This window comes from Amblyomma maculatum, chromosome 10 (genome assembly GCF_055883805.1).
Source record: "Amblyomma maculatum isolate TAMU_Amacu chromosome 10, ASM5588380v1, whole genome shotgun sequence".
Taxonomy (NCBI): domain Eukaryota; kingdom Metazoa; phylum Arthropoda; class Arachnida; order Ixodida; family Ixodidae; genus Amblyomma; species Amblyomma maculatum.
This window is the reverse complement of record NC_139353.1, coordinates 3384062-3445009: the sequence shown is the minus strand read 5'-3', so window position 1 is coordinate 3445009 and position 60948 is coordinate 3384062. Positions and strand designations below refer to the sequence as shown.

Sequence of the window (60948 nt, the reverse complement as noted above, 5' to 3'; positions counted from 1 at the left end):
CCAACATCACATGAACGTTAAGATCGCGGGGGGTTGTGCGGAGACCTAGGAGGCCTGTGTGCCTCAAATTCTTCGTAAAATAAAGTTTTCCCTCCTCCTCCTCTCGCTCCGCTGGGGTGGTGCAGTGGTAAGACGCCTGACTACTGTCCGGAGTTCCCGGGTTCGAACCCAACCACGGCGGCTGCGTTTCGATGGAGGCTAAACGAAGTGGCGTCTGTGTGCTGTGCGATGTCAGCGCACGTTAAAGATCCCCAGGTGGTCGAAATTACTCCGTAGCCCTCTACTACGGCTCCCCTTTCTCTCTTTCCACTTTCACTCCCATCTGCATCCCTTCCCTTACGGCGCGGTTCAGGTGTCCACAGGATCACATTTGGCCACACCCCTCTCTTTGTACCTTATCTATGTGCCCTGCTTCGGAATAAAATTTCAGTTGTTATTCAGCGCCTGTGTCTTTGTCTCCTTTCCTTCGTGTTTCGTCCCGTTCCTTGCGCTGTTTTATTTCATTATGCAGTACCAACTAGCCCGGCATCTTGCACTTCTGAACCCACATTTCCCCCCTAACTTTCGAGCTTCCATCAGGAACCATCCCCGAGGAAGCTGAGGAGACCGCTATAGCTATTGCGCTGGCATACACAGATGCCAGTTATGTATTTAGCGATTCTAAAACTGCCATTCTAAATTACGCCATGGGCCGGGTTCATCCTCCGGCGCAACACCTGCTGCACATGAACCCAGTTTCCACATGTCAACTGGTTTTCTTCTTTGTCCGAGACGTTCCGTTTCAAAGTGCAGTCCCATTTTGTGGAGATTTTGGCGCAAAACTCTTCACAACAAGTTTTTACTAATATGGCACTGCTCTTAGGCAACATAGACAAAACACCTTTCGCCCGATCACTTTTACCGATCGTCGTGGAAAGCTCGTTGACAGTCTGCCGTAGCTTGACGTTTACGAGGTGATCGAAGCTTGGCATGAGGAGTTCTCCGCTTTCAAGCATTTTCTGGACATCTAAAAGAGGCTCGAGTGCATCTCTCATTAAGACTGCCTTTGCATAAAGAACCTCTTTTTCAGAAAGTATCGATCGAATAGCTTCCGCTTTGGTGCTATCATGCCAGCATTCAACAAGTTCTGTTAATGAGCTCCACATTTCTATGACGACAACATGCGCTTTGTAGAAGCTTTGCCATCTGTTCGGAACTACAGAAGGAGGCTTCTTTGCATCCGCGCCAAACAGACAATTAGAGGCACATATTTCGATGTACTTTTGGTGCAGCTTCTTAGCGTGCTTAAATAATGCTCCAAACTTGATCACTGCGGATCGAACATCAGACACGCAAGGTGACGAAACCGCATGGTCAACGCTCACATGGATCAAATGGGCTAAGCCCTTTACATGCAAGATGTGGATCGCTTCAGCTTCGCAGATCTCACGTACCATTTTTCGCATGTACTCCGTGGAATCTGTGGCTACGGCTACAACATCCTTCCACGTCTTGCCCACAGTAAGGAGAGCCTTCCCGACTACCCGGGCCACTGTGTAGCTGTTCGAAGCATTAACTCTGTCGACGTCGACTAAACAAACCTGCTTCTTTTTTGCTTTATCAGAGTGTTAATGGTAGGCACTCCGGTTATGTCAGGGGATTCGTCGACGATAACATTCACTTTAACGGCTTGCATATCATCACGGATTTTCGTCATGTGCTTGTCAAAAGCTTCTTTCAGGTATTTAATCCGAAGTCGCTGTCCAGTCGGCATAGTTTTAGCGGCCTTGCAGTATTTGCATACGAAATCCCCCAGAGGTCCGTCCGCCTGATGCATGCTGATTCCACTGTACGCCAGGGCACGAACGAAGTCCTGAATCACGCCATCCGCTTCATTTTCTTTCGCACGCTGCCTACAGGAAACATCGAAGAGCGTTGGCTGAGATGTTCCCGCCTTTTCAGCTTCTTGGACCGCCATCTTCAACTTCTTATGACGCGATGACGCGAGATGCTCGCGAGTTCGGTCGTAGGGCATCTTCGCTGGATCGGTGACCATCTCGGTGTTGCAGTACTTGCACACCAGCGCGCGGCTGCCTTCAGAGTCTTTTGTTGTAGTCTGCAAATCCTCGTGTTCTTTGCACCAATCATCCAATGGCTTTCGTTTTCTTCCCATCTTGAACGTTAGTCAGCAGTGCTGCGAATGCACGATGTGTAAATATCGCCGCTGCGCGTGCCCGAGCTACCAGCGCTGTGTTCTGGACTCCGACTTTAGATGGCGCCACGGGGCCTGCTATCAACGATTGTCTGTCTGTCGTGTCTGTCGGTCGCTTTGGCCGCTTTTCGGTTGCGCACCAACTGGAGGCACAGCAATTCTATGGGCACAGTTGTTTCAGAAATCGGGAAAAATCGGGTTTTACCCGATATTTTAGGAACACGCTCGAGGTGCAAAAATCGGATACTGCGCCTTTCTCTTCCTGTGAACCAGTTATTATTATTGTTATTATTATTATTATTAAGGAGTATCCGTGTGTCGGAGTACCCGGTTTCGATCCCGACCCCCGGTGGCTGCGTTTCGATGGAGGCGAAAAGAAGTGGCGTCCGTGTGCTGCGCAAGGTTGTTGTGGCTGTAGGAAAAAAAAAAAAATTACTGACGATTACGTTACTTCCTAATGCGAAATTTGAGCGCAGCAAATAAGCTGTTTCACCTTTTCGATAGATTGAGGCAAATCCGCCGCCACCGATCTGGCTCTCTGATTGCCACCGCACAGGGGTTGCATTGGCGGAGGAGCGAAGAAAGGAATTAAGTTCGAGCCGGCGCTTTGACAACCGGAGACTCGCAGGAAGAGGGGGGAGGGGGGGGCGGCGTGTACACCCAGCGGCAAACGATGGGGGCAGAAGCGCGCGCAGCAAGCGGACAACGCGATAAAGGGAGGAGGGAAGAGATAGCAGCGACTGACTGATGCTGCTGACGCCGATAGTGAGTCAACCCCAGCTGCGGAGTTGGTTTCAGGGACAACGCCGCTGATGCCGACGCAAACAATATGATACCCTCGCTTCCGCAGCGCCAAAAACCAGGTCTAGCCGTGGGAAAGTGGTCACGTATTCGTCGACGTGCCGGGGCCTACGTGAAATAACCGGCGCGTCGGCAACTGAAGAGCACTCTATCCGCCACACAGGAACAGGGGGGGGGGGGGGGGGGACCCTCCCTCCTCTTTCTGCATGGCGGCGACGGTGTTCTATGCAGTCACGCTATCTTGACTCTCTAGCGGCGTCAGCGGCATCCAGCGGTATCAGTCGGTCGCTGCTAGCGCTGGGGGGATGAAAGGGGGGCGGAGCTGGTTACGAGGCCGACGACGACGCCGACGCCGACGCGAAACCCAGGAACGGACGCCAAAGAGCTGCGCTCTAAAAAGAAAATGCACGGGCCTGCTACTGGCTCTGTAGATGAGTGACTGATTTATTTATAGGAAGGGAAAGGCGCGGTAACTGTCTCACTTGTTTTCTGTGGACACCGCTACCGCGCTGTAATGGAAGGAAGGAAGGTGGGAGTGAAAGTGGAAACAGAGGAAGAGGAGCCGTAGTGGAGGGCGACGGAGTAATTTCGACCACCTGGGGATCTTTAACGTGCGCTGACATCGCACAGCACACGGACGCCTCTTCGTTTCGCCTCTATCGAAACGCAGCCGCCGAGGTCGGGTTCGAACCCGGGTACTCCGGCACAGTAGTCGGGCGTCTTACCACTGCACCACCCCGGCGGGGCAAAAAAACTGATTTATTTATAGGAAGGGAAAGGCGCGGTAACTGTCTCACTTTATTTCTGTGGACACCGCAACCGCGCCGTAAGGGAAGGGAGGAAGATGGGAGTGAAAGGGGAAAGAGAGAAAGAGGAGCCGTAGTGGAGGGCTACGGAGTAATTTCGACCACCTGGGGATCTTTAACGTGCGCTGACATCGCACAGCACACGACGCCTCTTCGTTTCGCCTCCATCGAAACGCAGCCGCCGAGGTCGGGTTCGAACCCGGGTACTCCGGCACAGTAGTCGGGCGTCTTACCACTGCACCCGGCGGGGCAGCTCTGCTGCTTCGTGCGGACCGTGCGGACAGAAGAGAGAAAGTAGAGAAAGAAGGAAAAGAAGAGGGAGAAAGACGCGCGCCGCAACAGCCGCCGTCCACCACCTAAGCGGTGGCGGGTGCAATGACGGCCTACAACAGATAAAATTTCGGTGGCAGGCTAGCCCCCGCCCCAAGCGGCGTTGACCTAGCAGTCCCACCCTCGTAGGGCCAGAAACAACCACCCTTCACCCGCCCCTAGTCAGTGCACATTAAAGATCCTTAAGTGGTCGAAATTACTCCGGAGCCCTCCAATACGGCATCCCTTTCTCTCTTTCCGCTTTCATTCCCACCTTCCTCCCTTCCCTGGCGTGGTTCAGGTGTCCACAGAAACAATTGTGATAGATACTGCGCCTTTTTTTCATGTAAACAATTTATCAAAGGGACAGAACACTGAAAGTTAGGTCTCGATGTTTTTTCGCCGCAGTGGAAAGATTGATGTTAAAATGTTCGATTACATAACGATTTTGTTAGAAACGCTGCAGAAAAGTTTTACCAGGAATTTTTCGATCAATGCGTGCACCCGTTTTTATGTAGTCCGATGCTGGAATATGAGCAGTGACCGCGATGATGACTGGTGGTCAACAAAAAAGACGTACTGAAAATTAAAACTTTCACTGCCAGACAGTAATCACACATTTTTTTGTGTAGAGTAACGCCTTTTTCAGTTTTGCACTCAATGCTGTTACGGCACAATAACGCAGGACTCGTCGACGAAAATTTTAGTGGGCACTATCATCGCTTCATTCACGGAAGTGCAAACACTGTGGCACCATCTAGTGCCAAATCCTGAAAGCATACCTCGCGGTTTGAAAGGAAGAGTGGTTTTTATTTAAGGACGCACTGGAGAGAGCGCAAAATATAATAAATTCTGACAAGTACTCTTAGAAGAGAAAAGAACAATGTGCAGTTACGAAAATCAGCGATATTTTGCTCACATGTAGTCACGTGGGGGCTACACTTAAAGTACTAGGGTTTCTCCACTAGATAGCGCCTCGGTTTTTTTTTATGCGATTTTCAATGGCATATTAAAATTGTAAGGCCGCTTTTTTTTGATATTGTAGTGCTCGATCTGTACTATATGAGGCAAGATCTTTTAATCTCCACCATATTCTCATGACATATTTTGACCAGTGTTCTGTCCCTTTAAGAAGCAGCCGGGTTCGATCCTGACCGTGGTGGTGGTGGTGGTGAAAAACATTTAATAATTCTAAAGGGGCGGAGGTATGCATGAGCCGGATCTGTGAAGATCCGGTCCTTACAAATACTAGGTGGGGTCACTAGCACGGGACCCCAGTGGCGTCGGCCGCTACCCGGGCGCGCTCGACCAAGGCCTTTTGGGCCTGCAGGTCATAGCAGCCGGGCAGGGTCGCCTCCCAGTCTTCCCGAGTGGGGCTGGGGTGAGGAGGAATAACTGGGTTGGTTGGGCAACCCCACACCATGTGGTAGATGTCCGAAGACTTCTCCGCACAGTGCGGACAACTGCCCGTGAAGGAAGGATTAAAATGTTTCAGTGCTGCCGGGCACAGCAGTGTTGGTATAGAGACGGAGTAGAAGCCGCTCCTCCGTCTTAGATAGACCTTTACTCGCGAGAGGGTAACGGCTATGGCAAGATTTATAATAAAGAACAATGTCTTTAAAAGAATAAGTGGGTTCGAATTCGAGATCCTGATCTAGGGGGTTGAGATAGACCGCCGGCGGCTGCGTTTCTATGGAGGCAAAATGAAGTGGCGTCCGTGTGCAGTGCGATATCAGCGCCAACGTTTGTGAGCGCACGTTAAAGATCCCCAGGTGGTCGAATTACTCCGAAGCCCTCCACTGCGGCTCCTGTTTCTCTTTTTCCACTTTCACTCCCACCTTCCTCCCTTCCCTTAAGGCGTGGGTTAGGTGTCCACAAAAACAAGTATTACAGATACTGCGCCTGCGAACCAATTAACGGTTCGATACAGTAACGGGGTTACTGTAGCAGGAGCACAACATCGAGCGGCCGTGGCTGTGATAACGTAAGAAAACACGGTGAAAAACGTTTATGCAGCACAGAGGAGACGTAGACACAAGCGTAAGGAACAAACAAGACAGGACGGGTGCTGCTCCTCCAATTGAATTTTATTTGAAAAGGTTTGACACTTACAAACCATGCTCGTGGCGCGAAGTCTAATCGCAGTTCTTCAATCAAGTAATTTTATTCTGAAGCAAAAATAATGACGGCGTGCTGACGCAGTTGTCACCAGCCTTTAGGCTGAAAAACTGTGAAAGGCTGTATTATTTGGTATTCAAGTTTATCTTTTCATTGGCCAAGGACCCGTGTCTTCCCAAGCATAGGTTTGCATTTGCATTTTCCGGCAGCGGACAGCAACATGCCCACTTACTCGATCCTTAGCAAGATTAGAAGTGTTCAAGCGACCTTTCATTGAAACAGTGGCCAGTTTGGCTTGTGAACTTAGTTACATGCTTGAATTTGCACACGGCCTTCTTCCTTGTCATAATCGGGCAAATTTTTGATAGCTTGCATGGTGCTGAAAATACTACGTTAACCTTGTAACGGCTGCCTATTTTCTTGAGGTTGTGGGAAACCTCGTGGAGATGCGGAATTACTTGGCTGCTTATCTTTTTCCTCTTTTCAACCCCTTCTTCCTTGATTATTTTTTGCAGGAGGCCCTCGCAAACAGCTGAAATGTTATACCTGCAGGAAACCAGCCATGCGCAGCCGCTCTACCTACCTATATTAACGCTTTCTGGCATTGATGTGGACAAGTTCTTTCTAATACGACGTTGATGCAATTCATAGTAATCCCTCGGCTTCAGATTTTGAATGTGCGTTACTGTAAGGGAGAAGAGCATTTTTTCAACTGGGATTATAGACCTTTGCATCGGGCGAGGAGGTTGTCGAAACGCCTCCTCTCTGGACGGTTGCAAACCGGTTCTGCTGCCGCCTCCACCATGTTGACGTCAGGCGCACACAACAGCCCAGCGAGCAATATGGCGACGCCTAGGAGGCCCTCGTTGCAAAGGTCTATACATCTAACAGATGTGGTTGTTAGTGAAATAAATTTCCAGGTCTAAAAACTGTATGGCATTATCGCAGGGAAGTTCGTATATAGGTACAATTCAAGCTTTCATCATCAATCTTTAAAAGCCGTAACACTCAGGTATACAGCTTCGTCACGAGATGAGGCATGCGCGTATATATATATATATATATATATATATATATATATATATATATATATATATATATATATATATATATATATATATATATATATATATATATATATGTGTGTGTGTGTGTGTGTGTGTGTGTGTGTGTGTGTGTGTGTGTGTGTGTGTGTGTGTGTGTGTGTGTGTGTGTGTGTGTGTGTGTGTGTGTGTGTGTGTGTGTGTGTGTGTGTGTGCGTACGTGCGTGCGTGCGTGCGTGCGTGTTTCATATAAGTCTTCCAGGATCCAGAAATATGTATAAGAAAAGGCGGCGCACGAACGAAAACAATGATTTATTTCCGACGTTTCGGCCGGGGCCCGGCCTTTCAAGCACAACTTGTCTGCAGATGAAAAGGAGGCAATTGATTCCCTGCAGAATCGGCATGTTATGGTTATCAAGCCCGCAGATAAAGGTGGCGCAGTGGTAGTCATGAACAAGAGTGATTATATCGTTGAAGCAGAAAGGCAACTTAATGACATCACGTTTTATAAACGTTTGGACGCTGATCCTGCTTGTAAATATAAAGAAATCGTAATAGACAGCATAGCAGAACTTGTCAAAGACGGAAACTATTCGAAAAAGCAAGCCACTCGTTAGTACCCCTCAGCCCCCAATCGCAGGGAAATTTTATCTTTTACCCAAAATTCCCAAGCCCGGAAACTCCGGCAGTCCAATAGTGTCAGGCATTGGAACGGTTACTGAGCCTTTGTCCCGCTATGTCGACAGCTTAATCAACATCATTCCGCCCATATTTTCGTTATACCTAAAAGACACCAACCACTTCTTAACATATATTATCACCTTGACGTTCCTCATGGCTCTCTACTGGTGACGATGGATCTGGCTTCTCTATACACTAACATTCCCCATGAAGATGACATCCGTGCGGTGCCCAACGCACACGCCTATCTATCATTCATAAAACCGGTCGACTCCTCCACTCTGGTGGTCCTGCTGAAGCTAATTCTACAATTTAATAATTTCCAATTCAATGGGGATCATTTTGTACCAGTGAGCAGTACCTCGATAGGAACCAAGATAGGCCCAAACTACTCCAACATTTTCGCCTTCCTTGACGAAGGCCGGGCTCCGGCCGAAACGTCAGGAATAAATCATTGTTTCCGTACGTGCGCCCCTACCTCTTCTCATATAGTATGCCTCAGTTATCGCATTAGAGATTTGTTTTTCGCTAATTCGATACGCCCCAGAAGGGAAGTAGGCGTGCAGAATTGGTCATCATCCGACTACATCCGCGAGCTTAGCTTCGGAACGAAAATGTTTCTCCACCGGTGCTGCGCTTACGGGATCTGCTGTTTCGCGTAACTTTGCTCGCGAAAAACAATATGAAGGTTTTTTAGATTGTCACTCTGAATGCTTTTCTGTGCGCGGTTTGTCATGTTTGTCGGTTTTAGAAGCTTCGTACTTTTCCTAACAGTTTTTTTTTTGAAATTCTTTATTTCAAGAAGTGGGTGTACGTGTCACACCTGCGATAATTATCATTGTCTTCTACACAAGCGTGGAGTTTTAATCAGGAATAGGTGCCAGTTCTATGCGTTCAAAAAGGCGACATTACGAATTCCCGTTGGTTATTGTGCCCAACTGGACGTGGTATAGAACCCTTGCGAGGATGGTGGAGGACTATTCAAGCACTACTCAACGCTCCAGAATCTGCAAGCATACTCTGAACGCGCCGTTCGGGATGCCAGAACATGGCGGCCTTCTTATATTAAGTCATATGCGTCTCAAAGACTGCTGGTTATTTTCCTCAAAACAATAATGCGTTATATTAAGCCATATGCGTCTCGAAGACTGCCGGTTATTTTCTTCAAAACAATGGTGCGTGCTCACAAGGAGGATTGACCATGACCAGACAGTGAGCACCAGTTTCTTTTGAAGGGAAAAATACGTAATGATTGAATACTGAAATACTCAATTAATAAAAATTAAGAGGTAAAAAAAGTAAAAAAGGAAACACTTTTATTCAGAAACAGAGACAGCTGAAGTTTGAAAATGGAAGCCGTGAGCTTAACTTTGGGAGTAGAGATAAAGAAAAGAGAAAAGTGTGAAGATTACGTCATCAGGAGTTATGTTTCAAGAAGAAATTTTTGGATAGCAGCTGAGTATACATTCCCGTTGTTGTGCCCTAGCATAGATACACTAAGAGATTAAAAAAAAAAACAAAAAAAAACGTGATATAGGTGTGGACTGAGCTGCGTATTATAATTTCTACCAGCCATCTTTGCAAAGAGAAGCGGGGACAGATGAGATGAAAATCATCTCTTGTTTCAGGCTGAGTCCGTTAGGACACAATGAGGATATCTTTAGACCAGGCTTATATAGGTGGAAATTTAGGTAGAAAATAAAGCGAACACTGTTAATTTATTCTCACCAAAGAAAATCAAGACCAAGCCCGTAGCGCGCAAGCTAGAGCGAGCTCGACCAATTTTTTCGGTTCCTAAAGAAAACGCTTTCCAACAATGAATGACGTGGAAGCATATGAAGCGATGGCGCTCTACTGGCCCGCTGACGATACGTGCCTGTTGCTGGCAATGGGTGGTGGCGTCATCGTCATGCCTGAAAACAAGCACAGCACCAGCCTTAAAAATAGGAAAACGTCTACATGATTCGGGACGCATGCTTTTGTGCACGAGCCAACAAGCACAACAAATAAACGAGTTATCAGACGTCCTGCGTGGAAACCAATCCGTATCTAGTCTTCTGCGGGTTGTTTTCCGGCACTTCAGGGCTTTGCTTTCGGTGACTGGGTTCCTCACGGAGATGGTCGGCTGCTTCGGCGATGACCTGGCTGAAGGTCTGAGCTTCAACGTTCTGGCCCATCATATACAGAAGAAACCAGTCACCCAGAGAGCCATGGTCCAGGAATTCGCGCAGATCCCTCTCCGGAACTAAGTGGAACCTAGAGAAAGAACGAGGGCAGAGGCTGTATGTGAGGCTCAATTGAACTTCGCTACACGAAAAAAAAAAAAAAAAAGAAAAAAAAAAAACGAAACATGTTTACGTCACGCTCAAGACTTATAGTGCTCTTCTGAGAAAATAGCAGCAAAATAACTGTCAGGGTATTTCCCGAGTCACAGCGCTAGTGCAGGCACTGCTAGCCTTGATAGCGTTTACAGTAAACGTACGTTCTCGTTACCGTTTTATCCCTGTATGGACATGCCGTACATAATTAAAGTTACGAGTTCCTCATGTTTGGCTCGCGAGCAGAGGGACATAGTGGATGAAGAGTTTTGTACCGAGGGGTACACTGGCCACAGTTTAGCCAAGAAGAAGAAGAAGAAGAGTGGTGGTGGTGGTAGTAGTAGTGGGAGGCGGTAGCTGTCAGCATGGCCGAGAACTAACTGGACGTAGGGCTTCCTGACATTACGTTTGGCAGCAGCTGCCAACTCGGGCCTCTCCTTTCATATGGGATATCACAATCAGCCTGCCAAAACCCCTGCATTCATGTTATCCTTAGGCCACACAGCCACGTTCATACGGCTCGCTTAAAGCGGGGCTTTATATGTTGGCTGGTAGCTTACGCTATTGCGTCATCGCGAAGGTGGGAGTGAAAACGGAGAGAAAGAGGAGCTGTAATGGAGGGCTTCGGGCCACCGTGCGATAGAGGCTTTCTCTTCATCGTGCTTTAGTGGTCAAAAAGGCATATATAACGCCATAAACAGAGTAAACTACTATGCGCAAAAGCCATGTCTTTACCTTCAAGCCGAACCTAAGTGCAGCCATGCAGATAGCTCTCGCTTAACTCCATGTTTAACCACAAGCTAAACCACAGCTATTTTTTAACTAAAAGGCAAGCGTCACCTTGCAGCCCTGGTGTTTTGGAACCTACTAGAGCCAGTTTGCTGTGCATCTATACCTCGAACAAACATGCTTTTGGCATGACGCAGATGATCAGTAAACAGAGAAAACGACCTTGTGCGCCCTTTCCGTCAACTTGAAGTTAAGCAAGTGCTAAGTATAGGGAGCATCGAACAGGACCGCAGGAGCTTTTATTTGGGCGTGATATATAGCAGACGCGAACACTTTTCATTATAGAGAATTTAAGATGTACAGCATAAAAAAAAGTGTTGATTTCACATGTTTGTTTGAAGTGAACATGGATTGAGGAGATTTGCGAAGATTTGAGGAAGGTTCACGAATAAATGAACAAATGACCTGTTGAAAAGGCACTTGTCTAGAATTTTCGAGTATGTTCTGCTCAATAGATAGTGATTCACGCACAGGAACTCCAATGGCCGTGTGTCGGAGGCGTAGCTGTCGCAGCGGTCCGTGTGCACCACACTAGTCATCATACCTAACTTTTGGCGGGAGAGGAAGGCGCTAGCCTCAAGCCTTGTGGACAAATAGTTCAGAGAAACACTTTAGGCAGGGCTCGCTTGAGGCGGCCCATGTTTTAGAGTTTCTGCTGGATCAAGCAGGATATGGGTGGTGATTTCAAATTGCAACACTCAACCGGTACGGAAGTTTTGGGTGCGTCATCGACATACTCAGAGGGAAGTGACCAGTGGATACTACACATTTGATTTTACACCAGTGTAAGAAAAATTTAATACAGTGTTCCAAATACAATGAGGCCAGGAAAGCAAGACAGCAGATAACTAGCTTATTTAGTACGACTGCACTACCTGGTTGAATGGTATGGAATTCATGAATCAACGTGTAATTTTTTAGTTTGCTGTTACAACGAAGTTATTTTTTCATTTTACAGGTAATGGTAGTTAGTTGATGCATTCTTAGCGGAGGATCTAGGCTTCTAGACTGCGGAAGATTCTACACGCAGACAGGCACGAAAGCTTCGCTGAGAGGACAGTACTGCTAACTTAATAAATATCCGAAAAATGGCCACAATTTCACACTGCAGCAGCAAATTCGCAATTTGCTGGTGCAATTAGAGCGAGTGAGGTTATGGGCGTTGACTTCCTCCAGTGTACTGACCGGTAGTGCAGCGCTCGTGACCTCAAGGTACGGCTGTAGGCTAGCAGCATCCTCTGGGCAACCACGGCCGCAGTGAGCGCCGCAAGAACGACAAACCAGAACCAGAGGAACACGTAGATCTTCTCGTTGACGATGTTCAGTGGCAGCACGCAGACAGCGTCATGAGTCTCTACGTTGCCCGATGAACCAAACTTGTGGAAGTGGCACTTGGCAACACGCGGAAAAACGCGCACCATCGGGTCGAGCCTGTTTTCGTAGTCATCGTCGCGAGTCACGAAGCTGACGACCTCGAGGCCATAAGTGAGGAACTCGCCGTCCAGGAAGGCGTCGATGAAGAAGAGCTGACACACTACGTTAAAGAAGGCCAGGGCTTCGCATGCGAAGTACTTCCAGGCGTACCGGTCGGAAGATCCGAGGTTCGACAAAAGGTACTTGACCAGTAGCTCCGTTCTTTGACCCTTAGCGCCCGGTTCAAGGACAGCGTGAAACTCGAGGCTCTGAACCATCATCTTGAGCCTTCCGCCTTCCCACGCCTTCCAGAGCCAGCGAGGAATGTAAAAAAAAAGGGCCTGCAGAAAGAGCACCAGGCAGACCCACTGGTAGTACTTGTGGTACTTGACGTCCGATTCATTGGTGAAGTCAGCCCCATTGCCCACGCCCGGGTAGACAATCCGCTTTCCGTCGGCGTTCGCGAACAGGCTCTTGATACTGTACGTGGCGTGGATCCAACAGTAAACGTTTATGACTCCAGCGGGAACTCCAGAGGACCGGTCGCAGTCAATGGGATCACCTACATACTGCTTCGTGGTGACAAGAACAGCGAAGGCTACCAGTATGAGCACAGTGAGCTGGTGATGGAGGCGGAACACGAAGCAATCAATGCTGACCTTGCGTATGCTCAGAAGCTTCTTGAGACTACCAAGAACATGCAGCATGGTTGCTTACGACCTGTATCGTAGAACTTTCGCTTCAGAGTACTGCTACGCAGGCACAGATCCGACTACGTATGTCGGCGCTGCGCAGTTCTGTTGAGAAATTCTTTACAGCCAAAAACGTAATGTATATTTCACGTTCGAGAAAAATCTACTGATATTTTTGGATATCGCTGCAGAAACATGTTCTTACAAAAGCCTGCAATCTAAGCCTGAATGAGGCAAGGACCTCACATTGGCACCACGTGTCCGTGTGTTTCGCCAGACTTCCACTCACGTGGTCGCTTTTGCTTTGTGGGGCCGTCAGCTCGTCGGCGGAACATGCACAGGAGCACTATAAACACTCAAGAGCTCATTTGTATCACACACTCCACAGTGGCTGCCTGGTAGCAGTCACCAAAAGACGAGGCCAAGAAACACACACGGAAGACGTTGCAGAAAGCCTAAGCTGCTCACCATACCGTAGTTCTTGATCATGAGTCATCCATTGCTGCTAGTGAGAAAAAGCATCTTTGTGGTGACAATAACATACACCAAACGTCCATGGGTTCTGCGCGTCAGATTGGCCTTCTCTGCTGTGATATTACATACGTTCCGCAAGAGTGGTCCACCGGCTGGCTTTTGATGCTGTTGGATGCGAGCGCAGAAGTTTAATGACTAATCGTTAGCGCTGCATCTGCAGGTTTTGTCCCACGTGCTTGCCACATGTGGTTTTTTTTCAGCCTTTCGAGCCTCACCAGCGAGTATGGCGCCGCACCTGCAGATCCTGCGCGCTGCCTGAAACGGCACCGCACTCCCGCTGTTTTTCTGCTCTTTCACGGTCGCTGCAGCCCATACAGCATAACCGACGGTGGAAAAGGCAGTATTGTGCAGAGACAGTTTCGCGAAAGCACTACGCAGCAGCTGTGAATCCTAGGCCGCGATGCATATTGTGCGCCCCGCGAGTAAATGTTTTTTTCTTTATTTGGGCGAGCACACTTCCGCTGCTGTATTTCCAGCGCGGCAAATGCTATATGCCGTGAATATAACGTGCGCGCCTCTGATGATAAATGGCGCTCCTACTTTCGAATTGTTCTTCGCTTTCCTTGGGTGTCCTGCATACAATGAGCCGAAATGGAAATTTGAAGCGAAATTACAAGTGTTTTGGTGAGACGTGTTCAACGGCAAGCATGCATTGCGGCGAGATAATCGGATTGAGATTGCTTATTAAGATCACGCTTTTTGTGCCTTGAAAAACAGATAATATCTGTGGCGCTGCGTAAACACAAGAGCAGTCGCTCATACGATGACATTTGGCAGACACTTCATTCTTTATGGTTTTAACAGTGCCGACACTAATGCACACGTCGACACGTTGGCCCATGTGTGGGCCATGTGTGGCCATGTGTGTTAGGAGATGCTATTCATAACTACTTGAAGTCATGCAGACCACGTCCGCTGCTTGAACGACATATACAACATCGAAAGGTTCCGTTTATTTTTAAGATAGCTTGTACGTCACAAAGACCATTACAGCGTACGGGGAATTGCTTGCACATTGGCTGTCGGAGCGCGATATGAAGATAAGCGCGTATAGCACAAGGGCGCATTTTCATCGCTTTCTTGGTCTCGAGCATGGAGATTTCTATGAATTAGGTGCGAGTGACCTATTAACAAAGGTGCCTGAATCGGACCGGCAATGCGGAGTGTTGTATTGGTTGGAGTATATATACGCATGTTGCAAAAGGGAAATCAACGGCGTTACAAGTTTGGCAAAGCTGTGATCGCTTTCTGACCAAGCAGTGAGATATAGCATTGCGATTTTCACCCGTTGGCCAATTTAAGCTTGACGACAGTAATCATGCATGTGATTAAAGTCGGTTACTCGCCTAGTGCCACCCTCTTCTTTGTCCAGCGCCGTGCAGTAGCTTGCGATAAAAGCGCGGCGCGAAGGGCGTACACTTACATTAAAATATGATCAGTCAGGATAGTACTGCCGGAACATTTTGGTTCCTACCAGTTTGTTTCCCTTTTACTTTTATTTGGTTCAAGAACTGACTTCTTTCGAGAATCTTCATTGGCAGCGTAAAAAAAAAAGAAAACAGGAGGGGTATACTGTTCTTGGTTCGCGCTTCAGTACAGCCACCGACTGTCAGCGACAGAGCACAGTGGACACCATAGGTGCTTATAACGCGTACATGGATGCAAGGTCGAGTGCTTCCAAGTTCTAAAGGATGGGCACTTCCTGCGTAATAATTTCTGGTCACCATGATGCGTTAATTGGTCCTAGAAAACCCCCCAAGCATATAACTTTTTGTGACGGGGGAGAAGTGGCAAACGGACTTAGGCAAGGTAAAAACCTGCATGCACTCACGAGCTTGGCCAGAAAAAGAGGAGAGATTGTAATGTTTAATTTAGGAGGAGTATCAAGATGACGGTATGGCTTACGTGTGGGTAACAGTAACCGAGGAATTATTTGTTTCGAATACAGCACATCACGAACGCTGCTGAGAGAAAATATTTCATGAACAATATTTCTCCATCTGAAATACAGCAACGGTTAGAAAAATTAGAGGCTGCCAGGAAAATCACATGCATTGCTTTTTCGGCGACCGGATTCCTTAGTTCTACCCATCAGCAAGGCTGCTACAGGATAAAACAAACTAAAATCGAACGAGTGGGTGAGCGAACTAATTTCCCGCCTAACTTGTATAGCACAAGAAAATCCATCGTCGGAATCGCGAGCGGAAAGGCACGAGTATGCTCCAGCCATGTACCGGTGCGGACATGGCTCCTATTCAGGCACGGCTTGGTTAAAGCGGAGCTGTATATACAAATTCGCTTCACAAAACACGTTGCTGGACTAGTTGTTGAAGCATGGTTTAGAAACAAGTTATTCAGCGCTAAATAAAAGACACGGACACGGGAAGAAATACACAGAACGGGCGCTGTATTTCGCCCATCATGTGTATTTCTTCCTGTGTCCGTGTCTTTTTTTTTAGCGCTGAATAATTTAATTTTAAACTGTATATACAAGTCAGATGGTATTTCTTATACTGGAGCAGCATGCTAATGGGTGAGTTAATCGAGGCACAAATTAAGTAATTTGTGAATTAAACCAGAATAAAAGTATTTGTACGCGAACGTGAATCCGCAAGGGGAGCCAGTATAGCGCCATCGCGTCATACCTCTAAAGTCGAAACGATTTATATATATATATATATATATATATATATATATATATATATATATATATATATATATATATATATATATATATATATATTATTAGTGGAACACGTTTTAAGTTCAGTAACGGAATGATTGCGAAAATAAATTCGGAGGGAGCTTAAGCTTCCCCTTAAAAGTACAGGCGCCATAGAACGTTTATTAATACCGCCCTCTTCGTTCTGCGAATTAAAAAACAAGAACAACAAAATCTGGTTTATATTTCTTACGTTTTTAAAACTAAATGCACGTTAGCAAGTCATGCGTACCACAACGCATTCACTAGTGCCCTTCTAATGCGCTTGGAAGCCCGGCTCTGCAACGGCCATGAATCCATCCCGGGTCGGGTGCGAGAGGTCCCTGGTTCAAATGCTGGTCGAGGCCAGTCTTCTTTTTCCGCCGGTCTGAGAAGGAAATTTCAAGAACGCCACCTAGGCGGGTTGGCCGAATCCGTGCCTTTGGCGTAGCGCCTCCTCGCCTGGATAGACCATGGCAGAGACAACGTTCAGGAATGGTCGAGAGGGCACGGTCGTCTGCGTCCGCGTACCAGCGGACAGCCTCCGGTTATCATCGAATCCTTGAAGAAGCAGTGCGCGGGGACCCTTGTCCCCTAAGGTTCGAGTGCATTCTGGCGGACCGGGGGAGACGGGCCGGGCCGTACATGCCTCATGGTTTGCGCCCTTCTTATTTCTGGAACTTTCTAACGTGGATACATAAGAGCGCACCGTGCTGAGAGGGTTGGTTTGTGGTCAGGCTACCTTTGTCAGATGGGAAAGGGGACTTGACAACCGAAAGTGCCATGCCCCATAGTCTCACGTAACTCAACCTATCATCATCCCTTCAACATTATCATCATCCGTTCAACACCTCGAGCTCAATTTCATCCAAAGGAGTCGCTGAGAAGTGAACTGGATTGGAGGGTGGTTCGAAGGGGAAAGTAGCAGTACTTGGAGCTAGAGCCTGATAGGGAGCGGAATAGAACTGCTGTGTTCCCTCTCCCAATGCTCAGCGCGCCATAACCCTAAAGCTATCCCAGCGACGTTGGAGTAATTTCCGGCGCCGGATGTGCTGCGAGGCAAATGCTTCGGTGACCCCTCGACCAGCATAAGGAGGCTTAGAGAGAAGGAGGATGACGTCAGAGACGATGGTAATCTCCTTTCACTCCTCGCGTGCCCGCGTCATTCCCGCCGCCTTGAAACAGTCACGCACTTCAGCTTTAATGCTGTCCTATCCAGTACCGTCTAAAACCGAATTGGAATTTTGAGAGCTTCTGAGAATACCGGAGACCTCCTTAACAATTTCCTGGTCATCTAGAAGCCGTGAGTTGAGGCGCCAAGTCTCCTTCCCGCGAGAGACTAGGGTTCCATCAGTGAAGAAGGGACAGACCACATGGAGTGCATGCCAGAAGACATAAAAACTTTCTAGCCTGCTCTGAAGGCGCCTCCCGGTCCAAGTCAGCCCTGACTGTCCCGAGAGGAGCATCCTCCAGGCGTCAACTACAACTAGATCCAGCTCCTCCACCAGCTCCCTGAGTGCCCGCACCCCTTGCCTATCTCGCTGTTTTGGCAGAGTGCTACGAGGAGAGAGGCTATCCACCTTGTCGAGGACACAGTTGGAGTTCCCAACTAGAACTGCCATGGATGGACTTACTGAGAATCAAGGCGCTTGAGGAATGCACTCTGGTCATGTCACGACCTTTGTTCGGAGCATAGGCATTAACTATACGAATGCCAGAATCAAAATCCACAGAGAGGACGCGGCCCAGGCGCATAACAGAGCCGTTGAATCATTGCATTAAAATAATGCCAACCCCACGAGAGCCCGATAGCTCCAATATAGGACCTCGTACCTGGCCAAGACGATGGATGTAGGTATCTTGTAAAACCAAAATATTGTTACGTGAAGACTAGTTGTATTTACAGTATATTTACAGAACAGCTCTAATTGGCATATCACCACCATGGAACCAGTCCCACTTCGTCGTCTGCCTTCCGCGACGCAAGGGCAGGAAAAACTTCGTCCTCGTAACATGAGCCCCGGCGGTGTAAGCGCCGGCATTAAACTGGCAAAGTAGACATGAGTTCGTGCGGCTTCAGGTAGCGGGGCGAGAGGACGCGGGCACAAGAGGGGCAAGTTCATTGTCACATCGATGACTTGACGCTCCACGCGATAAGGGCCGGGGAACAAAAGTTTTTCTGAGAGGCCAACGAGGCGTGCAGGAGACCATATTAGAAGTAAGGACCCAGGGTCATAGGATACGCGGTGATGTGACCTATCGTAAGCAGACTTCTGGGAAGTCTGAGAGGCGAGAAGACGACTACGGGCTACTTGGCGTGGCTTGAGCAATGGCGTCACGTGCGTAGGTGGTTATGGGGTGGCCAGCAGGCGAGACTAGCGTGTCCAAAGGTAAAGCGGGGTTACTGCCAAAGAATAGGAAGAATAACTCGTCGTGTCGTGCTTGGAAGAATTGTAGGCAAATGTCCCATATGGCCGCGCGAGGTTCCAGTCGTGATACACACATGGATAAAATGTCCATTAGTGTGCGGTTGAAGCGTTCGGTAAGGCCGTCGGTCTGAGGATGGTACGTGGTCGCAAGCTTATGCTTCGTAGAATATGAACGCAGGACGCCTTCAATAATTCGGGACAAAAAGTAGCGACCGCGGTCGGTGACTAATTGGCGAGGAGCGCCGTGATGCAGAATGGCGCTGTCTAAAATGAAGTCAGCGACATCCGTAGCACAGCTCGTGGATAAAGCCTGTGTGATGGCATAGAGTGTCGCATAATCGGTTGCCACTACGATCCATTTGTGACCCTGACGTCGGAAACGTGCCAAGAACATCGAGCCCAACACGATGGGCACGTCAATAGGTTGAAGAAGGCCAGTTGGTGGCCTCGATGATTGTTTCCTACGCTGACATGTTTCGCAGGCTGCAATGTAGCGCCGGATGCTGCGGTATAGTCCAGGCCACAAAACGACGCCGTACACGATCGTAAGTGCGAGACACACCGAGGTGGCCAGCTGTGGGCAGGTCGTGTAGTTCTTCAATAACAGAGCAGCGGAGCTGCTTGGGAATCACCAGCAGAAGGGTAGAACCGTCATGATCAAAGTTGCGTTGGTAGATTAGGACATTACAGCAACACTTTGCGCCGCCAATTACTTTATCTGAAAAGAAAAGCTATCGCACTATACTCGCAAGGGCAACTTAACTATCGGGCTTTTTTTTTTCGAAGATAATTAGATTTGCTGCGAATATATCTTAAAATGCACTAATTTTTTGCCAAGTAGAATTTGAAAATATCTGATTCGAAGTTCGAAACCTTCAAGTATTCGCACTCTACTCACGGGAGGTGATGCGGCCTATCCACATGGTATTAAATACATTGGTATCCTTTTGCAGATAGACGGATAAAGCCCATTTTTCCCTGCGAAATCGTAACATGCAGCAATGACAATATAGTGCCGAGCGTTAACTATCACCGCCCCAAAATTGACAGGAGCGCCTCGGAGTTTTTCAGAATACAGTGACATTTGTTTATTGAACTGTTTAAACGTAATATAGATCTATGTAGTGATATTTGAAGTGGCGAATTGGGATTGAACGGTGGCTTGGCTGAACAGGGTGCTGTAGGGCCCACCGCAAAGCAGATCACACTGCCGGTAGACTGTAGAGTGACTCGAACAAGTAGGGGGACAAGTGAGCGCGGGATGTTCATCTTTTCTTACTTGTGCAGTTGTACGATGTAACCATGAGAATCTGCAAAAATGAAAATGGAATAACATTTTACGATGCTTCCGGTTGCCTTGTTACAAAAATAGACGTCAACATTTAATGCATAGGCAGCAGCTAAGTGCCACAAATGACGCCATGCCTTTAACTTCGGTTGAAAGCCAATTCTGCACTTGCGCCATGGTGACCAATATGCCGCCAAAAACTGCGCGTGCCGATCTTCAACAGATGAAAGGTGCGACGTATTTATTCGGCAGCTTGAAAAATATTATAAGGCAGGAAATCAATCTGTTTTTGTAGGCTCGAGGAAAGTGCAAAAGTTGTGGCACTGGCCGCTTTAATTGCTAGACGATCCATTTGCGCCTCCACCGAAAATTGTAAGGCCTTACTTGCCTCGCGAGTGTCGTGACCAGCAAGCAGAAAGCGAAAGGAAAAGTCATTTCGTATCAAAACTGGGACATAAGTGCTTTTTGTGCAGCGTTCACGGGTGCTTTCAGATTACCACGAATTAAAAACGGCGACACACGAACCTCTAATTGTTTGCTGTTAATTGTAAGCGTAGGTGTCCACGGAGACAGACAGATACTGCACACTTTCCTTCCTCAAAGCAACCAATATTCATTTCGGAGGAGGCACATTTTGCCAAACTCTGTTCTATCCTCTAAATGCTAAACCGCCAAACAACACCATGCCAAAGGGTGCTTTCACGCGTTGGCATTGGCTTAGGCGGAGTTAAACCTCGATATATATATATATATATATATATATATATATATATATATATATATATATATATATATATATATATATATATATATATATATATATATATATATATTTTGTACTGGAGTCTAGATGTGTACGGTGGAGCCTTCTGAACATTCGGCCGAGGTTAGAATGTGGGTGGTAAATGCTGCTCGTATGGGGGGGATGCACACGACATTGCGGGGCCCTTTTTGCTATAATGGGCGGTCTAACACTAACGTGCTGAAGGCGGACCTGCATCGTTCGAGTGAGGATATGGAAGGGGCACATAACAGCACTTTTAGATAAAAAGCGCACCAAGACAAGCGGCTGACCTCTTGTCGGGAAGTTTCAATGTCACACGTGCTATCGGTCTCGTGAGATAAAGACGTCTGAATTGAAGCCGTGTCGCCTTTATGGAATGTCGCTTGACACACTCCCAAGGGTCCGCTGCCCATCGATCACTTTCGATAAAAAAAAAGAAAAATGTTAAGGAGAGTGCTTTGTGTTGAACGTGAAGATGTCAAATGAGCTACATCGTTTCCGCGATCAGGAGAGACGATATGATCGCGTGACTTGTGGCTGTCGCACGTCAACGACCAAGAGGACACTGAATGACGTTGGCACTCTCTGGTACGGAGTCAGGCAGTTGGGCGGCAAGACAAGGTAGTAAAGACAATTGCCCGGGAGGAGACAATTGACTTATGCGGAGACGCGGCCCATGACCCTTCTGATAGCACTTGAGACACCCGATATGCGTTAGGAGGTAACAATAGAAAAATAGCACGCGCGCAGCAGTCATGACTCTTTAAACAAACAGGCCTTTGAGGCCAGGCAACTACGATCGGAACAGTACACATTGCGCATGAAATTCTGGCGATGACGTCCATGGGTTAGCAATGGAAATCCGAAATGCAAACATATTCTCCGAGTTTCTTTTTCTCGCAGGAAAGAAAGATATCAGATTTACGACAGCCGCTAGATTTGTTGCCCGTAAGAGTTTATTCAGTATGGAGCAATTCGTATAAGAGTTTTCCTTGAGTATCATCTGTATACTATGTTCACCATTATGCCTTTTATCGAAATGTTAACCCACAATGGAAAGTATGTCGACCGACGGATAAGGTATCACATGCACCAAACAACTTATGGCTGACACTTTGTTTCCTTATTCTTGGTTGCTACGTATCCAGACTTCAACGACATGATTCAAAATTGATTCCCCCGCCACGATATAGCTTAGTGGTTAGGGCGCTCCTTCCGCTTACTTAGTGGACAGTGTTTCGTAACTCTGTGGATAGAATTGCGCGTGTGTGCTAATTCGTTTTTGATTTTTTTTTGTTATTGACTACCAGTGTGCGGCACTGATATGTTCGATCGTGTGCAACCTCACTCCGCTGCATCTATTATTGCAGTAAGCGCATGCTCAAGCTACGTTCTTAAATTTTATTCTCATCCTGAACATGTATGGATGTATAAGCATAAATATTTACGTAGAACGAAATGAAGAAGATGGTTTGCACGGTATAAAAAAGAAGAACCGAACAAGGGTAAATAGGGTACGCCTCAGGTCGCAGATGAGCCAACGTTTCGACAAGTGGACTTGTCTTCGTCTGGGGCAGACGAAGACAAGTCCACTTGTCGAAACGTTGGCTCATCTGCGACCTGAGGCGTACCCTATTTACCCTTGTTCGGTTCTTCATTTTTATACCCTAAATATTTACGTTACACAAATATAAACCACGTTACCTATATATATATATATATATATATATATATATATATATATATATATATATATATATATATATATATAAGCAGATCAATTAAGGGGAAATGAGGGTACTCGTTATAATACATGAAGGAAAGAAGCCAACAGTCGGCGAGGCCAAGGAAAGCGGTGGGGATGGTACTTTGTCTTTTTTTTTTAATGTTTACTTGGATAATCACAGAGATTAGTAATGTATAATCTATTAGGGGAAAGATAATTAAACACAAAGTAGAAGAAAAAACAACGTGCCGATGGTGGGAACCGAACCCACGACCTCCGAATAACGCGTCCGGTGCTCTTCCAACTGAGCTACATCGGCCGCTGTCCCCGCTGCTACTTTCTTGGGTATTTATGTTGTCTGTATACGAACCTTGAGAGTGTTCACCAGCGCCACCCTCAGCCAAGGCGGCGGACGTGGAACGTCCTTTGTTACCGCCAGCGTCACGTAGAACGTGATCAAGAGGGAGGGCGAACGCTGTGCTAGAACCCTCTTACGCTACCTATGGCTTCAAGACTGCCAGAACCGAGACCCCCGTAAGCTACAAGCAGATCAATTAAGGGGAAATGAGGGTGCTCGTTATAATACATGAAGGAAAGAAGCCAACAGTCGGCGAGGCCAAGGAAAGCGGTGGGGATGGTACTTTGTCTTTTTTTTAATGTTTACTTGGATAATCACAGAGGTTAGTAATGTAATCTATTAGGGGAAAGATAATTAAACACAAAGTAGAAGAAAAAACAACGTGCCGATGGTGGGAACCGAACCCACGACCTCCGAATAACGCGTCCGGTGCTCTTCCAACTGAGCTACATCGGCCGCTGTCCCCGCTGCTACTTTCTTGGGTATTTATGTTGTCTGTATACGAACCTTGAGAGTGTTCACCAGCGCCACCCTCAGCCAAGGCGGCGGACGTGGAACGTCCTTTGTTACCGCCAGCGTCACGTGGAACGTGATCAAGAGGGAGGGCGAACGCTGTTCTAGAACCCTCTTACGCTACCTATGGCTTCAAGACTGCCAGAACCGAGACCCCCGTAAGCTACAAGCAGATCAATTAAGGGGAAATGAGGGTGCTCGTTATAATACATGAAGGAAAGAAGCCAACAGTCGGCGAGGCCAAGGAAAGCGGTGGGGATGGTACTTTGTCTTTTTTTTTTAATGTTTACTTGGATAATCACAGAGATTAGTAATGTATAATCTATTAGGGGAAAGATAATTAAACACAAAGTAGAAGAAAAAACAACGTGCCGATGGTGGGAACCGAACCCACGACCTCCGAATAACGCGTCCGGTGCTCTTCCAACTGAGCTACATCGGCCGCTGTCCCCGCTGCTACTTTCTTGGGTATTTATGTTGTCTGTATACGAACCTTGAGAGTGTTCACCAGCGCCACCCTCAGCCAAGGCGGCGGACGTGGAACGTCCTTTGTTACCGCCAGCGTCACGTAGAACGTGATCAAGAGGGAGGGCGAACGCTGTGCTAGAACCCTCTTACGCTACCTATGGCTTCAAGACTGCCAGAACCGAGACCCCCGTAAGCTACAAGCAGATCAATTAAGGGGAAATGAGGGTGCTCGTTATAATACATGAAGGAAAGAAGCCAACAGTCGGCGAGGCCAAGGAAAGCGGTGGGGATGGTACTTTGTCTTTTTTTTAATGTTTACTTGGATAATCACAGAGGTTAGTAATGTAATCTATTAGGGGAAAGATAATTAAACACAAAGTAGAAGAAAAAACAACGTGCCGATGGTGGGAACCGAACCCACGACCTCCGAATAACGCGTCCGGTGCTCTTCCAACTGAGCTACATCGGCCGCTGTCCCCGCTGCTACTTTCTTGGGTATTTATGTTGTCTGTATACGAACCTTGAGAGTGTTCACCAGCGCCACCCTCAGCCAAGGCGGCGGACGTGGAACGTCCTTTGTTACCGCCAGCGTCACGTAGAACGTGATCAAGAGGGAGGGCGAACGCTGTGCTAGAACCCTCTTACGCTACCTATGGCTTCAAGACTGCCAGAACCGAGACCCCCGTAAGCTACAAGCAGATCAATTAAGGGGAAATGAGGGTGCTCGTTATAATACATGAAGGAAAGAAGCCAACAGTCGGCGAGGCCAAGGAAAGCGGTGGGGATGGTACTTTGTCTTTTTTTTTTTAATGTTTACTTGGATAATCACAGAGATTAGTAATGTAATCTATTAGGGGAAAGATAATTAAACACAAAGTAGAAGAAAAAACAACGTGCCGATGGTGGGAACCGAACCCACGACCTCCGAATAACGCGTCCGGTCTTTCCCCTAATAGATTACATTACTAATCTCTGTGATTATCCAAGTAAACATTTAAAAAAAAAAGACAAAGTACCATCCCCACCGCTTTCCTTGGCCTCGCCGACTGTTGGCTTCTTTCCTTCATATATATATATATATATATATATATATATATATATATATATATATATATATATATATATACACACACATAAACGTTAGATAAATATAAATACTGGTAGCCTAACACTGGTCTGCTGGCAATAGTGGGCAGGCTTAATACAGGACGTTGCGAGGTACGTTTGCACATTCAGCCTCGAACCGCTGCATCAAAATACATACTGGTCGGTACGCAAAATGCTTAGCGAGCTACGAATGGGAACTGGCGAAGTGACGTCATAAACAAGAAGGTTATACCGCAATTGGAGTTATTAAAAATACTGAAGAAAGAATTGAAAAGGGGGCTAGTGTTTCATGTAATCTTTCTAGCAAAAAAAAAAAAAAAAGAGAAAAGGTATGCAGGAGAGTAAGGTATTTAGGTGGCACTACTTTTCTGCATCGAAGCTGAAAAAGCTTGAAAGAACGTAAAAAAGCTACTGTAAAAAACCGCGATGTGGGAGTCTCACTGTATATTATTTGCGAGCAATGAATGGGATCGCGTATACAAACGTTTAAACAGGACAGAAGCTCTTTTTTCATTCACAAGTTGCCCATACAATTTTTACCTCACTAGAGGAGCCAGTTTATTTTGAGTGACCCTTTCAGACGCCTCTAGCCATTTTTCTCGATAACATTTTTTCGCGGGCATGTCCAAAACTTTGTATAAGTCATAATGGTAGAAATTTGTCGTAAAAAGGGCTCTCCAAGGAAGTTCTTGAGGAATGAAATATCCCATCTAGCGAATATTAAAAAGAGTACATTTGTTGTGATAAGCGTCATAAAAGTTGTCTAAACAAATATAAAATCCTTGCTAAGTGTGCTGCACTCCCCGAAAAAGTGCGTGTGATCGTCCTGAATCTGCTCAAGAGTTGTGAGAGCGGCGCATCAGGGGGCTCCTGATTACTATTCATACCGACCGATAGTTTTTTACTTGTCAACCAACTTCGCACTCGGGCTTTTGCGTTCCGCCTCTACCGATCATCACTAAGCAAACGTGGCGGATACATTGCAAGAAGAAGATCCCATACTCCTTCATTCAATAATTTTACTGCCTTGTTAATGCTCTCTCATCTAACGCCTCCCCAGCGAGAAGGTACTTCTTCAGTGATATGCAGGAATGTCTTTAAGTACAGCGGACAATAAAAATCCCGTGTTACCTGCATTACGAAATTTTGTGTTCCTATATTGTAGATAGCTACATGCAAAATAAAGCGAATAAGCGTTCGTAATGTAGCATTGTTGCCGTAATAAAAGCAACAGAACTCAGACCTTCTCGAACACACATGTCAAAGCAGCAGCAAAAATACAGAGTAATTCCATCATTTGCCGATGCACTCGTTTTGAAATATCAATTTTATTGTTCTACGATAAGCTCGCTTTTGCTGCCAGTGATGAAAAAGCAAACTTTCTCTTTACTTTCTCTTTCTCTTGCGACTACCTTTGTGAGTGTGCTTTGATAAAGCTTCGTTAAAACTTTTGAGAGTCAAGTTGGAAAATATGTGTGTGGTGTGTGGGTATTGTGTCCGCAATACTGGGACAATTTGATGCACTTTTGTGCACAGCAGAGTGAAATATGCTGATTTCGACGTCATCTACAGATTTCCGCAGAACTTTATAGCGCAATAGGGCGAAGAGAACTTCCAAAAGTGCCGAAATCCGCAGTCGTGTTTGTGACGGCGTGTCATGGTTAGACAGTAACGCCCACCAGCGATACGCAACGGAGCGAATCTGGCTACGAGAGGTAACCTTGCTGGTCTCGATACCAGCATTTTTATTTTTTGCTTTTCCTATATTGATACGCTGGCGACTACGACGCATCTGCGCCAAGTTGAATCGCTGCGTCACTTGCAGACGCTTTATAAAACGCGGGGTTACGAAACTATAGTACTGCTCGCAAAAAAAGGCAATGCAACAGTGGACACTGACGAATAGCACTTTTACTATCCCAGAGTATTTCGATGACGAAAAATAGCCATGCCAGCGCTCGTAAAACCTTCTGCCGTTTTTTTTTTTTTTTTTTTTTTTTTTTTTTTTTTTTACCGCAGCGTTATACAAACAGTTTGACATGATGTACCCACGTAAGTGGCCTCCAGGAATCCCCAAGCGTACATACATGTGGTTTTGTCCCGCTTCCCCCCCCAAATTGTAATTTATTTTGTTATTGCGTTATTAAGTGACGTTGCTCGCTTAGGTAGCCTTTGTTTGCGCACGCTGCTTGCACCTTCCTCACGACGACCAGCATCGAGTATCGACGCCGGTCATAAAATTAATCCCCCCCCCCCCCCCCCCCCCCCTTCTTTTGTTTACAAATTCCGAGCGCAGAATTTTACATGCAGTGATTGCAGATCCATGGCACATCATTTCTATATCTTCCTGTTTCAAGCTCGAACGTATCAGCGCAGAGGAAACACCGGAGCCATTATGTGAAATTTTGTTATCCACCTCAAAGCATACACTGGTCAGGAAAAAATTGGTGTGTGTGCGTGTGTGTGCGTGCAGGGGGGGGGGGGGGGGGCTACACTCGAACTGCGGTTCTTTCAAATGTGCAATGATCCTGCTGGCGAAGGGGAAAATAGAACATCTTAAAGAACTACGCCATCAACAAATCCGGTGCTAAGCAGTTTTTAACACCTAGTTCTACACTGTAAACAATAGTCAACCTAAACGAGATGGGTGACGCCACCCCTTGAATTCCATGGGCGGAAACCCCACCGATGTGGAGTAAGAATAAGGGCGGTCTGCCAGTTTACTTCATTCACTGAATAATATAGTAAATATGGAGGAGTTGGGTACTTTTACTCCTGTTATAAAGTGAATTAGGGCCAAATACTCCAACAGTAGCGAAATGGAGTAAAAGTCGTTTAGGTAAATATCCCACACGCTTGCTTTTCTGACCTTGAAGAAGATTGCGTCTCCCGCACTACTGTAACCAGAGTAGGCCACCTTCCACTATTTTTCTTATTAGTGGTTGTCTTTGTTGAATATCTGCTTATTGCGATCAGATGATCGCACAATATTTCGTGCTGAAATGTAGTCAAGTAAAAAATTCTGACACGTACCATGCGTTCAAGTAACTCGCGTCGCTTGCTGAAGGGGTCATGGGCAGAGAATATTTGATGAAGGCGCCAGCCAGTTCGATGAGAAACGCTGGTGATTTGTCGAAATTAGGAAGGCCTGTTATCAAAGTTATCTACACCAATGCGTCGAACACAGTCACGTCGCTGGAGGCAGGAAAGCTGCGCAGAGGAAAGGGAGTGAGTTCCAGCAGCGTTCAATGTGCGGACAACTTGAGCCGCCAACTTCCAAACAACTAATGAGATCTCAAACACTAACGAAGGATGTCACATGGGGAGAGCGTGTAAAGGTGGCGAAACATTTCTGATCACTGACAGGATAACGGTGTCCCACAGAACGAAAAGTTTCTGACTCGCTTTCATTGTGGTACGCTAGGCAGAGCGAGTAAGTGCATACCACTTTGACCTCACCCGCCGGGGTGGCGCAGTGGTTACGGCGCTCGACTACTGCTCCCAAGGATACGGGATCGAATCCCGGCCTCGGCGGCAGCTTTTCGGTGGAGGCGAAAAGCAAGGTGCCCGCGTGCTGTGCGATGTCAGTGCACGTTAGAGAACCCCAGGTGGTCGAACTTTCCGGATTCCTCCACTACGGCGTCTCATAGCCTGAGCTGCTTTGGGGCATTAAACTCTACAAAACCAAAACCAACATTGACCTCAAGGGGGCGAAAAGAAAAAGCATCCCTTCCCAACACTATCAGTGAAGTAAGCTAATAAAATAATGTACAGACATGGTGTGCACAGACAATGAAATTCACGCGGCATGCACGCATGACTGTTAGTTTTCTACAGCTTGCAAGGTGGTAGGGTTATATCACCTTTGAAGTGACACAGAAATTAATGCTCGTTTCTGAACCATTTATAGTGTCGTGGAAATTTGCTTCTACGAAACGACCGACCAAACGGAGCAAATTTGCTGCAGCCTAGTCACCTGCCTACTCCTAGTTGCCAAATGCCTACTTGTTGAGGCGGCGAAGCCTGGGTGCAAAGGTCGATTCTCATCCCACCCTTCTGTATGAAAAGAGCGGCCACCTCATTCCAACTCGATCACTCTCATGACGTCATACAACCTGCTGACCAATGAGTGCCTGCCAACTACAGCCTATCGGGATTTTTCAAGGCTGCGAGTTCTCAAACGGAGAATTTTGTTTTCGAGAATGGATGTACTAACGCTCTCGGGGTAACAGTGAATTGTCACAAGTGTCCCTACAACCGAAACACATGTAAGCATACCGCCGCTCTGTTTTGGCAATGCAAAGGCTAGATTTATTTTTAGTAATACGACGGCGACATCGGATTCAAGCTACTGGTTTCAATCAGGCCTATTACCGCAAGCACTATATAAAAACAAAACTACCGTCGTTTCCAGAAATACGTGCGGTAACATCGGCTAACGCTTTGGATAGATTTCAGTTGACCGTCCATTGTTGTTGTTTTGACAGACAAATTTCTTCCCGTTTTACTACATTTTCAGTTCCTGTTGCAGTGCAAATTTCTTTCGATTTCGATGTACCGCTTAAGAGAACCGTATGAAGCCATTCTTCCATGCGCCCACGAATATAAAGCTGCCTTCAATGCACCGGCGCACAAATATGTGCCTGCTAGGCCGCCACAGGTGCGGTTATTGCGCCAAGCTGGGCGCCGCTTCCGTCGATAACAGCTCATTCTGTCAATGAGCTATAGCCAACTGAAAGCGCCAGCGCTTGCAGAGTTCCCGTGAACACAGAGACATCCATCACCGGCAGTTGAGCGACGATGCTATGTAATAGTATGGTGGCTTGTATATTATATATCGGGCGCAGAAACAGGGCCTCATTAGAGAGCATAAAAAAATACACATACGAGTCAACGGGAACACTGCACGGCGCAACGACAGCGACGAGATAGAATGTCACACGGGATAGTTCTATGTGCCATGGAGAAAGGCATGCTAGAGGAAGCCGAAAGTGGCGCTTGGGGCACTGGCGCTGTGTTATGTACAGTGCGCTCCATCGAAGGTGTAAAATTTCTTCCGGGTGTAAAACACTTCTACGATGTACGCTGCATCAGCCGCCACAGGAGGCTTCCGAGTCCTGTGCGGGCCAGGTTCAACATATATGTTACTGCACCCGGCGCTCGGCCTCGATCTTTGGCGTTCCATATAGTACGTTGTGCGTAAACGAATGAGCTTGATATTGCTTTCTTTTAAATATAGGATCGGTGCTTAATAAACACTGTGCTGCGATCGACTCGAAAGCATTCAAAATACAGCGTGCGCAATACTGTTTTCGTACCCTCTCTAGGCCTTTAGCGGCATATGTATTTATGTAAAACCCAAACAACTACTCCCAACAACATGAATTTGCTGGCAAAACGCATAGGTTGACGACGTGATTCCGCGCGCGCTGATACCCCTCAGATAGCTCCTGTCGCCGTCACATCGTGGTTCCATTTCGTGAAAATGGATACTTTAGCAGATACATTATAGATACAAAATTTACACCTTAGCCTACGTAATCACACCACAAAGCTCTGCCTTATACCCAGACGCAATGTCAAGCTTTGATGCGTATTCGAGTAGTGTTGGTTGTAGAATTAAAATTTCGCGTTCGAATTAAAGAGGGCAGCCTGGAGCATTTGAAGTGCGGCAGTGCTTTCTATCGCGATACCTGGGTGTATAGAATGTCTAGATAGCTTGCATGCATGAAGCAGTAAATTTTGGGATACGTTGGCGTAATAAACAAATCAAGAGCAGCACCCTTTCAGATATTTACGCGAAAAGGCTATGCGAAATCCTTCTACAGAAACATGTAACACACTGCGGGCGATATATCTCTCTGCCTTGGCACTGAGTACGAATTGAAATCTTTCAAAGCAGGCTGAATAAGATACCATTTTGCAATTGATTTGCGTCGTTGAACGAAAGTGCGCTTACAGCACGAGAACCATGGGACATGGCCACGATAATAAAAAAAAACAAACTCAATGGATATAACTTGCTGCTTCTTTTGTTCGACAACTTTATTTTAGGTGCGTGTGCCTCAAGTGACACAGTATGTTCGCATTATCGGTCATAACGAGCACTAACCTAGTGGCCACGCAACTCTTATACTATTCCGCTTGCCGCTGCTTGGTTCAGCTACCTTCAAACATGGCGGAAACGAGTATGCCGGCCACTAGATGGCAGCACTTTTACCTAATGTCTATAGGGTCCCAAAAGTGACCCAGACTATGAGAGACTCCGGAAATTTCTACCATCTGGGATTTTTTAACATGCATTGACATCGCATAGCACATGGGTGCCCTACGTTTCCCCTCCATCGAAAAGAGGACGCATCGCGGCTGATATGACAGCGCAAAAGTAACACCATAGTTGGCAGACACCAAAATTAATTGAATTAGGATAACATGCATGCAACCATTTAAATAAATTGTAACAGCTGATTATGACAGTTACGCTCCCAGCGGCAACCAGAGATCATTAGCTAGTCAGCAATATCTGCTTCACTGTTTAGAACTTCGAAAACACAGTTACTCGACGCGCGGACCTGTAATAGTTGAAATGTTAACTATTGGAAGTTACTCGACTAGCTGTCCAGTTAATATTATTCCCCTACTTTCTGATGTCAGACAATACTGCTGCCCCTTTGCCGCAAAAGTCATGTTGTTGCACCAAAAATATTAAAGATGGCTGGCGGGCTTCCCTGAAACACCGGGCATATGCAGCTGTTTGAAAGTTGTTAACACATATTAGCCACGTGAGTTACACGACAAAAGCGCTTGGAGTCAGCCTGCCCTGCTGGAAACAGGATCGCGTTTCAGATTATTTGTGACCATTATCACTGGATTATATGATCGCAACTGTGCGATAACGTGTTCTGGCATAGCGTGCAACGTTAACGCACGCTGGTTCGCAGCTAGGACACATGGGAAGAGATGCACGTTTCTAACGAAACGAATTAAACAGCTTGAATCTGCTACTCGCGATTTGAGTGGGAGCATTAAGAAAAGTTTAGCGTGCTTCTACACTTGCTCAGTAAAGAAAAGCCCACGGCTGTCTGGCAATGTTGTTCTTGTTTTATCCTCCAGAGTACCACCTCTGCGCCGTTCGTTGAGTTCAGTACGTTTTAAAGGCCATCGTGACGCTTTAATCTACAGCGCGTGGGCGATGCGCACGCGCTGACTGGTCCCGACACAGCAGGTCTGTGTGCCGATTCCTAGAGTTACATGTAGGCTTTAGGTAGAACGAGACGAAGAAGATGGGCACACGTTATTAAAAAGAGCATTGAACAAAGGTAGAGGGGGGAAAACCTCAGTTCGCAGGTCGAGCCAACGTTTCGCAAAGTGGACTTGTCTTCGTCTAGGCCCAGACAAAGAAAAGTCCACTTGTCGAAACGTTGCTTGACCTGCGAACTGAGGCTTTCCCCCTCTACGCTTTTTCAGTGATCTTTTTGATACTATGTAGGCTTTAATAACTACCGATTTCAAGCGTGTGGCGCCATCTGTCGGCGTCAAGGGGTTCTGGGCATGCGCAGTGGAACGCGCGGTGGCGGATGGCGGTAACGAATCGCGGTACATTAGATAGCTTTAATTTATCGATCCACCACCGTGGCCCTGTGCCGTGCGTGGGCGGGACAGGGCGCGCAAGCTGATTGGTCTCGACGTGGCAGGTCTATGTACCGGATGAATGGATGGAGCGTCCGCTTTGAAACGGGGTGGTGATAGTCATCACCGTGCGCAACCTTTCTTTTTTGTTTTTAACTTAGATAATCCGTCAACTTTAATGACTTTACTTTTAGTCACGGGCTACCTTTAAATACCCGTGTTAAATTTCGATTTAGCTTCCATGCGTCCCCTCCCCTGCTATTTATCCACCAATCTTCCACACGTATCTTGCTTACCTCTACCGACGAATTCCTTTGTTACCTCTCAACCTCGGTTAGATTGACTATGTCCACATCGACATCTGGATGGACACTGCCACACTCCAGTTTAAGATGTTCAATTGTTTCTGGACATCTGCCACACATGACACAAGATTAATCTTCTTGATTAAAATTTCTTTTGTAGCTTCGGGTTCTAAGACATCCTGGTCTAGCTTCAAAGAGAAGGCCGCTGCGTCTTGAATTGTCATAGGTCTGCTTCTTAACCCGAGTTTTCCATTTTCTATACATGTCTAGGGTCGGCTTCTTATCAATTGAATTATTCCAGCTTTTAGCCTCTGTGTTCTTTACCTGTCGTTTAATGTTATTTATTTCTCCGTCCTGCCTTCCTACATACCTACTGGTTAGTTTTCTGCTCCTTTTCTGCCACTGTGAGTCAATTTCCTTCCAGTGTAAGTATTTAATTACTTTAGCTGCCCATGTATCGTCGTCCATTTGCCTGAGGGGTTCTTCGTAAAATATTTTGCTTTGAGCCTCTCGTGCCTCGAAACACGCCCAGCTCATGTCTCCCTGTACCGCTTCGTTTGTAATTTTGTCTTGGGCTCCAAGTGCTAGCCTTCCCACAAATCTTTGATTTATTTCTAACCCCGACTGGACTTCTTCCCTTAAGAACAAAACCGCTATCCCGAAGGTAAGCCCAGGTACCATATTCCTTTCCAAGTACCTTTAAGCACTTAATATCTGCTGTACCCCCATAATGCTCAGTGCTTCATTATCGCGGCATCATTTCGCCCTAGTGGTCTGTTCATGTTTTTCCATGTATACCTGTCGTTCGTTCATCCATACTTAATTTATCAGACATCCAGTATATGGCGCCATCTATCGTCATCAAGGGGATCTGGGCATGCGCAGTGGAACACGCGGTGGCGGATCACGGTAGCCGATCATGGTAAATTAAAACTCTATTAAAACTCTCTATGCTCTCTATTGCAAAATTGCGCCACCTACCGTTGTGCACTTTCCGGGCAATGGCGGCTCCTTTGAGCAGTGCCTTTCGGCGCACCATCTGCCCCCAGCGGCGCGCGGCGCTCTGCGGCGTCGACGCGTTGTTCCGTGCGGACGCGCGGCGCCTGGGGGCGGTTACCGGCTGGCCACTGAAGCTGGGCCGTTCAGCGCGACGCTGCGCCGAGGACCGTGGGGACTCTCGGAAGGCGCGCGTCGCGCATGTCATCGACGTGATAGGGAGGGCGACGAACTGCGAAATGGAAATTTACATGGTGGGCGAACGGGGAGACGTCAGCAGTGTGGACAGTTGTCCTTTTTTTTCGCCAGATATAGAAAGCAGAAACGCAGCGAGTAACTCCCTGATGAATGTAGTGCCATAGCAACTTTAAAGTTTGCAATAGCTATGGACCGTAACCTAGCTGTAAGGAGTGTCACACGCAGTAAATTCATAGTGTCCTTTACGGCTTGTATTGCACCACGCTGAGTTACTTAGAAGTGAAAAAAAAAAAAAATCCCGTGAATTAATGACAGTCATTCTTGTAAGAGTAGAAGTACTGTACTGAACAAGCTACGCTTGACCACTCATGAAGCTCAGTCTAGAACACTTTGCAGATAGATTGAAGATCAGCATGTTTCGACTAACAATATTCCTAAATATGTCGTAGCGTAAAAAAGGAGCACTGACCGGTTGATTGACGGCGCTTGGGCGTTGTGGGTCAAGAATATTGTTGCAATATAGACTCCATGGTTGGGCGCTTCTGCCGACTTGCCGAATAGCACGGTCTCCGAAAGAGACCTTCTGCAGCGCGCCAAGGCTTTTAGTGCTCAGACGATGCGTTAGTGTCTCTCGAATAAGCCCAGCGGGAAACAAGTAAAAATGTAAAGACTGATCCTGCCCAACCACTGGAGTGCTGGGCTTATCTCCCTGATATGACAAAAGTAAGAAAAAAAATAACGGAAGGAAAGTATAGGAAAGCGAGGACGTTTGATAAGGACCCTAAAGAAGACTCCCCCCATTCGATCAAAAAGAAAAAATGAGGCGAGCCACGTCGGTCCACACCTGTTGCACTGGGGGCGCTTCTTCCACCACGAGCTTGCGTTGAAGAGCGCCGTTACGTCCTCATCAACGGGTTTGTTTCTAAAATCCCGTATAGATACGGGGTGACAAGCTGTACCAGACTGTTGGCACTCATTAGAGCCGATGTCATTTACGCCATTTGCGGATGGTAGTGGCTGAGTGCTAATTAAGGGCCGCGACCACTCGTTGCATCACCGACGCAGTCTACTAGTCCACGTCTGTTTCTTCTTTCCTGAACTGCGAAATGACGAATAACGGTACGCTGGGATGTGGAGGCTGCAGGAAGTCGCAGTGTCAAGGAAGCAAGCAGGCATTTGATACCAAAGAGAAGAAGAAAAAGATAGAAAACTAGAGCAGATAGATAAAGATTGACGTTCACAGAAGCGATCCTTTTACGCGCACGACCTTGGTGTGATTACGACTATCTAATCTTGAGGGGAGAAGAAGGCAAGGGACTTGAGTCTGTTTTGCCGCATTCGTGTGTTGCTTTCGTTTCGCCTGTCTTTATTCTGCTGCGACTCGTCCAAAGTTGATGTCACCGGATAGTGCCCAGATGGAGCCCCTTTTCTTTGAGCGCCATTATGACCCTTGGAAAAACAAGTGCTTACTTTTTTTTTTTTCTTAGCAGCGCTCCCGAATGCCGCTTCTCGCATTGCTTTGGAGCGTTAATTCTCCAGAAAATACTGCGTCGGCTTTGTAAGCGTAAACTCTGTGGCAGGTGCGGCAACTCGGGTTTTCATTCCAGGGTGCCAGCCCTCTTGCATTCCGAGAATCAGACATGCACGCTCGTACGCGGCTTGGCTAAAATAAGGGTATATGTCGGGCGGTTCTCTTTTTCGCTTAATGTTTGCGACCAGGTGCTAGAGAGTATGTGAGGGATAACAGAGGCGCAATTTAGGCGCGTTTCAGAGTGAATGTTTGCAAACGAGGACCCGTAAGCGCGGGCGCATGAAACTGCTTGCACGCTCGAATCGGGATTCAAGGGATCGATTCCCCTTTCACCCGCCCACCTCAAAGAAGTTACCGGAGCTGAGATCGAAATCCACCCACCGCGCATTTCATACAGTTCTCATGTCCTGCCCTTCACTACAGCGTCCCTCAAAGCCGGCGTCATGTTGGGACATTAAACCACACTAAGCGATAGCTTACACAACTCATTCGCTCGAATGAGTTGGCACCGCGGGCCAGAAATAATCGGCGGCGGCTTAAAGTAAACTGTATCCCAGTAATTTGTCGTTATAGTCATAGACGATTCATTGGTGTGTGATATATGCGATGACATAGGTAATGAAATAATTGTAATTAAATCATTTATTAAAATAATGAAAAAAGAAGAAATATTTAGAAAAAGGGGATTCAAAGGTGTCAAAAAGCTCAGACTGAAAAGTGCTTCCTCGTGCTAACAAACTGATCAGTTAAGTAATTTAAATAATTGAAAAAAAGATGACAAGTTGGAGAAAGGGTGTTCAACGGTGTGAAAATGCATAGAATGAGAAATCAGTGCTTGATGATGCTAATTAAGAAAATTTAGACTAACTGACCCATTCACTGAACTAACTAAAAAAAAATGAAACATTGCACAAATGAGACTAAAGAATAACAGTGCGAATAGCGGGGCGAATGGCAGAAAAACACAGGACAAACGCTGACTCTCAACTGAAGTTTAATCCCAGGAAATACGCATTTATAAGGGAACAGGCAACAACCAAACAACAAAACCCAAAGGCACGTACTATGTTAGGTGAAGATAGGCAACCTCGCAGTCACGCAGGAGAAAGGATGGTTTGCTGACGCACAATCTTATTTTTTCCCCATTTGGTACGCCTTTATATGGTAAACTACCCCCTGAGAACATGGCAAAATTTCTTATCATGCTTAATGCGATAAGACACTACACATTTATTAGGATTGCGGGCCTTATTTTCTACAGGTGAACAAATTTTATTGAGATTATTAGGTGCCGAAGAAACATCAACTTCATACCTATGGGCCACATGTTTAAGACCATGAGAAAGGCGGTGTACATAGGGAAGGACTGCGAACTTGCCTGCGGGCTGCAAGCACAAATTTAAGAATTTTATCTGGTTATTGACCGGTACCTTTATGAATTTGGGTGGAATGACGGAACGAATTTTCAGATACGTCGATGATTTTCTGATTCTCATTGAAAATCTAGGCGCATGTCTAATGTGTTAGAAGTATTCAAAACTAATGCACGGAGTTTGCACCTCATCACTGAGGTACCGGTCGATAACCAGATAAGGTCGCTCAAGAATATATTTTACGTGACAAACAATTTTCGCATATCACCCCATTGTTCGAACCAGCGCATGTGTAAATAATTTAAGTCGAGCTTTTTTTTTTTACTTCTGCTAATATTATCACAATCCCACCGTAATGGCAATTTCAAAGTTTTGCGCATCATTTTCACGTCGCTCCGCCACTTACTACAACCGCTATACACTTTGCGGTGTCTTTTAGGGCATTAGCTCCACTGTTCAGGTTCGTAAGGGTCCAGCTATTCCACAATGTGTAAACGATGGCAGTCGCCATGGCAACGGCGCGAATCCATCGCATAGAAGCAGCGCTTGCCACGCGATCTCGGCTGTAACAATGATGGAAAAAAGAAAACTTTTGTGGAAAAACACTGTCGCGGCTGGGTCTCGAACTAGCGCCAGATCGAACACATCTGCTCTCCTGGCCCAGTCACGAGAGCACTGTTATCGCCGCTTTTTTCCCCCTTATTTCCTATTCTCTATGAAGATTACAGTGTGGTAACATTAAGGTTGCACTCTTTTTCAGAACCGTTATGTTTGCAAGCCCGATCGGAACTGGCATGCATTCAGATTTCTCTCTTTAGACATTATTAGCTTGCTTTGATGTAACACTTTCAATGAAATACTCCTTCGTTGAGCGAGCATCCACGTCAGCGTTTCTCAGAGCCATTCTCATTTTCAGCTGATCACGCCTCGTGTAAAACTGTCACACACTCTCGCGCTGTGCTGCAATCATCGACTTCATCTAATCCCAACTTCAACAAACTCTCGCGCTGTGCACGGAACGTCGTCGTCTTCATGAAATTTCATCTGCACCGCTCCTTGAAACTCTGGTAAATACGCCATCATATAACGCCGTATGGGCGAGTGTGGTGGAGACCGCGCGCGTAGTGTCGGGCGAATCCACCAGGCGGAGCGACAAAAAGAGGCAGCGTGGCGTAGAGGAAGTAACTCCCGATAAAGACTTCAGCTGTGTCTGCCGAGACCACCGAACAACGAGAAATCAGGGGCCGAATTACGAACTCCGCTCAGAAGTTTGTGAGCGCGACGTCAAAATTACGGAGCCGTGACGCAGCCTTGAGACGTCAATCATGACGAAGTACGAAATCGTCCAATTACCAGTGACTTTTAGCGTGGCTCCGCCCCGGTAGTTTCGAATCCTCGGCCAACGCTGTTGCCACAGTGTGATACAAAACCGACAAGGGACCGTCTCCTAACTTTTTGTAACACGACGCAAATAATAAGCAATAAATAAAAGAAACAAAGGGTTATTTTGGCAAGGCACCATTTTTAATATTGAATAACATTAAGCTCAAGTAAAAGCATTCTTAGTTTTGTAATAATACTTGCTATTAAGTAACTTTGGTTGCCGCGAGGGTGTGCCGGCGGCGTCATGGCGTGCACATGGCGGCCTGCAAGCAAACAGCTGATTCCCCTAGAAGGTGCCGCTTTTTTTAGCGTCGTCTGAAATCAAAGTACTGTGCGGGTGCCTTGCTAAAAATCTAATAGAATGCAGTCGAAATTCAGGGCTTGCAGCGATAAAATTTCATGGAGCGCATGACACGGAAATGGACAAAGTCAACTTGCGGAGGTGCTTTCGGTCGGCGCCTACTAGTATTGATGAGAAAAGTGCTTAAAGTGCAAGGTGCAGGCTTTGTGGTTCTATTTGTTTCTCTTTAGGAAATACAAGACGACTGTGAAGCATGTAGTGTAGGCCAATATGAATCTCTCTGGTTGCATGATCATCTGTTTGTATGTAGCTGGATAGATAAAAAAGAGCATGACCATAGGAATGCTTTTGAGCGAGAGCTTCTGCCCACACACCATTTGCTTGATGCATATGTGATGTTTTTGCACCCGTTTGTATACCAATCGGAATTTCTACTTAAGCTACAATCACTGTGAGCACTAAAACCCGCAATTATGCATTTAATTTGTCAGCTTTATTCTTGATAGCCTACACTGTTTAGCATTAGGCAAATGCGTTCTGTGCATCCTAACAGTATATGCAGGCCTCGGCTCCTGTAGTCATCAAAGGCTCCCTTATGGAGACTGCCCTAAACAAACATTGTACATAGCACTACTTGTGTCATGTATCTGCACTGCTAAGTGCAATACTTCGTTTCCTGCTTCTGAAATGTACCAAACCTATGACAAATACTGTGTGCAAGCCTGTAATCATTAAGCAACTATTCTTTTGTGTCTTGCCTCTATGTCGCACAGTTTTATGCACAATACTTTCATTTCTTGCTTCTGAAGTGTGCCAGACCTGCGACGAGTACTGTGTCAGTTTAAAAAATAATTTGTGTGTCCCCTCTGTGTAACACAATTGCGCAGCACGTGTAAATAACTACCGATGCTATGGCGGGCAGTTGGTTTTGCTGCTGCATATTTAAGCGTGTGAAATGCTACAGGAAAATAAAGGTGCACAGTGGATACACACGCTTCTAAAAAAACTTCTGTGCGACTTTTCCATTCCGACAGGCGTCGCAATGCTGCCTCGTTGTGAAACACTTTAATTATGTACTCAAACACATGTGCACACACAAACAACAACATGCACGGTTGCAAGCAACAGTGAAGGGGGGTGTACGAAGACAAATTTGACTTGACAGATGAGGCGTTTTAACGCATGATTCGAGAAGATGCATGTTTACCACAACAAGTTTCTTGGCACAGACATGAAACGAGAAGAAGCTGCACTTGGCTGCCTATGATGAGTTGGTCAGCTACGTGTGGCATATCACGGCCGATTGCTGTGCTGGGATTAACGCCGCAGCTGTTGCCGCACCATGTGCAGCTGTGCCAGCCTCTGGTGGCAGGTTCTGTGAAACAGGCTCACAACATGATTCTGTATGTATGGCTTTTTCCTAGAGGTATGCATGACACCAGTGATCCCTCTTCCAAGTAGCCGGTGCACAGATGTGGCCCTTTCTTGTCCAAGCCAGCAGCACCCTCCTCGTCTGCAGGCAGGAAGACATCCAAAGAAGGTATGCAACACGCCAAATGCTACACGCTCTGGCTGATACAGGAACGTCTAGTATTTTTGCAAGCACCTGGAGTGACTCTTCAGCACGTCGATGCAGTTAACCACCATTAACATTGTGGAGATGTATGCCTTGTTCTATAACCCTTCTGTAGATTCCGGACTGGGATTTTATGGCACTGGCAGCCATGTCTTCAACAAGTACCCCTCTCACCAGCATAACCGAAAATGGCACGCTGTTAAGCACATTCTTTGTCGTTGTCGACCTGAACAGTCTGAAACATTAACAGCCTTACTGACACAATGGAGGATCACATCAAGTAGCTCATTGCCAGGTTTTGCTGACAAGGACATCCATAGGCGTGCAGACAATGCATGATTGAACGTTTCAGCAACCCTGCAGTAAGGACAGCCTTGCACTTCTTATAGGTATAAATGATGCTCCATTCCTACTCAATACAGGCATCAAACACACGCATTCCCATCTTCGTTTATTACGTAGGCATTTCAACTATCTACTACGTGTTTTATGTTTCAGCTTTTTAAAAGCCCAAGTACGACAATACACGCGAGGCATGTGGAGCCTACCGTAACTTATCTTGCAAAGAGCAGCGTGGCTCATTGTCGTGAACTCGATGTCTCGCCTGCCTCGACCTGTGTCATGCCTGTGTGCAGCCGAGAATGCTGCCAAAGAAAGCCAAGATCCCAGGCAGGGAGGTTCATGACCCAAATCATGTTGGCATCTCATATCTGAAAACAGGGACATCAAAAGGCTACTCGCAGACGCCTGATGTGCCGTCGACAAACCCGACGACGCCGGATATGCTGCCGTGACGAAGGAAGCCTTTCTTCGCCCTAGCTACACGCCGGACACGCTTTCGAACTGTCGGCTGCGCGAGGCCGATGTTCGCCTCATTGCCAATAGCGGCTTGGAAGCCACTAGCAGTTCGGAAAAAGCACACATTATTTGCCGCCGCGCAGACATCGCATTCGGCCGCACACACCTGTCTCAGTTCATCGCGTCGCACAGTCACTGTACTATATCCTTCTCGAGTAGCAACATGCATGCGTCGAAACATCTCGCCCGGTACGTCAAACAGTCTTCGTACACCTTCCTTAACCGATGATCGCGTCGGGGTGCCGCCGCTACCGCCTCACGAGAATGCCGGCCGCCGCATAGATCACCGCCATTTTCCCCTTGTGAGCGCTCACAAACTAGTTGTGAGCCCGTAGCCAACGTCATCACTTCAAGTATGTTCATGACGTAAACAGCAGACGTCGATGACGCAAAGAAAGGCCCCTCTCGCTGTGTTGCCGCTGGCCAATAGGAAGATTGTGAGTGTGATTGTGAGTGTGAGCCGTCCGTAATTCGGCCCTAGACCATCCTGTTGCCGAGGAACTTTACCCAGCACTGAATCGAGCCAATATCAAAGCGGGAGCAGCGAATGCGGCACCGGTTGATGGCTAACGCTTTTGACTTGGTTCAAGGATAGTTGAACGTCTGCATTTGTTTTTGTGCGAGCAGCTATCGACAAGCCCCACCGTAGAGATGCTGTGGTTAGGGCACTCCTCGACTGGTTCCCAAGGATGCGGCATCGAATCCCGGCAGCGGCGGCCGCTTTTCGATGGAGCCGAAAAGCAAAGCGTCCGTGAACTGTGCAATGTCAGTGCACGTTAAAGAACCCCAGGTGGTCGGAATTTCCGGAGTCCTCCACATACGGCGTCTCTCATAGCCTGAGTTGCTTTGGGACGTTAAACTCTACTAACCGAATGAAAGCTATCGACGAGAATGACCTTTCATACGCCGCCATCACCTGGCAATCCACGTTTGCTATGACTACGACTGCTAGTACTCAAAAACTCGTAATCACGGATGGCATATAATCCCAAACCTTATGTAATACCCTTAAATGCAATAAAACGAAACTAATGGAAACCGCAAGTAATAAAAGACAGCGATTGACTACGTTAGCATATGAGGTCGTCTTTTCGCCAGCTCTCAGCTCCCTCGTTCTACACTTGTGCTAGGGGAGGCTCTGAAAAAACTTGTATTGCACACTACCAGTGACCCGAATATAAAGGCGAGAGCCGAGAAACCGGGTTCGCGTTCCTAGCGGGATACGTTCGCAAAGTCGTAAAACGCTGCGAGTAAAACATTCGCGAAGAGCTCGTAAAAGCCCCTGCTTCCTTTAGGACACTTCCGTTCCTTCCACGCTAATGGATCTGTTGGCCTGCCACCTTGTCTGTTTTCTGCCGTGTGGGACGAGCATTGTTCGGTGTGAAAAAGTATGGTGAGGGAATAACCTTGCATGTTAGGTTTATAATATAGCGGTTTTACAATGGCTGCGCTGAATCTCAACAAAACTGCAAGGCCTTAGAAGCTGGCCTCGGTCTCAGCTGGACGCAGTCGCATAATGTGGCTGCTTACACTGGAAGTGAGCTCTTGAGGGTTAGATCAGGTTACGTTATGCAACAAACTTTATCTTGTTCCCCATAAGTTTCAGTTATAAACAGTACCTAAGTGGAACTTTCGAATAAGCTTCATTTATATGTAGAACTTTTCTAGAATCTGGAACCAAATTAACAGTGTAGGTTATAGAGTAAACGAAGACGCAATCGCTGTTCTTCCTGCGGTTATAATGCCAGAACAGTGCTGTAGGAAATAGTGAATGGTTAGGAAAGGGCACGTACAAAGAAGAAAATGCCCACGATTCATCAAGTGTAGCTATGTTGTTATCATTCAGAAAAAGTTGTTTTCCAAGGGCACAAGATCTTTTCCTTGAGGAGTGACAACAACCATAACAACAAAAAAAAATGTTTACAGTTAATCTGGGCGTTTTCAGGGCCATGTCATTTATCGCAACTCGTTGTAATTCGCGGAAGCTGTAGATCTGGAAATTTTTTAAAGGAATAATGGGACCTCATCCTCACTCCTGCAGAGGTTCGGACTTTGTCGCGCTACCAAACATAGATAACACAAAGCATGCAGTCTTCGCATTTCGGGTTGAGAATGTAGTATGCCTCATGAACTTTTTAGACTGTCTTATTGGACCCAACATGCGACGCGGGAAATAAAATCGGAAACTCCTCCCACGTGCGAAATCTGCATGCGTTCGGAGCTTGATTATATGTCGCGTGGGTTTCGGTAAGACTGGGTGTACGCGCTTAGCATTTAATGAAGGGCCCTTCCGGCGATGGTGACCGAACAGATGAGTAAAGGAACTATGCGCTGGGAATGTGAGGCTGAGGAAAGAGGGATCAGAGGGGAAGCGCTGTTCGGACAAGAGCTCAGAGGGCTTCAAGTCATTACTTTTTCCGCGAGTTAAAGCAATGCGCCTTTCTTTTTTTTTTTTTTGTGTGTGTGTGTGTCAACGTTATCTCATCATTGACAGTGAACATCTCATGTTCTACTGCACCCAGTTAAGCCCTCTCAACAATGGGGGTGCTAGCATTTGAAGGAAGCTAAACAAAAAAAAAAAAAAATGTGGAGAGGAAGGAAGACTGAAAAGAAGAAAAATCATCACTGCGGGAAGAAGTCACGCGAGAAAAAGAGGGCTGTGAGGAAATGTTGTGACGAAGCCCGAAATAGTTATAAAGCCCGAAATATTAACATGGGTTGTTAGTATAACTTTCCCTATATAATGCCTTATTTTGGAACCACCTAAACTACTGCACACCAGTGTGGGCAAGAACGACACAACTAACACAAAATAGCCATTCTTCTGAAAAAAAAAAATCCTATTGTCCACAACTTAGCCAGTAGACACACCACTTATGATTTCATAACTGACCTCAATATTGTAACTATGACAAATATTTATATATATAGGCTATCGCGCTCATATAAAATGCAGCAAAAAGAAAACACATAACGACACTATCTATACTCTAGCTATTTTGCATATATCTGACTCCTTCGTAAGTAATAAACCAAAGCGGATTACAAGAACAAATTCAGAAACTGCTAGCAGAAAGGTAACGAACTTGCGCAAAAAAGTAGAGGAAGAAAGAGACGGGACGACAGCGCAAACTTCCACTTGGTTTTCGAAACGGCATCAGCATATATGCCTACGGGAAATCTGTTACCGTATCTGAGGTCAACACGTCCGCACTCAACCAGCAAAACTGCTTCCAAGCAGGTCAACTATCCGTCCATGCCTCAGCCCTTTAAGAAATCTGAACCAAATGTCCATTGTCTCACTAGAATGGCCAAAGATAACGACAAAGAAAAAGCAATGCTAAACCCGCGAACGGCCGCGCCTATCCGTCCGTCCGTGCCCGCGGACGGACGGGAGGGAGGGCGGGCGGGCGGACGGGCACACGCGCACTCCACACTACACGCGCACACATAAACACGCACACTTGTAGAGAGCACACGTAGCAAGGTATCTCCATGGCAAGGCCAAGTCATTTCTAAAACCGCAACAACCAAGAGAAAACAAGAAAAAGCAAAAAAAAAAGAATAATCAGTCCCAAACTAAAATCCCAGGGAACAGCTTAAGGGTAAGAAGAATCACCGTGAATGAATGATTTTCTTAGGCAAACGCGCGTGTCAGTCATAAAAACAACAACCCGATCTAAACGACAAAATCAGGTGATGGGGCAGGTCACGTATGCCCTTAAGAAAGAGAGTTTCATACTAAGGAGTGTCAAAGAAGACGAACTAGCATATTTTTCACCGAATTTCGTTATTAGATAGGCCTCAATGATTTCCCTCTGCACTTTGATATTGGCACGTGCAAGGATAGTGGTGTCCCCATACACAAGTTCGCATTTGTAAGACACTATATGGTCGTGCAGATTGCCCTCTTTTGTAGTTTTCTACATTCCTGTTATGCTCAGGGATTCGGTCATTGACACATTTTTCTGTCTGTTGAATTAATTGCCCCCACAAGTGAGCGGCAGGCTGTACGCAACACAGGTGGGACATTCGATAAACCTTATGCCTCGTTTCTTTTCACATTGTACACTTTTCTTCGTTAGAACAGTTCAAACGCTTGAGAGCTTAATGAGCGCGGAGGAGAGCACTTTTACATCATCCTGTTGCCAGTCTTCTTCAGGTTATGCAAGAGTTTATGCAGATGATTGATTACTTGAACGTCCTGCTTTGGCCGAGGCGTAGTTGAGGCTTTCTTAGTACTTTTTCGCCTTTCGTAGCAGATATACCGTAACACTCTGATGTGTTTGTGCTCGTGTTCGTGGCTATAGCACAGCCTTTTCTCGGCCATCCTATTGACGCAAAGAACATTTGGTTTGATTTTTTTGAAAAGGTTGAGGCATGGAAGGTTATTTGACCTGCTTGGTAGCAGTTTCGCTGGCTGGGTGCGCACGTGTTAATATCTGATACTTACAATAAGAGATTTCACATTGGCATATATGCTGATGCTGTTTCAAAAATAATTCCGTTCGAAGTTTGCGATCTGTCCCGTCATCACGTCTCTTCCTTTCTCTACTTTTTGCGCAAGTGCACCACCATTTTTGCTAATATAAACTAACTCGCCTTGACGAAAGCACTTATCAACTGCCAGTTCCACATAACAGTGTAATTAAAATTGATGTAAACTATCTCGATATTACTGTGTCTAATCTCTGGTACTTGACGAAAGGTAATATCGCACAAGAAGACACAGACTCGAGAGAAGACGACACAGGACCCGCGCTAACTCTCATCTGTTTTATTTGCGGCAACAGCAGCAAATATATGCTCAAAGGGATACATGCGCATATATATCAATAACGGAAAGACAGAGTCAAAAGAAGGAAACAAAATATTACACGTTCAAGAAAACTGATCTCTGCCTTCCAGAGCACACCCAAGTATCGCTCACTCCCATTTTTTCCGACGTGAAAAGCTTTCACACGCTGTCTTATTGGCCTCTGCCCAGGATCTTTATGTCACTCAGTCGCGGCTCGCACGCAGTGCTGTTCGCGCAATGTGCTGCCAAATTTGTCCCTCCACCCATTAAAGCCCGCAAATGATCCCTGCCTGGTCATTGATACAGCACTCAGTCTGGCCTATGTAGGCCTTCTTACAGGTCAACGGGATCTCATAAACGATCCCATGCAGCAGCTGACAAACCGGTTAGCACGCTTCTTCTTACATCCACTCGGTTTTCCAACACGCGAAGTGCGTGAGCACAGCTGGGCCAGCTTCTTCGGAGCGGAGAACACCACCGGTGCGCCATGTCGATTCGCCACCTTCTTCAGGTGGTGGGCAACCTTATGCAAATTCGGTGCCACAACAGATTTAACCGTGTTTTTCTCCGGAACAATCGTTTTTTCAAACATGGCTGACATAATGTTCTGAAGAAGGGCTTCCGTCACAGAAATAATGACCGCGCAAGGGTAACCGGCAGACACTAACCGGTATATTTGCTTACTAAAACTCGACTGCACAGCATTCGGACATTGTGAGGGCCGACCATTGGTTGGCTCTCTTCACAGTTTTTGAATGTGCCGAAAGGTAGGACAAAATTCTTTTCTGTGCATGCGGAGCGTACATCCAACAAACATGACCATTCCTTAAAGTAATGTTAACATATAAAAACCTGCAATGAACCCTGTAAAGAAAGCTTGTCGTGCATAAATACCAGACCTCTCCCTTTCTGCCGAAAGTTGTCCAAAATACCACCCACCGCGTCAGTGTACGTCAAGTGTGGTAGTTAGAAAATCATACACGTACTGAAACACCTTTAGCACACCTATTCCATTAAAACTCTGTTCAAGCGCGCGGTCTACAAAAGCTAAAAACACATTGCGAAGAACCGGGGCAATGAAGGAGTGGTGGTAATTGGGGTGCATATCCCGGAATGGCTGGACGAACTGGAAATTATTAAGTAAGCAATCTTATCTAGGTAGATGTAGACCGACAGTTTGCTTACCGAGCTGTTGCCCGCATAAATTGCCCGCTCGCTCCATCTCCCCTCTGCATGTCAGTGATGTGGGGACTATCCCTCTTTTCCAGAGTCCTGTATTTCCAGGTTATCCCTTCTTTCTTCATCATCCCACCCATGCCTACTGGGTGGAACGGTTGTCCAGCTATGCTCTCAGAGACCAGCTATGGCTGGCCGTAATCGCGGAGAGAGTGGCAGCCAGAATCTATAGATAGACCGATAATTATTAGCACCCTCTTTTTAGCTGATGCGTCACCTAGCTGTTAATGTCTATAATGTTCGATATTTTAAGATTAACTGAGTATTTCCTATTCAAATTTCAAGGCTACTCTCTTGGCCTTTTCCATCAGTCCCCTAGTTGTCTCTTAATCGTTTCCACTGTTTCATGATTGAGCATGCTATATGGCTGCCCTGAACTAAAACCCCCGCTCTTCTCGCATCTCTGTGTCGGAATCGAGAACTAAGGGTTGAAGTGCCTTTTATTGGATAATAATATTTTGAATCGTTTCCTTGCTTTGCAGCAGCAAATGCAATCAGTGCAGCCAAATTTTTGCTGGCAGCTTTCGTCCTCAAGCGCCCAGCTCTAGCCTCGAATAGCAAATCCTTACATTTGGAATTGCCAACAAAAGCATGTTTCCTTTTGAATTTTTTCTTTGCGGCTTGCTACTTTTATATCATCGGTTTATCTAAATTTCTCTTTTGGCAATAAGGTTTTCTGACGTACATGCTTTTTACTTGAAGGCGATTTCTCGAATATTTTCTTCTTTGTGTATGTTGGCAAGTCATCTCCATGTTGTACAATACTGCATCGGTATATAATTAGCCGAAGATATTTGTTTATAACACTTCTCATTTATTTGCCTCAATCATGCTTACTATTACACCTTCACTTTTGCCTAACGAGCTTCGAACGTCGACCATCCCATATCACCTTGAACTGCCTCCATGTGACTCCAAGGAAAGTCTGCCGACTGTCCTCTGCTTTATTTCCAGCGATGGAGATGTGGAAGATCCCAAGCGCAGCATATTGTTTGTAAACGTCAAGCCTGGTACTTGGCACCTTTTCAGATTCCTCTAATAAGTTGATTTTTGTTGTATCCCCCGAGCCCGCGATTTCTCTTGAGAGCTGCGTTTCCTTTTGCTTTCTTTACAATTTCCTCTTTGTGATCGCACAAGTAGTCTTTGCATAATCTATCCAAGAACCGAGGTAATTGTGCACTTTTGTATATATCTGTATATATAGCGTGATTGCGCCGGTAATCATCATTAAAACCCATGAATACCAGTGTTTCTTAGCTAAATCTCATTATTAGAACTTCAACATCTTGTCTGCAAAGTCTTGCAGACCTTCAAGGCCCTGCTAGAAGAATGATATTGTTACGAGGATGTATTAGGTAGGACTTGCGCTGCGAGGGGCTGAACTCGGCGCATAAACTTCAAGAGCCGTTGAGCATTCACGCTGTCTGCGTCGTAGTCTTCTGGAACAGCCTTTCATCTTTCACGCGCTCCTCGGTGGTGCTCGTCGTCGTCGTCTGCGACCACACCACTTGGTCGTCCACGCGTTCCCCGGTAACAATATTGTCACGTTGTGGTAGCAATGCCGTTGACGACAAATGAGGAGGCTTTAATTTCACTGTAATAAACTCTTTATTAGGGGCGACTTGCGCCCGGAAAAGAACTAAACAATCGGCGGAGGCGGTATCAACAAATATCCTCGTCGGTTGTCGACCTACGAATGCCCATCGCACCCGTCAACGTTCAATTTAGAGGCTGTGAAGAAACATCGAGATAACTCCGCAAATGGTGACTAGCACAACTGGAACATTGCAGAAACATGCGCGAGTGGCCGAAACCTTAGATATACATCTCGATGCATCTTGCGCGACAAAGAAACTGATAAAGCTGCGTCTCGTGACAACGAGTATGAGCAAACAAAAATACAGAATTGATTCGCGTGCAGAATCAAGAGTGATAAGGTTGCATGCCGGCGGCTGTCGAAAAAAGAACAAATAAAGATTTCAATGGTTTGCGGCAATATCACTGGCATATGCAAATTCGGGTATGCAGCAAGTTTTCAATTCCCGCCTCTGCTGCAATGGCACTGTAATTGCTAATAGGCCTAAATCTAACTTCCATTTAATTCCCATTAACATTGACCATATATAGCAGTCAAGGTAAAGGACGTCCCTGCCTATCCTTTTTAACCGCGACTCTTGTCTGCCCCATTCAAGTTCTGCCCCTTCACTGCTACGTTATTCTCCGTGCAGATTTATTTCAACAAATTTATTGTTTCATTTTTTTCAGCATTTGCGATAGCAGGGCGTGGTTTCATTATCGTAAACAGGTTTATATCTAAAAACGCCATCCCCAGTGACCGTTCTTCACCTGTAGTGATTTCAATGCATTTCGTGACTGTGAACAAAGTTTCGTCTGAAGTCCTTCTACAGTGCTTCTAACACCTTTGTCTTCTCAGACCTGTGATTCTGGGCCCCACGTGGGTTTTTCATCAATACACCCCCTGATACTGTTCCCAGGAAGAGCTCCTATCGCTTAAAATAAATTCCTTTCATATGAGAACAGCGGCTTTATTTATAACAAAACAAGGGGGAGACAAGTCAGGATAATGTCGCTTATGTCTCCCTCTTCAACGTATTTGAAACTGAAAAAAAAAAAAAATAGCCAAAATATTATACTATATGGCATAGCGACGAAACCGCAGGGACAAGAATATAAGGGTAGCGGTGTATGTCGTCCTTGTCTTTGTGGCTTGTCAGGCCTATCGAGTCGGAAAATGCTTAAGCACGTCGAAACCGTGTTGAGCTGCGTCTGTAGAATTTCAGGTACGCATGCGCACTGCTTGAGGAGCCCGCACCGGAAAGGCGGCGGTCAAGATAGCCGGTCCAGATAGCGATGAGAGAGAAGCCCGGTCATAAAGCAACAGAAATGAAAGGTGCAGGCCATATACACGAATCGCCTTCACGAAGCTCAAACATTGCAGAGGTGGCCCTCGAATGGGCTCTGTGGTGATAATTTCGCATTTTATTTTATAGCAGATTTTAGGTGGAAGAGGCAACGTCCTGGATGATCTACTCTTGTGTCCTGGAAAACGCACTATTTTTCGCGGATAAGTAAACCCAATAAATAAATAAATAAATAAATAAATAAATAAATAAATAAATAAATAAATAAATAAATAAATAAATAAATAAATAAATAAATAAATAAATAAATAAATAAATAAATAAATAAATAAATAAATAAATAAATAAATAAATAAATAAATAAATAAATAAATAAATAAATAAATAAATAAATAAATAAATAAATAAAAAACCCTATGACATGGATGAGGGTGTAGGGACAAATGGAATAACTCGAGAAGGCAGAGAAGTAAAGTAAAAGTAAACAAATAACTGCATTGACGATGTTGTTCCTGTGTGTCTAAGTGAAAATATGCTTAAAAAACAAAAACAACATATTCCAAAGGATCTGAACCGCGACGTACAGTGTATAAAGAAACGGCGGAAAGCTACAAAATTACGGATGTAGGAAAGGGCTTAGATAAGATGAAGAAGCTGAGGTAGGCTTTGCGGGCTAACAGGATCTCAGCAGCGAATAGCATTGAGCTATAGTGCTCTAGAGTCTAGAGCTTGTGGTGTCAGCGCTTGTGGTGTCTGTTTCTATGCTTTCGTCTGTGTGTTTTGCGCTGTTTTATTTTTAAACCATGTATCATCAACTCGCCCGCTTTGCCATACTATAATTGAGCCCATCTCAATGAGCTCGTGGGGCTCACCCTACGAGCGTTTTACATTTTACAGGCTTCCAACAGCAACATAAAAGTGCTAACAAGTAAGCATGGCGGAAAAGGATGAATGCAGGTGCGTGATGCATACATGTTGCGCTTATGCATGAATATTAACTTCAACATAGAAGAGGCGAAAAAAAAGAGTTCCTAGATAAAACAGCGACTTAGAGCACAGACAGATGATGAGCACCGAGAGAGAATACAATACAGAAAACGAGGTCGCAATAATGAAAGAGAAAATGAATAGGAGTGATGCTTACCAAGTATATAGAAAACTAATACTGTAAAAGGAGACGAAAATTTACATGGCTTTTCGTTAAATTAAAAACAAGAAACAAATAATGCCGGCCTTTGAAATGTTAAAAGCTCGTTCGGTTCACTGAGCATTTCAGGCGCTACGCCCCTCGACTCGGCTTTCGCTAAAAGCAAATGCTAAGCCCTAGTTCGGCAAAAGAAGGCGAATGAGCGTATACACAGCAGCGACAGCAAACGCCGTCAAGCGAGAAACGAGGTCACTAGTGCAGAGACTTGCTGCAACAGAGAAAGCAGTGCGGGCGGCACGAGGGGAAAAATGATGAGGGGGACGGAAGAAAGGGAAATGGCTCCGTCTGCATGGGAGTACCACAAAACCCACTTCGCATCACTTTTCTCCTGATGCGGTTGGGATAAACAATTAGAGAAAAAAGCGTACCGAATAGCAACTAAAGGGATGACCCAGCGCAAAAGATAGCATTTTCCCACCGAGTCGGTAAAGCTGGCTGCTCACTTTCTGTACATTGCGGACACAAAGAAAGCTCTGGGTCTCCTAAGTGAATACGCAAGGGCTGACTGCACCAGCGACATAATGGTGCTTTTGGTTTTGTGAACTATTCTCTCCATACTTTTCCTTCCTCGTTGTACACCGTGCTCTAGCGTGCAGTTCTCTGTGGTTTCAGTACGAAGTACCAACACCCGATTCTCTTTCCCGTTTACATTTTCATGCGGGTCCTTTTGAAGCAACGCAGGCCGTTTTCATCCTAATCCTACATCACGAAACACATTTAAGGATGGCGCAAGACAGACCGAGACAAACAAGACCGAATCAAATCAATTTTTATACAACATCACTGCATGATGCTGGGAGGCATTGCTAGAATGCCAGACAGTGCCATGACAGGAACTGTGCCCCCTGTACTAGGCAACGGTAGCATGCACACTATGATGCATTGCTATTTGGCAATGAAAATGAAATGGAAAGGATTATAAGCGTGTTATCCTGCAAGCAAGAAATTGGAAGAGCAGTACTGTTTAACAAAGTTCCCAGCGTGCGTGTAGGCAGGCCCTCGAAAAAATTCTGAACCTGAATACGAAATCATCACAATATATTTCACAAAGCAAATGAGCGATATACAAACATTAATGCGAATAAAGTGAAGCTCTGTATTAAAGTGTATGTCACATGAGGTCAGTGTCATGAATATTTAATGTTCTGGTTTAGTATGTTGGGATTTTGATACTGAAGCATGTGTTTGACATAATCACAGGAGTACGGGGTATGTATCAGAATTCATTCATTCTAGTTGTCAGTATTATTCAATTCAGTTCAGTCGTTCAGTCGTATCCGACTCTTCGTGACCCTATGGACCATATCACGCCACGCTTTCCGGTCTCTCACTTCATCTACAGCGCCTCGAGGATGCCATCTAACCATCGCGTTCGCTGCCTACCCCTTCTCCGGTGACCCTCAACCTTTCCCAAATTCAAATCTTTCTCCAGCGACTCCTCTTCTCTCATCAGATGACCAAAGTAGCTGAGCTTTAACTTTTGAATTTGACCCTCCAATGAGCAGTCAGGGTTTATGGTCGACAATATCGACTGATTTGATCTTCTGGCAGTCCAAGGAGCTCTCAAGAGTCTCCGCCAGCACCACAATTCAAACGCGTCAATTCTTCGGCGGTCATCCTTCTTCATAGTCCAACTCTCACATCCATACATCACAACTGGAGAGACCATAAGCACGAGTTATACAGATCTTGGTTGGCAGACTAATGTCTCTGCTCTTTACTAGGCGGTCAAGGCTAGCCATGGCTCTCTTTCCCAGAAGCAGGCGTCTCCTAATTTCATGGCTGCAGTCTCCTTCCGGGGTAATCTTGGAGCCCAAGAAGAGAAAATCTGTCACAGCTTCCACTTCTTGTCCCTTGATGCTCCAGGACTTGATAGGGCAAGGCGCCATGATCTTTGTCTTTTTAATGTTCAGTTTAAGCCCAAACTTCTCACTCTCTTCTTGTACGCGCATCAGAAGTCTCTTGAGTTCCACTTCACTTTCTGCCATTAAAGTGGTATCATCCGCATATCTAATGTTTTTGATATGGTTTCCAGCAATCTTTACTCCAGCTGAAGACTCGTCCGCATATTTGCCCTCATCTGAAAGTTACCTCTGAAGCCATAATGATCAAGTTTTTGGAGTAATATGTTGTTATTAATGCTAACAAAATGTCTGGAAAAGTCTATTTAAATGCCAAATGTGAATAACTGCTTTTCCAACTATTCTAAAATAATTTCCTTTTGGGTTAGTAAAGCAGCTTCGGTCGACCTGTCCTTAAGGAAAATAAATTGGGAATCTGTTAATATATTACAATGATTAGCAAAACTTATTATGTGTTCATGAACAAACTTTTATATTCGCTTAAGAAATATGGGCAAAATAGATATTGGTCGGTAATTAGATAACACATCCTTGTTCCCACCTTTCAAAACTAAAGTAATTTTTACAATTTGGAGCTTCGAAGGAAAGACACCAGAAATAAACACTTTCTAATGTGTACCAGTGGCTGTGAAATTAAGTTAGATACACGCTTAATTGGTATAATTTGCACACCATCTACATCGCGGCTTTTGCTGTTTTTAGAAGACAGGAGTGTCTCCTCCACCTCCTACGCTACTACTGGGGCTAAAAATGCGTTTTTGGCGACATTAAGCTTCATGAATTAAAGTAAAAAAAATCATGTGAATTGGCATCTACAGTGGCAGTGCTGAAAAAGCTGCTGAATTTGTTTGCCAACTTGAGAACAAATAATATTTTGCCATCAATGTTTAGCTCGTCAGTTGTGGGCTTTTGGTCTGTGTTTAATAAAGTGCCCAAGTGTTTACAGACAATATAAGTTATTTAATTATATGTGCGTTAAACAAATTATTTGTGTAGTTTCTCTTTGCTTTTCGATCATTTAAGGCTATTTGCAATATTCCTATGTTCCTATGTATTAAATGTTCCTAGATCCTCCACATTCTTAGTTTGTATGAAACACTTTTGAAGATTATTCTTGACGAGTTTTGCTTTTAGGCATTCTTGGGTTAGCCATGGCTTTCGCGTTTTTGAGGATTGCTTTTTTGTAACCAATGGAAAACATCCTTTATATCTAGTCTCCAATAATTAAAAATTAACAAACTTATAGGCGTCATTTGCATACGAGTACTTGTAGATGCAGATTTCATCTCATGCAATTTCCTCAACTTTCATAAACAACGTTTAATGTAGTTTCATTTATGTTTTGGTAAGTAGCTGAGAAATAAGTTTTGTTTCTTCCGGACGTGATCAAAAAATTTTCAACAAAAAGACACATGGAGAGGTGATCGCTGATTTCATCGGCCAGCACACATGACGTCAATAAATCATCACTAATATTTATTATGAGCGCATCAAGCAAGGTTGTTGTATCGCGCTGCATTAGCGTAGGGCTTTTAATAAGACGTAAAAAGGCACTTGTGTCTAGAATCTGAGAAAGCTCTCTGATAGCATCTGAGTCATATGGGAGATCTATGTTCAGATCACCACCAAGAACAGCATCATACCTTTGGCCATTGATACAATTAAAATACTGACACAGCTAAATATAGATGAAAACAGGACCAGTGAAACTTGCAACTGAGGCTTATACACCCACATTCGCCCTTTCATATGGTATCACCAAGCCCTGTGACCCAACCTAGGATTCCCTGCATCACAACATTACCTTTCTCTTTGTACGTGCGTTTTTTTTTTTTGCGTTGTCACTAGAATCAATTTTTGTTATGAGCCAACTATTCGAAACCGAAGTAGCCACATCTCGGTTTCTCCTTCCTGAAGTTGATGACGCCAGAGCCAATACTCTGCTTCCATCGCTTCCTAAAATTCATATTTCTTATCTCCCCTTCATGCCTTCTGATCACCACGCTTCTGGACACCTTAAACTATATTTAAAATAAGAAAGAGCAGGTTGAAAAAGAGGGAGAGAGAGAGAGAGAGAAAGAGATAGAGAGAGTAGGACATGCCAAGTGTGTCACATAGGCACGCATAAAATCATGAGCGGGAGTAACTTTTATAGTCGTCTTTCCTCTCTGCACCGAGCAGGCGGATGCACAATGCGTGTCCCAGAAACCAGCGTGGTTCATTTTTCCTACGCGGATCGCGATGGAGCATTGAGCGGGCAGCGGCGGCTCTCTTTCCCTAATCTTTTTCGTATGCCCCCGCAAACCACCAACTCTTCCCTACTAAAGACCAAGCACTGCTGCTCTCCTTTGCCCCCTCAAAGCGTCCCGGATTTCTTTCCGTCTCTCTCTGCGCCCTTCTCTCCTCTCTTGGTTCTCTCGCCGCCCTCCTTTCTTCCCCTTTCTACATCGCGATCAGCACCCTCACCCGAGATGATGCGGGAAAGCCTCGGGAGTTCGGGAGCATGGCCAGTCACTCCACTGTGCTCTCACGAAGCGAGCGGCGGTCCGGAGGCCTTCGCGCTATGCCAGTGAATATATCCCGATATTGACGGGAAAGGCGTGCTCGGAGCTGTTTTTTGGATTTGTTTTGTGCCACGCCTGTCGCATATGCGGAAAGTCCCCGTGTTTCAAGTGCTGCTTTGCTGACATTAGAGTGGCGAAAGTGTTTTCAAAACGTGTCTGTGCGGATCGTGTCGGCAAGTTTGTCTCCGGCCCGTGTGCAGCCACAGTGGCTCTTGGAGTGTGGATGCTGAGAAGAAAAAGAAGAAAGGACTGACATTTCCATTTGGTAAGAAGATCTGCGTACACGGAAGCTTTACTTTTACGGATCACTGCGTGAATTGTGCGCCTTTTAAAAGTGTAAAGCTACGAATGAATTAGAAGAAAAGATCTCCATCAGATCTGCCACTTGACTGAGGCCATTGAGTGATTTTCTGAAGGAGCTCAAGTCTTACCAATTGCGAATGCGGGTTTCTTCGACCCGGATGAATTCAACAGTACGGTTGCTGGCGGGGGTGGACCAAGAGCCTGGAAGGGAAGGTCGCTTTAAGCAAATTCTTGCGTTGATACGTAAGATGCTTAACGCGATTGCAAGCCAGAAAAGTTGAATGGCCTTGATGAAGGCAATACCATTGTTTGTTGTGATTCAGCTGTGTCCCAATTGAAAGGCTCGCTGGCGCTGACGCAATTTCAAGAAGGGCGATGATATCAAAGGGTTACTTTCCATCGCAAGAATGCCAGCAAGTAAAAAGAAAAGGAAGAGGGCAAACACCTCAATTTAAGTGACAAAAGGCTTCCCTGGTAAAAAAATTATAGGCGTTCACTTTTTCAAGAGGACGAAAGGAAAGTCGTACTTCAATCTACAGTAACAGCGAAGCCCACTCGAAGTGATCTGCAAACACTGGTGCTACAACAAAGAATACCTCATTGCATTCAGGGTCAAGGACATCTTTGGCAACATCCAAGCTTTGTCCGCCAGTTTGTGTTATCTCAAACGCCGTAGACTGAACCACCAACGAATTGCTGCGAACCTCAAATTATCCGAAAACGCGTCTAAATTCGGATAAGTAATTGCCTGGGTGTTACTGGAGCTGGTTTCATACTTGCTACCGTTTGGGAGATAGAAAAGCAGCATTCGGTCATATAACGGCTCAAACACAAGGCAAAACCATCCCGCTGTTGGCGGTGAGGTAGCGTTGTTCAAAGCGAACAAGGCTTCAAGAAAGCTAAGAAGAGTGCAGCAAGACACCCTCGAAGCTTGGCATATTAAGAGAGAGACAGGAATCGCATTTAATCTTTGGACGTCTTGTCAAAACGTACGCGGAAGAGACGATATATATCAGTCGCAGACCAGGAGTGTACATTTGGGTCGACACAAGAGTGCATTATCTTTCGTTCCTTTCAGTAGTGTCAGGGGAGAGTAAACGGAAAACGCTGAGGGAACACATGGTCGAAAATATTGACCCAGCAGTGTGCGCCAACAGCTTGTAGCGAGAGTTTCACAGTAGCGATGCGGGGGAAGAATTGATCCACTGGGCCTAAAAGGTGCAATAGAAGGGCGTCGCTGAGGGAAAACTTCCCTCGAGACGGGAAGCCAAAACGACAAAGGGGGAAAATACGAGACGTCGCATCAAGGAGTTTAATCACGGATTGTAGAAAAGCCAACGTGCATTTACATGGATGCGGTGAATAATGTGAGAATGAAGTAAGGGTCGGTTTCCCGTTAACCATATGAGCGACATCTGACGATTCCAGGTTGGGAAGAGAACTATATACGCCCTCAAAAGTTTGGGAAAATATGCGACGTAACTGAGGTCAGAAGAACGCCAAAGAAGAAATTCGCACAGGACCTCGAGTACACCATATAGGGACAGTGCTTGATTGCTAAGCAAGTAACGTTGTACTGAAGCCGCAGTCGCTCCGTGAGCTGATTAGAGGACGTTGAAATGTGCACACGACCCATGACAAAGCAAACGAGTTTGGTTACCGACCGAATATGTCGGCCTCTCGCTAGTCGGTAGCCGCTTGCAGCAGGAGTTTACAGCATCACTCTCAGCTTAAGATCAGTGGCGCAAATGTTCGGAGCAATTCATGTAGCAATATCATGACGCTTCTGATCCTGATTATGTGACTCAAGCCCGGTTGTCTGTGTGCACCTCGCACTGAAGATTTCGCAGCCGAATAATGAAAAAATAAACGAATAGGGAATTGTGAAAATGAGTGAAGCAGGAGAGTTCGTGAGAGCCTGAAGCCTACAAAAGATAGTTTATTCGCTAGAACAAAGGAAAGAAATCAAACGTGCATGACCGACACTCTAATACATTCCCAACAAACTCTCGTTGCTGCTTTTCTCGGACAGTTAAGGACAGGTGAATTGCAAATTATTCCTGGAAAAGCAATTAGATTGCAACAGAGGCCTGAAGAAGAAAGTGGAAACCGGCTTGAAATCTGAAGTGTTGAGCACCCCGCAAGGCAGCTACGATTATTTTCGTCCATTGAAGGACAGAAAGGAGCGTAAACAGCCTTTGAGACACGGAGCGAATACTTGCGTCGTATGTGCGCTATCACGCATGTGGTCCACGTTGAATTAAGTGGCTCGCACTAGAACACATATTATCCGTCACGGGGACATTGAGAAGACGGCTGGACTCCATGCACCAAGTACTCAGAGGGTCAGTTCGCATATATATGTTCTCAAGTGTCACGGCGGCAATATACATTTATATAGATATATAAAGGTACGAATAAGCCCTTGAACTGAACGCCAGTGAATGTTAAAATATGGCTGCTAACAGGGAGGCATTTTCATCGCAGCATTACCGAGAAAGAATAGAACCTTGCTTAACCTTAGTTTAGCGCCATACAGGGGCTGTGCACTGTGCCCTAAGTGAGAAAAATATGTAAGGAAAACAATATCAAGGAAAAGTGCTACGGAACTCCTTTGTGGGAAAATGTGGAGGTAAAAGCTTTTCCGCGCTCCCGTCGAGAAGATATCAATTCCATCAACGAGGCGAAGATTTTTGAGTTGATATCAAACTGCGTTTCACAGTTCAAAGAAAGGGGCCAGGTTCCCGCTAAGAGCAAAACCTACTTCATCATAGACGTCTTGCGCAGGTGTAGTCTGAGCCGGTCTCATCGCTTCGTCTTTAACGCGCCATTTTTACTCTTTTAGGGGTGGCGCTTCAGACAGAGATTGAGTCGTTCGATAAAACTGCGGCATTCTCGACTGCCTTTATTGGCCAGTACACGCAGTGGGCTTTTCAAGCCTGTCACAGCGAACAAAGTAACTTTTCCTCCGAAGAAACCGGAAGAAGAAAACGCGGAAGTGGCAGTGCAATGCTTACAAGACTTTGTAATAATGTAAAAAAAAAAAGGAGTAAGAAGTAAAACACAATCTGGAGCTTTTAAGGGAAAGTGCTCCGATAATACTGAAACTGCGCTAGAGCTGGCTGTTTTGGCGCCAAAGTCGAGCTTAAAAAAAAAAAAAGAAAAAAAGTGACGAGTGCAAACGGTGACTCAGGGCCTCGCAATGAAGAAAAAATAACCTTCGAATAATATTTCTCAAGATGTTAGAATTTTCTCGTCGTGCAATACGATGATGTCCCTGGTTGGACAACGAAGAGCACCTTATCCGCAACCGCTGTGTGAAAGTGCTTGCCCAGTCCGAAAGATCTAACTCCATGGATCAGTGGAGTTACGTGGTCTCTGTGAGAAGTGTTTTCTTTTAAGTGTGGCGATTTAGTGCATGACGAGAAAGAAGGCTTTGTGCTAATGTTAACTGTAGACGCTACTTTTCGCCAGGGATCCATCATCGAAGCTAAAAAGCTAGAACGACGTTTCTGGCGACATCTATGCGCATATCGCTCGATATCGTGCGGTGGGAAGTCTTGGATCGCAGGGTTACACGGTGAAGATCGTCTCGACGTGACCTTTCGGCTTGCCGAGTGTCTGATGTAGCCTTTGGGTCTCGAATGATGAAGGTCTGCTCCAAGCCAGACCCTACCCAGTACAACAGGATGCTTCTGCTGCTCGCCAGCCTCTTCATCGCCACCGTGGGTGGTGGTGTGGACTGCAGCAGTGGAAGTGTGCCCTCTTTCGCGCGACGTCGCCTAACCTGCGAGGACGCCGAGCAGGACTGCATCGGCCGGCTCACCTGCGGCATGGCTTTCCACGGCCAACGCCTGGACTGCAGGCGAGAGCTGGCCGGCCGAACACCGGGTCGCTGTTCGGTCCACTGCCGCCAGTCTCTCATCTCCCTGGCGAGCACCGAGGAAGGCTACGCGTACATTGGTTGCGAGTGCGGCCTCGACGATTTCTGCCGGGCACTGCGATTGCGGCTTGCCCCCTGCTGGTGGCAGAAACCTTGTGCCTCCGCTTCTAGTAACGCCACCACTGGCTTCCAGATGCCCGGTGGACTGACGTTGATCGCCTCTTCTTCTCCGTCTTCGACGCCCTCCTCAAGACCGCAGTGTTCACAGCTGGCTCAGGACTGCGTCTCTGATCCGGTGTGCTCGGTGGCGTGGGATTACTACCGGCGCTTCTGCCACGAGGTACTCGAGGGTGTGGCGGACAACTGTTCGACGCGTTGCCGCAACAGCGTCCGCATCCTGCTGCAGATGGAGAAGGCTCACAGGCTCCTGGACTGCGCGTGTGATTGGCGAGTTACGCGAGTCACGTGCGGCAACGAACTGAACAGGATACGCATGACATGTTTTCGCATGGACGCCATAGGACCGAGAAGTAGCGGCGGTGCGCTGAGTTTTGGCTGTGGATTTGTAGCTGCGGTTTTGTTGGTTCACCTTGTCCCTTTGGCGTGCACCCAGTGAAGTTGACTGACTTGCGCGTGTACTATACAATCCCGATGGACGCGTTGAAGCAGTTGAAAAAAGAAAAACTAAAGTCCCGTCGAGGACAATAACAAACTTAAATTAACTCTAAGTGTATATGCGCCCACGGACGCCGGGCAATTTTTTTTTTTATTTTATGTTGAAGTTCCATTTCGCTGCTACCCGCTCAGTATTTTTCATTTGGTGAGAACCGTATTTAGGCATACCGTTTGTAGGGTGAGCCTAAAAAGAAAAAAAAAAGTGTAGTTAACAGAAGACAGTTTAGAGGGCTGCAAGGTATATTTGTGGTTCGAGATTCCATGTTCATCCAATCTGACGGCCTTCCCCAGATATGTCTTTGCGTTGTGACATGCTTAA

General features: G+C 46.0%; 2 protein-coding genes and 1 long non-coding RNA gene across 5 annotated transcripts; 1 reads left to right on the top strand and 2 right to left on the bottom strand.

Annotated features, from left to right (window-relative positions):
* Positions 1–7609: 7609 nt before the first annotated feature.
* On the bottom strand, positions 7610–14062 carry LOC146175418 (innexin inx2-like). Its single transcript, XM_084581753.1, has 2 exons — positions 12242–14062; positions 7610–10205 (listed from the first exon to the last, which is right to left on the bottom strand). Exons 1-2 carry the CDS (start codon positions 13174–13176, stop codon positions 9968–9970), a joined length of 1173 nt encoding a protein of 390 aa, XP_084437879.1. The 5' UTR covers positions 13177–14062; the 3' UTR covers positions 7610–9967.
* Positions 14063–19893: 5831 nt separating this feature from the next.
* LOC146175417 (uncharacterized) lies at positions 19894–35285 on the bottom strand. 3 transcript variants are annotated; one of them, XR_014701393.1, is made up of 4 exons: positions 34667–34871; positions 33985–34231; positions 28103–28279; positions 19894–20135 (listed from the first exon to the last, which is right to left on the bottom strand). It is a non-coding gene; the product is annotated as an uncharacterized LOC146175417 (long non-coding RNA). The 3 variants fall into 3 exon arrangements; XR_014701392.1 differs by lacking the exons at positions 28103–28279; positions 34667–34871 and adding an exon at positions 35042–35285; XR_014701391.1 differs by lacking the exon at positions 28103–28279.
* A 24433-nt stretch (positions 35286–59718) lies between these two features.
* On the top strand, positions 59719–60570 carry LOC146175416 (uncharacterized). Its single transcript, XM_084580803.1, has one exon. The coding sequence runs from the start codon at positions 59719–59721 to the stop codon at positions 60568–60570; it is 852 nt and encodes a 283-aa protein (XP_084436929.1).
* The last annotated feature ends 378 nt before the right edge of the window (positions 60571–60948 follow it).

Excerpts from the sequence above, each read along its gene's own strand:
- LOC146175418 (XM_084581753.1), bottom strand. The coding sequence starts at position 13,176 with ATGCTGCATGTTCTTGGTAGTCTCAAGAAGCTTCTGAGCATACGCAAG. Across the intron at positions 10,206-12,241 it reads TCACGAGCGCTGCACTACCG|GTTCCACTTAGTTCCGGAGA; the intron begins GTCAGTACACTG and ends TTCTTTCTCTAG.
- LOC146175416 (XM_084580803.1), top strand. The coding sequence starts at position 59,719 with ATGAAGGTCTGCTCCAAGCCAGACCCTACCCAGTACAACAGGATGCTT.